This window comes from Hemiscyllium ocellatum, chromosome 8, assembly GCF_020745735.1.
Source record: "Hemiscyllium ocellatum isolate sHemOce1 chromosome 8, sHemOce1.pat.X.cur, whole genome shotgun sequence".
Taxonomy (NCBI): Eukaryota; Metazoa; Chordata; class Chondrichthyes; order Orectolobiformes; family Hemiscylliidae; genus Hemiscyllium; species Hemiscyllium ocellatum.
The window spans coordinates 118943036-119003983 of NC_083408.1; the positions used below are offsets into that span (position 1 = coordinate 118943036).

Consider the following 60948-nt stretch of genomic DNA (forward strand, 5'->3'; position numbering starts at 1 on the left):
TGTAGGGAGAGGCAGAGAGAGACAGTAAATAAAATCCTGGAATACACTAACAATCAGTCTAGATTTTACAAAGATAACAAAATGTGCATAACATTCATAACAAAGTAAATAAATAGATGGTGCACAACAAAGTAAATAAATTCAATCTAATCAACATTATAGAGACATAGTTTCATGATTGGATCCTGACTATTGAGGTGTACAATAGGAAGCTAGGTAAAGGTGGAGGAGTAGCACTGTTCATCAAAGGTGACGCTGATGTTTAGACAAGGTCTTGGTTCAGGAGATCAGGATGCAAAATCAGGTTTGGGGGAGATGAGGAACAGGAAGGGAAATAAATCACTACAGGCGATAAGGCCCCTAACAGTAACCACAAAATGGGACAGAACCTACAATAGTGGGTGCTTGTGATGAAGGGACAGCAGTAATCATAGATGACTTTAATATACATTAAATATATATATATATATATATATATATAGCTAGACACTTTCTAATCACTCTAATCAGAAGTATTATTACAGCCTTCTGGAGCAGGTCAGATTTGAACCAATGCCTCCTGACCTAAAGATAAGAACAATACCACTGTGCCATGAGAACTATTTCAATCTAAATATCAACTGGACAAATCAGATGAATTAAAATTGTCTGGACGAGGAGTTCATAGACTGCTTTCGAGCCACTTTTTTAAAGTAACATATTTTGGAACTGACCAGAGAGCAAGTTATATTAGACTCGGTATTAAGTACTGTGACAGGATTGATTAATGACCTCAGAGTTAAGGCATCTCTAGGTAGCAGCAACCACAAGATAATAGAATTTTACATCCAGTTTGAAAAGGAGGAGATTGGACCTAAGACAAGTGTTTGATAAATAAAGCAAGGGCAGTTTTGTAGGCATGAAATCTGAACTGAAACAAACTGGGATATGACTACAGCGGGGTAGATCAACAGAGAGACACGGTGGCAAACATCAAAGGGCCAGTTTCAGAAAACCCAGGAACACGTACATTCCTACTAGAAAGGAAAAGCCCATTACCTCTCGTTAATTAACGAGGTTAGGGAAAGCAACAATGGATCAGAAACCTAAAGCATTTATAGATATTTTTTACTTCAAATTACAAACGATGTTTTTAACTGCAGATGCAAATTCAATGACTCTGGCAAAGTCCTTCATGAAGCCCATAGAATATTGTACCTGCTGACAATTTTAAAAAGGAGGGGGAGAGAAAACACAACATTATAGACCAGCGAGTCTGATATCAGGAATGGGGAATATACTAGAGGCTGTTATCAAGGATTTTATAGCAGAGTACTTAGAATCAGACACAGTCAGCACAGATTTAGAAAAGGGAAATCATGCTTGACAAATCTACCGGAATTCTTTGAGAATGTAACTCATATAGTTGATGAGGGGGAAGCCAATGGATGTGATTATTTGGACTTTCAAAAGGTTTTTGATAAAGTCCCACATAAGAGATTAATGAATGAAATTAAAGTCAGAAGTCACACAACATCAGGTTATAGTCCAACAATTTTATTTGAAATAACAATTTTTGGAGCGTTGCTCCTTCATCAGGTGAAGTGGAGGGAAGCACACAGGCACAGAATTTATATGCAGAGAGATAATGGCACCTACATGCACACCAAGAACAGGAAACTCGAGAAACTTGGCAGCACCAGCAGCAGTTATCAAGCCTCCTCTGGTACCACAGTTGAAACTGGTACCACCACAGGAAGTCCATTGTCAACTTGTCTGACCACACCTTCAACCAGATGAATTTGAAGTTCTCAGCCAAGGGCTCAATTTCTGCCCCATCATCGAATGCTGTCGACAATAGAAATAGGTACAGGAGTAGGCCATTCTGCCCTTCGAGCCTGCACCACCATTCAATATGATCATGGCTGATCATCCTTAATCAGTATCCTGTTCCTGCCTTATCTCCATAACCCTTGATTCCACTATCCTTGAGAGCTCTATCCAACTCTTTCTTAAATGAATCCAGAGACTGGGCCTCCACTGCCCTCTGGGCAGAGTATTCCACACAGCCACCATCTGGGTGAAGATGTTTCTCCTCAACTCTGTCCTAAATGGTCTACCCCATATTTTTAAGCCATGTCCTCTGGTTCAGCACTCACCCATCAGCGGAAACATGTTTCCTGCTGCCAGAGTGTCCAGTCCTTTCATAATCTTATATGCCTCAATCAAATCCCCTCTCAGTCTTCTAAACTCAAGGGTATACAAGCCCAGTCGCTCCAGTCTTTCAGTGTAAGGTAATCCTGCCATTCCAGGAATTGACCTCGTGAACCTACGCTGCACTCCCTCAATAGCCAGAATGTCTTTCCTCAAATTTGGAGACCAGAACTGCACACAGTACTCCAGGTGTGGTCTCACCAGAGCCCTGCACAGCTGCAGAAGAACCTCTTTGCTTCTATATTCAATTCCTCTTGTTATGAAGGCCAGCATGCTATTAGCCTTCTTCACTACCTGCTGTACCTGCATGCTTACCTTCATTGACTGGTGTACAAGAACACCCAGATCTCTCTGTACTGCCCCTTTACCTAAATTGATTCCATTGAGGTAGTAATCTGCCTTCCTGTTCTTGCCATCAAAGTGGATAACCATACATTTATCCACATTAAACTGCATCTGCCATGCATCTGACCACTCACCTAACTTGTCCAGGTCACCCTGTAATCTCCTAATATTCTTATCGTATTTCACCCTGCCACCCAGCTTTGTATCATCAGCAAATTTGCTAATGTTATTACTAATACCATCTTCTATATCATTAACATATATTGTAAAAAGCTGCGGTCCCAGCACTGATCCCTGCGGTACCCCACTGGTCACTGCCTGCCATTCCGAAATGGAGCCGTTTATCACTACCCTTTGTTTCCTGTCAGCCAACCAACTTTCAATCCAAGTTAGTACTTTGCCCCCAATACCATGCGCCCTAATTTTACTCACTAACCTCCTGTGTGGGACTTTATCAAAAGCTTTCTGAAAGTCCAGGTACACTACATCTATCGGATCTCCCTTATCCATCTTCAGAGTTACATCCTCAAAAAATTTCAGAAGATTAGTCAAGCATGATTTCCCCTTCATAAATCCATGCTGACTCTGACCTATTCTGTTACTACTATGCAGATGTGTTGTAATTTCATCCTTTATAATAGACTCCAGCATCTTTCCCACCACTGAGGTCAGACTAACTGGTCTATAATTTCCTGCTTTCTCTCTCCCACCTTTCTTAAAAAGTGGTATAACATTAGCCACCCTCCAATCCGCAGGAACTGATCCCGAATCTATCGAACTCCGGAAAAATAATCGAGGTAGACACAGGGAATTCATCAGGCAAATGAGGCTCTAGGAGGTCTTCCAAAAACCCTATGATGTCAACAGCAAGTCCAATGAGACAACCAATGAACCAGAACAATCAACAGAGAGATCTGCAGTGCTGCAAGCAAAGAGTTCTCTTGCCATTATTTCTCTGCATATAAATTCTGTGCCTGTGCGCTTTCTTCCACTTTACCTGACAAAGGAGCAGCACTCCGAAAGCTTGTGATTTCAAATAAACTTGTTAGACTATAACCTGGTATCGTGTAACTTCTAACTTTGCCCACTCCAGTCCAATACCGGCACATGAAATTAAAGTGCATGTGATTGTAAGTAGTGCACTGAGATGGACAGAAAACTGGTTGGTACACAGGAAACAAAGACCAAGAATAAGTGGGGTTTAAAAACAAAACCTGAAAGAGCTGCGAATGCTGGAAATTAGAAACAAACTGCTGAGAAACTCACCAGGTCTGGCAGCATCTATGGTGAGAAAGCAGGATTAACATTTTGGGTCCAATTACCTTTCACCAGACATTGATTCCAGGGATGGCAGGACTGAGGCATGAGGAGAAAGTTAGTTGGTTAGGATTATATCCATTGGCGTTTAGAAGAATGAAGGTGCATCTCATAGAAACCTATAAAATTCTGTCAGTTTGGATGCAGGGTGTTCCCAGTGACTAGGAGTTCACTGAGAGATGGTTAGCCTGTGAATTTCATTACTGCAGTCAGTGTTTGAGGGCAAACTGTGACATGTTTTCAGGAAAGAGGTCGATTTAACTCTTGTGGCTAAAGAGATCAAGGGGTAAGGGTGGGGGGAGGCGAGGGGCTGGGGTTAGAGTATTGAGCTAGATGATCAGCCATGAACATTATGAATGGCAGAACAGATCTGACAGAGTGAATGGCCTACTCCACGATCCATGAGCATTGTCAGGGAGAGTTCAAATAACGATATAACAAGAGATAACAAGGAGCTAATTACAGAACAATGCCATCTCTCACAGGCATGTCTGTTTTACCCTTCGACTTGTCAAAAAAGAATTAATAAACCAATTAGAACACAGAACAGTACAGCACAGTAGGCCCTTGGCCCATGATGTTGTGCCAGGCATTTATCTTAATCTAAGATCAACCTAAACTACACATCCCACAATTTAGTGCTGCCCATGTGCTTGTCCAGCAGACACTAATGTCCCTAATGCCTCTGAGTCTACCACCATCGCTGGCAGTGCATTCCACTCACCCACCACTCTCTGTGTAAAGAACCTCCCTCTGATATCTCCCCTGTACCTTTCTCCAATCACCTTAAAATTATAACCCCTCGTGACAGCTACTCTTGCCCTGGGGAAAAATCTCTGGCTATCTACTCTATCTATGCCTCTCATTATCTTGTACACCTCCATCAAATCACCTCTGTTCCTTCTTCTTTCCAGTGTGAAAAGGCCTAGCTCACGCTTCTTAAGATGAACCCTCCAATCCAGGCAACATCGTGGTAAATCTCCCCTGCATCCTTCCTATAATGAGGCGAGCAGAACTGGACACAATATTCCAAGTGTGGTCAGACCAGGGTTTTATAGAGCTGCAGCAAAACCTCACGGCTCTTAAACTCAATCCCCCTGTTAATGAAAGCCAACACGCCATATGCTATCTGAACAACCCCATCAACTTGGGGGGCAACTTTAAGGGATCTATGTACATGGACTCCAAGATTCCATTATTCCTCCACACTGCCAAGAATCCTGTCTCTGACCCTGTATTCAGCATTCAAATTCCACCTTCCAAAATGAAACACTTCACATTTATCCAGGTTGAATTCCATCTGCCTCTTCTCAGCCCAGCCCTGAATTTTGAATTACTTCACATTTATCCAAGTTGAACCCATCTGTCATTTCTCAGCCCAGCTCTGCATCCTGTCAATATCTTGTTGTAGCCTGCAACAGCCCTCGACACTATCTACAACACCACCGACCTCTGTGTCATCGGCAAACTTACTAACCCACCCTTCCACTTCTTCACCCAAGTCACCTACAAAAAGTGCAAAAGGCAGAGGCACAAGAACAGATCCCCCGGGACAAAACTAGTCACCAACCTCCAGGTGGAACACTTTCCATCCACTGCCACTCGCTGTCTTTATTCAGCCAGCCAATTCCGTATCCAGACAGCCACATTTCCCTATATACCTCCTAACTTTCTGAATGAACCTACTGTGGGGAACCTTATCAAACGCCTTACTGAAATCCATATACACCACATCCAGTGCTCCATCTTCATCAACTTGTCCCGTCACATCCTCAAAGAACTCACCAAGGCTTGTAAGGCATGTCCTGCCCCTTATAAAGCCATGTGACTACCTTTAATCAAATTATGCTTTTCCAAATAGTCATAAATCCTATCTTGCAGAATCCTTTCCAGTATCTTGTTTACCACAGATGTAAAACTGATTGTCTGTTATTCCGAGGGATTTTCCTATTCCCTTTCTTTAACTGAGGAACAACATTCACCTCCCTCCAATCATCTGGTACTACTCCCCGTAGAGAGTGAGGATGCAAAGATCATCTCCAGAGGCACATCAATCTCATTCCTCGCTTCCTGTAGTAACCTTGGGTATATCTGGTCTGATCCTGGGGACTTATCTATCTTGATGCTTCCCAGAATTTCCAGCACATCCAGTTTCTTAATATCAATCTGTTGAAGCCTTTTAACCTGGTCCACGGTGTTTTCACTATCAACAAGATTCCTCTCTCTAGTGAATACTGAAACAAAAATCTCATTTAGGGCCTCCCCTACCTCTCCATGAACAAGTTCCCTCCACTATCCCTGATCGACCCTCCCCTCTCTCTGATCATTGTATTTCTGTCTGTGTGTGTGTTATTGACCAGATGTCCTCATGTGTGGGTGAATGAGAACTTTGAGAGCAGTCTTTAAAGCATGGCAGATGAAGAATGGAAAAAAAAACTTTCTCAAACTGAAAGCTGGAATTCAGGCACTGTCAAAAAGTATCAGAACAACAGAATTTCCACTGGCTCCCAAAACCAAGAATCTCAAAATCTACTGCTCATTTGCCAAATTCAATGAACCAATGCCAACAACATTGTGCTATCTCTTTTCACAGAGTCATGACTCACTGTGACAGTGCACTCAAATCAAACCCCATTCTTTGCAGAGTTAATACAAATGTGAACATTTGATTAGACAATCAAATTATCCAATTTTACTAAACTGTCTAATTCAGGTTAAGAGAATATGCTCATCAGGGTTTCTTCATTATTGTAATCAAATTTTTTAAAATCAATGGCAAGCAAGTAACACAAATTCCTAATTTATAACTTTATAACAAACTCTACCCCTTTTAAAGTTCCTATACACATACAACCAGACAAACAACAAGGCAAGCCAAGCTACATGTATTATGGATGGGGGAAGGAGGATGTAGAGAAGTACATTCCTGGCAGCAGTCTGATTCACAGATATTGATTACCATATTAAAACCTGCAGATAGAATAGGGTTCAACCAATTGACGGATAATCTCTTCTGAAAAACAAGTGTCTGTGTCAGATCTCGATCTAATGTTGGACTGTACCTTCTTTTTGTCAAATCCCCCCTTTCCAACACCAATTAACTTATTGAATTTCTGTGACACCACTTTTATTTTTTTTCAACAGGACACTCTTCTCAGACTACTTCACTGGATGCTGATTGCAGAACAGGCCATGATGGCGTGTCACAAAAAGTGAGTGGTGTATACTGTGCAGCATGTTACATGGGAAGAGCTCTGAGTGCAGGACAGTATCCAGTTTTTAAAAATTCACTTGTGGGATATAGGCATCACTGGGTGGCCAGCACTTATTGCCTGTCCTAGCTGCCTCTGAACTGAGTGGAATTCTAGGCCTTTTCAGAGGATGGTTAAGAGTCAACTACATTAAGTGTGGGTCTAGAGTCACATGTAGACCAGACCAGGTAAGCTCGGAGACATCAGTCACTGAACCCAAAACATTAGCTCTGATTTCTCTTCATAGATGCTGCCACACCCGCTGAGCGTTTTCAGTAATATCTGTTTTTGTTTCATGTAGGTTTGGCAGCTTCCTTCCCTAAAGGACATTTGTGAACCAGATAGGGGGTTTTCTGACAATCGATAATGATTTCATGATCATCAGTAGATTCTTAATTCCAGATTTTCTTTTTTCCATTGAGTTCAAATTCCACCATTTGCTATGGCAGGTTTCCTGATTAATAGTTTAGTGATAATACCAACAGGCTATTGCCTCCCCATGTTAAAGACGGCAAGCTGTATATTGGTTTTTGGTTTTGAGAGGGAGTTGTGACTGACCGTAAGAGCTGTGTTTTTGAGTGAACAAGGTTTTTGTCTGGAAGTCATCCTTCTCACACGTCCTCACTAACACATAACTTTATCTGATCAGTTGCTGACGTCATGTTCGAGACATCAATGAGAAAAATCTCCACGAACTGTGCATTCAAAGAGCATAATCAGAGCTGTGTGCTGCACATTAAGATAACCACACTGTTAACTCTTTCACTGCTTTCCTCTGTTTTGTTGATCACACTCCTCACATCGTTACATTCAGTTAGAATGGTTAAATCGTTTAACCCACACGGATGGGCTTGAAACCAGTGGTTTATTTGTAGTGGTTATTTTGCCAGCATTTGTCTCAGAATGTACATGCATGTGACACGCAAACACACACATTACCAGCAACTCCTTGACCCTTCATCCTCCGTCACCAAACGCATATTCACACTTTACCAAGATGGGAAAGTGGGAGACTGAAATCAGAAATCACTCTGACAACTGAAATTATCCCTGAGACATCTGTCAATTAGGAAGGGTGGTGGACAATTAAACAGCTCACTGGAGGAGGAGGCTCTAGAAATATTTCCATCCTCAATGATAGAAGAGCCCAGCATATCAGTGTAAAAGATATGGCTGAAGCTTTTGCAGCGATCTTCAGTTAGAACTGCAGAGTGGATGATCCATCTCAGCCTTCCTCTGTGACCCTCAGCATTACAGATACGAGTCTATGGCCAATTCCAGTGGGATGGGGTGTACTGTAAGCATGTAGTACAGACTTGGGAGTGTACAGTGGTGGTATACAGTTAGGGAGGGATGTGTGGGAGGAGTGGGAAGTAGAATGGGTGGGAAGTAGAATTGCATTGGAGAAGTTGTGTATGGGGGGAGGGGTGCATGGAGGAGAGGTGTGGATGATGGGCATATGGTGGAGGGATGTGAGGAGGAGAGTATGGAGGCAGGGGTGTAAGGGGAAGGGTGTTTTGGGGGAACAAGTGTATGGAGGAGGGATATATGGAGAGGGGTGTTTGGGGGGTGATGGGTGACTGGTGGGAATGTTGTATATGGGGAAGGTGTGTATACAGGGAGGGGTGTTTTGGAGGGACGAGCATTTGGGGGAAGCAGTGCATGAGGATGAACAGTGGAGGATATTGGTGGGCAGGATTGTATTTTGGCATTCCTGCTGGTTGGTCTGCTCTTTGAGATCTTCTCTGCCTGCAGCAATTGGTTTGCAAATGTTTATCACACAAACATTGCCCTGTTGTGTAATGGTGCAGATTACTGACTTAATTGTGAGATTATTTTCCTGCATGGTGCAGGGCACAGGAAGAGGGCACCCAGTCCATTGTGCCAATACTCCCATCCCTCTGCCCATTCTTCACAATGCAGCAACAAAAACAGAAATTGCTGGAAAAACGCAGCAGATCTGGTCTGACAGCACCTGTGGAGAGAGAATCAGAATAAACGTTTCGAGTCCAGTGACTCCGGCTCAGACTCCCACCAAAGTTTTCTCTTAGAAAAATGATTGGAATTCCTTTTGAACACCTCGATCGAATGTTCCTCAGTGACAGTGATTGGCAGCGTATTCTAGATTCCAGGCACTAGCTGCCTGGAAACTTTCTTCTCATCTCATTGGCAGCATGTTGCTGCTGCAGCATGAGGGAGCTCTTGGACGCCAATGTGATCGCCTTAAATCTGTGCCCCTCTGCTTCTCGATCCACCCAATACTGAGATCGAGTTGTCTACCTGTCCAGATAAATCATGCTTTTGTCCCTGTTTGCTGTCAATTATTTCTGCAGAGCTGAGAGAGCTCTCACCTTGCATTAGAGCTAGCAGAATCTTCCAGCCTCACTGGGCGTCACACTTGAGTGCACTGACCTTTAGGGCAAGGCTATGACCATTCCCTCCAATCGGAAAACATCAAACCTCCCCCCAAATCCCCGCCCACCAGAGCTGTCAGCCAATCATAGTGCTCCAGCCGTTGCCAGACAGAAGACCTACATAGGGATGGGTGGTGAGTAGGGGATTGGTTGCAGTAAGGGGTTGGGGTGAGGTAGGGAATAAGGAGATCAAGCTTGGAGTCTCTTTCGGGTAGGTGGGGTGCGGGGAATGGGCAGAAATCTGGGACCCCTTCCTCCTTCCGTCTGTCCATCCTGCTGGATCATGGTGTCTCCTCTACAGGCCCAGAGTGTTCTGGAGTACAAGTCTCCAGCCAAGGTATCAGTGTGTCCCCAGGACAGGAGTTAGAGGAGGGGGAGAGGGTGAAGAGTCTGAATAAAACTGGAAAGCTCAGTGAGGAGCATGAGTCCCCCCTTCATCATCAACAGTAGCTTTATCCTTAGAACCCAGCCACAGCACCTTCACCCTTGCTCTCTCCACCCTCCATCACTCACCTCAGGACCTATGACTGATCCAGAAGAACATTGTTCCCAACACAATTCTGCAGCCTTCTAGAAAGTTCTCTCTGATTCTCCTGAGTCTAAATTAAGGTGTGGGTGATGTGAGGAACATGTGGTGGGAACACAGCATTCAGTTCTTAGAGCTGGTTGGGATTATTTGGTGCTGTGCTACAGAGAGAGAGAGGAGGTCAATGTCTGGTCAATCTCTGGTTAGTGACAATGTAGTTAGTGACATTTAGTAAATTTTAACACAGTGTATATAAAAAAACCCATCTGGGTTCACTAATATCTTTTAAGGAAGGAAGTCTCCTATCCTTACCTGGTCTGGCTTACATGTGATTCCAGGCTCTCAGTAATGCGGTTCACTCTGAAATGCCCACTGGGCAATTAGGGATGGGCAGTAAACGCTGGCCTAGCCAATGACCACCCTCACTCTGTGAACAAATGAAACCATCCAGCCAACTGAACTAATCAACTTCCTGTATTATTTATCTCTTTCTTGAAAACATTCAATATTTTGGCCTCAATCACTTTCTGTGTCAGAGAATCCCACAGGCTCACTACTGTCTGGGTGAAGCCATTTTTCCACTCTCAGTGCAGATTGATTTGTCCCCATACCCTTAGACTGTGACCCCTGGTCCTGTACTCTCTGATCATCAGGAACATCCTTCCTGCAGTTACCCTGTCTAATCCCGTTAGTATTTTATAGGTTTCTATGAGACCCCAACCCCCGCCACTCTCTTTCTTCAGAACTCCATGAATATAATCCCAACCAACTCAGCCTCTCCTCATATGTCAGTCCCACCATCCCAGGAATCCGTCTGGGAAACCTTTGCTGCATTCCCTCCATTGCTAGAACATGCATCCTCATATAAGGAGACCATACACCAGGTGTGGTCTCACCAAAGCCCTGTATTATTACAGCAAAACATTCCTGCTCCTGTACTCGAAGCCATTCGCTATGAAGATCAACATCCCTTTTCCCTTTTTCACTGCCTTCTATCCCTACTCACTTACCTTCAGCGACACTGAGGTCTCATTGCAACGTTCCCTCTCTCAATTTATAGCTATTCAAAAATCTGCCACATAACCATTTTTAATCTGTTTCAGAGTGACACAGCAAGGTGCTGAAACCACAGGTTCCCTGAAGATTCTGCTCAGTGTTACTCCATGGAAGCTTCGAGAGTTGGTGAAAGGTGGGAGATATAATCCAGGCGAGTGTGCATCCTCTCACTTTGGGAACTGCGGAAACAAATCCCACCACCTTGGGTCAATGTTAATTCTAACCTAGATATTGTTTTCGAATCTTTGCCAGTGATATTTTCAGGCCGAGAAATTGCAGCAGCTTTTGTGGAGACAGTAACAGGGTTGCCTTTCCAGCTCAGTAACCCCTTATCAGAAAATATCACAAGCTCCTCTCTGTTTTAATTTCAGATTTAACACCCACATGGTTCAGCTAACCTACTGAGGGCAGGCTATCTCATCAACACCTATCAACACTTTCCATCATTTGAAACAGTGAGGGTGAGGGAGGGGCTGAGGGAGAGGGTGAGAAGAAAGGTGAAGGGATTGAGGGTGAGAGGGGTTGAGGGTGATGGAGAGGGAGGTGGTGAGGGAGGGGGAGGGGTGAGGCTGAGAGTGAAGGAGAGTGTGTGCGGGAGGATGAGAGAGGGGGTGAGAGTGAGAGAAAGGTTTAGGCTGAAGATGAGGAAGCAGGTGAGGGAGAGATGGAGTACGTGAGAGAGAGATTGAGAGACAGAGTGAGGTAGAGAGTGAAGGAGGAGGTGAGGGAGAGTATACACTTGAGGATGAAGGAGGAGGTGGGAGAGAGAGAGGGCTGAGGGTGCAGGTGAGGGAAAAGATTAGATGGGGTGAGGGAGGGCTTGAGGATGAGGGTGGGGTGAAGGTAAGGGAGGGGCTGAGGGAGAGGGTGAGGGAAGGGCTGAGAGAGGGGTTAAGGGTGAAGGAGAGTGTGAAGATGAGGAACGGTGGAGGGTGAGAGTGAAGGAGGGGGTAAGGGAGTGGGGAGGGTGAAGGAGTGTTCATGCATGAGGATGAGGGTGGAGGTAAGAGTGAGAGAGGGTTTGAGGATGAGGATGCGGGTGAGTGAGGGGGGTAAGGGTGAATGAGAGGTTGACGGACGGGATGAGGTAAAGGGTGAGGGTGAGGGAGGTAAAGGGTAAGGGTGAATGAGGGGGTGAGGGTAAGTGGCGGGGTGAGGGAAGGAGTGAGAGAGGGTTTGAGGGTGAGGATGAGGGTAAGGGGGTAAGAGAGAGGAGTGAAGGAGGGGTTGAGGCATCGTGTACACGTGAGGATGAGGGAGGGGGTGAGAGTGAGAGAAGAGTGCAGGTGAGGGAGAGGGTGAAGCTGAAAGAGGGGGTGAGGGAAAGGTTGAGTATGCTGGAGGTGGTGAGGGTAAGGGAGGAGGTGAGGGAAGTGAAGGGGTGAGGGAAGGTGTGAGGGCAAAGGAGGGTGTACAAATGTGGATGAGGGAACGAATAAGAGTAAGTGAGGGGTTGAGGGTGAGGGAGTGTGTAAGGGAGGGGGTGAGGGTGGCTGTGAGAGAGGGGTGGAAAGTGAGTGAAACTGAGGAAGGAGGTGAGGGTAAGAGGAGTTGAGGGAGGAGTTGAGTGTACGGTTGAGGGAGGTGATGAGGATAAGGGAGGAGGTGAGGGAAGTGGTGAGGGAGGTGGTGAAGGTGAGAGAATGGGTTGAGAGAGTAACATTTACATCCTCTAAGCCTCTGGCATGTTCACATTAGGAAGATAGTGGTCACAGTGTCTCCCATTTCAACCTGAATATTCCTGAGTAATCAAGGATCATCCAATTGAGACTTCCTGAGCTTCTGGCAACAATGATGTGATCAGCAGTTCACTGACACACTAAGAGATAAACACAGCTCACTGCTGAGGAATCTCACCGAGGTTTCTTATCACAGTAAGCTCAGAGTCCATTATTATCACTGAGTTCTCTGATTGGAATATCAGGGCTGAAGAGGTGTTTACTGTCACAAAGTCATTTTTGGTGTGAACTGGAAACTCCACTCTGTGCCCAATGTTGTGAACCATTCATACATCATCTATCCTGAGGGATATTTGTCAACTTTGACACCTTCAATGTAACTTCTCCCTTTGAAAAAGAGATTAAAAATAAAAATTCAAGTTGATGTGAATCAGTGAAGTTCAATAGCAGAGTATTCTAAAGAGCTTTACTCTGTAGCTAACCCCCTGCTGTCCCTGTCCTGGGAGTGTTTGATGGAGGGCAGTGTAAAGACAGTTTTACTCTGTATCTATCCCTATACTGAGCACGTCCTGGGAGTGTTTGATTGGGACAGTGTAGATAGAGATTTACATTGTATCTAACCCCGTGCTGTCCCTGTCCTGGGAGAGTTTGATGGGGACAGTGTAGAGGGGGCTTTACTGTGTATCTAACCCCGTGCTGTCCCTGTCCTGGGAGTGTTTGAGGAAGCTTTACCCTACATCTAATCTATTACCTCAGGTGTAATTACCAGTCTGTGAAGTATACATATAGCTCAGAAACAGGCCATTCTGTCCATTAAGTCTGAGCTGGTGTTTATGCTCCAAATGGGATTCCACTCTCTCTGCGTTTCCCCTGCTCCTGATCATAATATTCCCTTCCTTTCTCTGTCATGTCCATCCCCATTCCCTTCAATGTATCGAGTGTTCCCCTTGACACTCCTCAGGGAATGTTCATTCTCTGAGCTCCTGACATGAATGACTCCTCATCTGAGGAGTGGAGGGACATTGAGGAATGGAGGGGAGATTGAAGAGTTGAGGAAGTTGAGGTGATCAGTACTGTACATAGTACTCCAGAAAAGGTTTTACCAAGGCCCTGTATAAGAGTAACTGAGAGTGGGAAGTCTGTGGAATTCACTGACACAGTCAGTGGTTAAGACCAAAACATTGACTGGTTCCAAGAAGGAGTTAGATACAGTTCTTAGGGAAAAAGGGATCAAAGGGTTTGGGGAGAAAGCAGGAACAGGGGTCTGAGTTGGATAATCAGCCATAAACATATTGAATGGTGGAGCATGCTCAAAGGGTTGAGTGGCCTGCTCCTGCTCCTATTGTCTATGTTTCTACAACCTCCCTATACTCTGGCATTCAATTCCACTCACAATAAAAGATAACATTCTATTAGTGTTCCCGATTACATACGGTACCTGCATACTGAAGTACTAGAGTGTGGAAATAGATAAGTCCCCTGGGCCAGATGGGATTTATCCTAGGATCCTCTGGGAAGCTAGGGAGGAGATTGCTGAGCCTTTGGCATTGATCTTTAAATCGTCATTGTCTACAGGAATAGTGCGAGAAGACTGGAGGTTAGCAAATGTAGTTCCCCTGTTCAAGAAGGGGAGTAGAGACAACCCTGCTAATTATAGACCAGTGACCCTTACTTCAGTTCCTGGTAAAGTGTTGGAAATGTTTATAAGAGATAGGATTTATAATCATCTAGAAAAGAATCATTTGACTAAGGATCGTCAGCACGGTTTTGTGAAGGGTAGGTTGTGCCTCACAAACCTTATTGAGTTCTTTGAGAAGGTGACCAAATAGGTAGATGAGAATAAACCGGTTGATGTGGTGTATATGGATTTCAGCAAGGTATTCGATAAGGTTCCCCATAGCAGGCTATTGTACAAAATGCAGAGGAATGGGATTGTGGGAGATATAGCAGTTTGGATCAGTAATTGGCTTGCTGAAAGAAGACAGAGGGTGGTGGTTGATGGGAAATGTTCATCCTGGAGTCCAGTTACCAGTGGTGTACCCCAAGGGTCGGTGTTGGGTCCACTGCTGTTTGTCATTTTTATAAACGACCTGGATGAGGGCGTAGATGGGTGGGTTAGTAAATTTGCAGACGACACTAAAGTCGGTGGAGTTGTGGAGAGTGATGAAGGATGTTGTAGGTTACAGAGAGACTTAGATAAGCTGCAGAGCTGGGCTGAGAGGTGGCAAATGGAGTTTAATGCGGACAAGTGTGAGGTGATTCACTTTGGTCGGAGTAACCGGAATGCAAAGTACTGGGCTAATGGTAAGATTCTTGGTAGTGCAGATGAGCAGAGAGATCTTGGTGTCCATGTACACAGACCCTTGAAAGTTGCCACCCAGTTGACAGGCTTGTTAAGAAGGCATACAGTGTTTTAGCTTTTATTAATAGAGGGATCGAGTTCCAGAACCATGAGACTGTGGAAAACTCTAATGCACTTGGAGTTTTGTGTACAGTTCTGGTCACCGCATTATAAGAAGGATGTGGAAGCTTTGGAAAGGGTTCAGAAGAAATTTACTAGGATGTTTCCTGGTATGGAGGGAAGGTCTTACGAGGAAAGGCTGAGGGACTTGAGGCTATTTTCGTTGGAGAGAAGAAGGTTGAGAGGTGACTTAATAGAGACATATAAGATAATCAGAGGGTTAGATAGGGTGGACAGGGAGAGCCTTTTTCCAAGAATGGTGACGGCGAGCATGAGGGGGCATAGCTTTAAATTGAGGGGTGATAGATATAGGAGAGATGTCAGAGGTAGTTTCTTTACTCAGAGAGTAGTAAGGGTATGGAATGCTTTGCCTACAACGGTAGTAGATTCGCCAAATTTAAGTGCTTTTAAGTCGTCATTGGACAAGCATATGGACGTACATGGAATAGTGTAGGTTAGATGGGCTTCAGACTGATATGACAGGTCGGCACAACATCGAGGGCCGAAGGGCCTGTACTGCGCTATGTTCTATGTTCTTTATATGTAGGGAAATGTTGCTGCAACTCTACAAAACATTATCGAGACAGTACCTGGAGTATTGTGTACAATTTTGGTCTCTTACTTGAAGAGGAATGTAGTTGTATTTGAGGCAGTTCAGAGGAGGTTCTTTAGATTGATTCCAGAGATGAGAGGTTTATTTATGAAATTTAGGCTTATACAGTCAGTTCTACTATAACATAGTAGTTCCCTTCTTATGTAATCCCATGTGATAAGAAAATTGCATAATAGCAGCATCATTTAAACAAACGGGGCCGAAATTGTGTTATAACCAATACACGCTTTAAAACTTTGCGCTTTAGAAAGTGTCCCCAGTTTGTCAATTGTGTTATAGCCAATTCGTGATAATGAAACATAATACAGCGGCATGATCTGTACTCTCTTAAGTTTTGTAGAATGAGAGGTATGTAAGATATGAAAGGGGATTGACAAAGTAGACTTAGAAAGGATGCTTCCTTATCTGGGGCAATCTGGAATGAGTGGTCATAATTTTAGGATAAGGCGAGCAGATGTAAAGCAGAGATGAGGACAAATTACTTTGCTCAAAGGGTCACTTTGGAACTCACTACTGCAGAGTAGGATGGATGCTGGGACATTGAGTAAATTTGAGTAGATATATTTTCAACTAGTAATAGGTTTAAGAGTAATGGAGAATGGGCAAGAAAGTGGAGTTGAGGCTGAGATGAGATCAGCCATGATCGTACAGAACGGCCTATTCCTAGTTGTCATTTTCTTCTGTAACAGGACACCCAGATCCCTCTGGATCTCAGAGCTCAGCAACTTCTCTCCACTTACATAACATGCTTCATTTTTCCCATGAAAACAGACAACTTCACACTTTCATGCCTTTGATATGGCATCTTATCAAATGCCTTCTGGAAACATAATATCATTATCCAGGGCCCGATTCAAAGCCAATGGCTTGTTCCAGCTGCTGCAGTATTTAAATCACTGAAGACCCTTCTCATTGAATCTGAGAGAAAGGGAAAGGTCCGAACGTGAAATGCCAAGAGTGCATCAATGAATGAAAATCCGCTGTCAAGGTAAAAAAGGAGAGTTTTCGAAAGCACCATGGATATAGTTACAAGAAAAACATTTGCCCTCATATAGCCTTTCAACATTTATGTTATTATCCTTTTTTAGTGTTGTATTATTGAATTAGTAGCTTTTTAAAATTCATTCATGGCAATGTGGGCATTGATAGCTGGGCCAGCATTTATTGCTCATCCCCAATTGTCAACCACATTGCTATGGGTCTGGAGTCACAAATAGGCCCGATCAGGAAAGGAGAGCAGATTTCCCTCCCTATAGAACATATGTGAACCAGACTGGTTTTTCCAACCATTGACAATAGTTTTATGTCCATAGTTCGACTCTTAATTCTAGTTTTTTAAAATATACTGAATTTAAATTCCACTGTCTGCCATGGCAGGATTCCAAGCCAGGTCCCCAGAACATTAGCTGAGTCACTGGATTAATGATCTAGTGATAATGATCTGTTTATAAAGGGAGTAAGGCAAAAGATGGAAAATTACAGACAGATTAATGTAACCTTATTCGTGTGTAAGATGGAATCCATTGTGAAGAATGAGATTTCTGAATAAATGGAAGTGTCCGGTAAAATAGGGCAAAGTCAGCATGGTTTCATCAAGGAGAGGTCACGCCCAACAAATTTTCTAGACTTCTTTGAGGAAGTAATGAGCAGGTTAGACCAAGGAGAGCCAGTGGATGTTATTCACCTGGACTTCAAGAAGGCCTTTGGCAAGGTGCTGCACAGGAGACTACTGAGTAAGGTAAGGGTCCATGGTGTTAGAAGCTAGTTGTGAGCATGGGTAGAAGATTGGCTGTCTGACAGAAAGCAGAGAGTGGGAATAAAAGGGTCCTTCTCAGGATGGCAGCTGATGACATGTGGTGTTCTGCAAGGCTCAGTGTTGGGACCACAACTTTTCACTTTAAAAGTTTACGATCCAGATGAAGGAACTGAGGGCATTCTGCCTAAGTTTGCAGACAACACAAAGATAGGTAACATTGAGCAAGCGGGGAAGTTCCAGATGATTTTGACAGGTTAGATGGAGTACAATGTGGGAAAGTGTGAGGTCATGCACTGTAGTTGTGTGCAGAACAGAGACATGGATTATTTTCTAAATGGGGAGAAAATTCAGAAGTCTGAAGTGCAGAGACTTGGGAGTTTTAGTCCAGGATTCTCTCACGGTAAACTTGCTGGTTGAGTCAGTAGTTAGGCAGGTAAATGCAATAATGGCATTTATTTTGACAGGACTTGAATATGAAGCATGGATGTACTACAGGGGCTCTTTAAGACTCTGGTCAGGCCACATTTGAAGTATTGTGTGGAGTTTTGGGTAAAAAATGAGGTCTGCAGATGCTGGAGATCACAGCTGCAAATGTGTTGCTGGTCAAAGCACAGCAGGCCAGGCAGCATCTCAGGAATAGAGAATTCGACGTTTCGAGCATAAGCCCTTCATCAGGAATAAGAGAGAGAGAGCCAAGCAGGCTAAGATAAAAGGTAGGGAGGAGGGACTAGGGGGAGGCGGCGATGGAGGTGGGATAGGTGGAAGGAGGTCAAGGTGAGGGTGATAGGCCGGAGTGGGGTGGGGGCGGAGAGGTCAGGAAGAGGATTGCAGGTTAGGAGGGCGGTGCTGAGTTGAGGGAACCGACTGAGACAAGGTGGGGGGAGGGGAAATGAGGCCTGGTTGGGTCCAAATTTTAATGTAGTTCGGAGTCCGTGTGGGATCAGTCGGTTCCTTAGGCAGGTGCTGAGGAAGGAGATGTGGCTGTGGTAACGAGTCTGTTTGAGAACGTGGCTGAAGAGCTTCTGTGCAGAGGAGATGACCTGGGGGGTGCAGTGAGAGAGGGACTCACTGAAATCCTTGTAGAGGGAGGAAGAGAGCTTCTTCAAGGAAGGCATCCTTGTAAGAGGATTCGCAGTAGGTTAAAATCTTCGAGTAAAAAATGAGGTCTGCAGATGCTGGAGATCACAGCTGCAAATGTGTTGCTGGTCAAAGCACAGCAGGCCAGGCAGCATCTCAGGAATAGAGAATTCGACGTTTCGAGCATAAGCCCTTCATCAGGAATAAGAGAGAGAGAGCCAAGCATGGGCCCTATAACTCAGGAAGGATGTACTGGCCTAGAGCATGTTCAGAGGAGGTCCCAGGAATGAAAAGCTTAACACATGAGAAATATTTGAGGACTCTGGATCTACACTCGATAGAATTTAGAAGGATGGGGGGGGGGGGGGGGGGGGGGTTCTCATTGAAACATACAGATCACTGAATAGCCTGAACAGACTGGATATTGGGAAGATGTTTCCATTGGTATGCTTTCCTTTATCGATCAGAGTATTGAGTACAGGAGTTTGGAAATCATGTTGCAGCTGTCAGGACATTGGTTAGGCCACTGTTGGAATATTACATGCAATTCTGGTCTCCTTCCTATTGGAAAGATGTAGTGAAACTTGAAAGGGTTCAGAAATGATTTACAAGGGTGTTGCCAAGGTTGAAGGATTTGAGCTATAGGGAGAGGCTGAACAGGCTAAGGCTGTTTTCCCTGGAGCTTTGGAGGCTGAGGGGTGACCTTATAGAGGTTTACAAAATTATGAGGGCATGGATAGGATAAATAGGCAAAGTCTTTTCCCTGGGGTCGGGGAGTCCAGAACTAGAGGGCATAGGTTTAGGGTGAGAGGGGAAAGATAAAAAAGAGACCTAAGGGGCAACTTTTTCACGCAGAGGGTGGTGCATGTATGGAATGAGCTGCCAGAGGAAGTGGTGGAGGCTGGTACAATTGCAACTTTTAAGAGGCATCTGGATGGGTATATGAATAGGAAAGGTTTGGAGGGATATGGGCTGGGTGCTGGCAGGGGGACTAGATTGGGTTGGGATATCTGGTCAGGGTGGACAGGTTGGACCAAAGGGTCTGTCTCCATGTTGTACATCTCTATGACTCTGTGGTAGGAGAGACAAGAACCTGAGGGCACAGCTGAGAGTAAAGGGAAGACCTTTTAGAATTGAAGTAAGGAGAAACATCTTCAGCCAGAGTGTAGTGAATCCATGGAATTTATTGCCACAGAAGGCTGTGGAAGGCAGGTCATTGAGTATATTTTAAGACTGAGATAGATAGATTTTGATTGTTAAGAGGTTCAAGGATTATGGGGAGAAAGCGGGAGAATAGGGTGGAAAAACGTATCAGACATGATTGAATGGTGGAGCAGACTCAATGGGCTGAGTGGCCTAGTTTCTGCTCCTATGTCTTATGGTCTAATACCATGGGCATTAGTCTATTTTTATCAAGGGGTTTCATATGTACCATACATACTCAAGTAATAGTCCATCTCATGTAAAAGTCAACCCCCTATTTTTGGCCAAATAACCTGGAATTTTCCGTATAACTCATGTAAAAGTTGAGCCTAGTTCTTTACGGATAACAGATCAACGTTTATGAGTCAGTGTGCCGTACGCCATGTCCTGCTCCACCATTCTAGTCTGCTGGTCGTTCCACTCTGCTTCTGGTCTTCCAGTTCGTTGGCTGTTGGGTTCCTCTCCGAGTTTTCAGAATTATCATAATTCTTTTTATTTTCCTTTATTCGTTTAGAATCAATTGGGCTTCTGCTAATGATAAGATATGAATTTTGACAGGCAAGAATTTCAGCCCCTCAAAAGTCACATCCATGTAATAGTCAACCCCACAAATTTAACCTTAAAAAGTGGTAAAAAAATTGATTATCACTTAGTTGCATATAGTAATTAGGTTAGTCTTTCTGGAACCACAACTTTAAATCAGAGACAAGGTGACTGAAGAGCTCTTGAAATCCTAATGAAAGTTTGTTGATATTGTGGTTATTAACAACAGGAGAGAGAAAACATTGAATGACATCAGCTTGGTTTCGTATTTCCTATGTTCAAGGATTGAATTTTGTTTAGCACCCCTGTCCTCACCCTAACCCCTCAGAGACTGGCAAGTTTTTGAATTCAGTTTGAAGGTGATCAGACTGTAGTCTGATGCAAGTACAGTCTTTCCTAGAAACAGGAGTTTGTTTAGGGCTGTTAAGGAAATAAATTACGTCGGGGAAGAGTTTCATTGATGACTGGGGTGTTTGGTTTGAAACTGCAGATTATTAAAGAATGGGAAGGTTTAAGCTCTCTGTTGTGTGAGTGGTCATTGGAAAAGGCCTGACAGCTCACAGGACTGAAAAGAAACAGTTCAGTCAAAATGACAGATTTGAGAGAAGACATTTCTCTGGATTTTTTTTGTAACTGTTGTATAGTGGTGTTGGAGTAGAGGTAGTTTTTTTTTTAAATATGTGGATATCTCATTTTAATTTTATTTTTACCTCTTTGTGTAATAAGCTTTCATCTTCTTGTTAATACCAAATAGCCTTGTGTGATGGGCTAGCAGGAGAGTGGGCAGGAAGAATGGGATTTCCTGATCGCTGTCTCTGAGTGGGGACTTTCCCGGGGGGAGGTTCAGAACTCAACTCCATTGGAGCCAATTAAAGGCCATTTCAGAGACAATTTATCATATGGCCCAAATATTGGTTCAGACCTCCCCTTCTCTGTGAGCAATCAACACATGGACAGGTTAGAAGTCAGTGGAACAGAGCCTCTTGACCAGGTCAAGGGAGCGTAAAGGCATAAGCCCTTCCTCGACTCTCCTACTCCTCAGATGCTGCTTGACCTGCTGTGCTTTTTCAGTGCCACCCTTTCGACTCTGAATCTCCTGCATCTGCAGTCCTCACTTTCTCCATGTCAAATAAGTGAAGGGCCTCGGTGTTTTTTTTATTTATGGGATATTGAGTCAGAATGTATTGTTTTGAGTTGTGTTGACTAGCTCTCGAGGTCATTTCAGGGGGCAGTTCAACATCACCCACATTATTGTAGGTCTGGATCACATGGAGGCCAGGCCTGGTAAGGATTCCTTCCCTAAGGGACTTTAGTGAACCATGTAGACTTTTACAACTGTTGATATATGAACTTCATTGTGTCAAATTTTTATTGAGTTCGAATTTCACCACCTTTGACAGAGGGATTCAAACTCGTATCCCCCAACATTAGCCTGTGGTTGCAAGATTACTAGCCCAGTGACATCATCATGATATCATATCCTCCCCTCTCCATTATTTCAGAAAAGGCAAAACTTTCACACCAGTCCAAGGTTGGTAGAACCTCTGTTTTGTAGCACTGCACTCAGGCAGCCAATGATGAGAGATGCTTTCTCTCCTTTGATTGGACCAACATCAGAACCTCCTCAGAGACCTTCTTTCATTGTTCTTCAAAAAAGACATTCTTCTTCAATTAGATGGAAAACACAAAAGCAGCCAATGAGATGGCTGCCTCCCACAAGGTTGTGTTAGCAAATGCGCAGATGAAGTTGATTGGTTGATTGCCCCTGAGTGGGGCTGCCCTTGAGCCCAATAACTCTTGTTCACTCAGACATGCTATCCCATAGAAGTATTTGGTATGTACTCAGGCGTATACCAGGAATGAGGAATTTTAGATACAAAGGAAGATTAGGGAAATTGGACTTATTTTCCTTACAGCAGGGAAAATTAAGAGCTCACCTTATTGAGGTGTTCAAAATTATGAACAATTTTGACAGGGTAAAGAAGGTTATTCTGTTCCTATGAGTTGGTATGTCAGTAACTAGGTGGCCACAATTTCAAGATTGTCAGCGAGAGAGCTAGGAGTGAGATGAGGAGAAAATTTTCACTCAGAGCTGTTAGGATTTGGACAGTATTGCCTGGGAGTGTGGTGGGGGTGGATTCCATCGAAGGTTTCAAAAGACAGCTGGATATACATTTGAAAGTGATGAATTTAGAAGAATACAGATATAGGGTGGGAGATTGGGACCAGCTGGGTAGCTCTTTCAGGAGCATGGCTTCCTTCTGTCCTATAAAATTGTATGATTCTATGATTTTATTTCTAGTACTCTGTTTTTATTTACAGAGAGTCCATGAGTTAATTAGAGACTAGAAACTCAGTCTAGTCTGCTTCTCAGTCACACACCATCAATGGGTGAGTCCTGCAGTCAGTCTTCATTGCTGCTGTGAAGGTTTGAATCAGTTCTCACACTTTCCCTGCACAAGGACGTTCAATGCTCGAAATTCACTTTTTGCACATTAGGCACTTTCTACTTTTGAGATCACCATGGATTATATAAATGAACCAGAGTACTATCAATGTGCAAATGAGAGGGGCACAATGCAGGGCTGAGGTGAGAAGACAAAGTGCTTTGCGTTATTATGAAGGAATTGACAAGTTATTGAAGGAATAATTGTCTCCTACATTCCTTCTCAGTCAAACATGATCTTGGTGATTTCACTGAACACATTTCTGTCTTGCAGGCCGGAGCATATTTAACTTAATGTCGTTATTGTCTACATGAATAGTGCCAGAAGACTGGAGGATAGCAAATGTCCCCTCATTCAAGAAGGGGAGGGGGACCACTCTGGAAATTATAGACCTGTAAGCCTTACTTCGGTTGTGGATAAAGTGTTGGAAAAAGTTACGAGAGATAGGATTTATAATCATCCAGAGATGAATAAGTTAATTAGGGATAGTCAGCACGGTTTTGTGAAGGGTAGGATGTACCTCACAAATCTTATTGAATTATTTGCGAAGGCGACCAAACAGGTGGATGAGGGTAAAGCAGTTGATGTGGTGTATATGGATTTCAGTAAGGGGTTTGATAAGGTTCCCTAGTGTTTGCTATTGCACAAAATATGGAGGCATGGGATTGAGGATGATTTAGTGATTTGGATCAGGAATTAGCTAGTTGTAAGAAGACAGAGGGTGGTGGTTGATGTGAAATATTCATCCTGGAGTTCAGTTATTCGTGGGGTACCGCAAGGATTTGTTTTGGGTCCATTGTTGTTTGTCATTTTTATAAATGACCTCGATGAGGGCAGAGAAGGATGAGTTAGTAAATTTGTGGATGACACTGAGGTCAGTGGAGTTGTGGATAGTGACAAAGGATGTTGTAGGTTACAGAGAGGCATAGATACGCTGCAGAGCTGGGCTGCGAGGTGGCAAATGGAGTTTAATGCGGACAAGTGTGAGGTGATTCACTTTGGAAGGAGTAACAGGAATACAGAGAACTGGATTACTGGTAAGATTCTTGGTAGTGTAGATGATCAGAGACATCTTGGTGAACAGGTACATAGATCCTTGGAAGTTGCCAACTAGGTTGATAGGGTTATTAAGAAGGCATACTGTGTGTTAGCTTTTATTGGTGGAAGGTTTGAGTTTCATAACTATGAGATTATGCTGCAGCTGTACAAAACCCTGGTGTGGCCACATTTGTAGTATTGCATGGAGTTCTGGTCACCACATTATAGGAAGGATGTGGTAGCTTTGGAAAGGGTTCAGAGGAGATTTACTAGGATGTTGCCTGGTATAGAGGGATGGTCTTACAAGGAAAAGCTGAGGGACTTGAGGCTGTTTTTGTTTGAGAGAAGGTTGAGAGTTGACTTAAGTGAGACATCTAAGATAATCAGAGGGTTAGATAGGGTGTACAGTGAAAGCCTTCTTCCTGGCATAGCGATAGCTAGCACAAGGGGACATAACTTTAAATTGAGGGGTGATAGATAAGGACAGATGTCAGAGGTAGGTTCTTTACTCATAGAGTAGTAGGGGTGTGGAACGCCCTGCCTGCAACAGTAGTAGACTCACCAACTTTAAGGGCATCTAAACGGTCATTAGATAGGCATATGGACAAAAATGGAATATTTTGGTTAGACGGGCTTCAGATTGATTCAATAGATTGGCACAACATCAAGGGCCGGAGGGCCTGTAATGCGCTGTAATGTTCTATGTGTAACGGAAATGTCAGGGTTAGTGATCCAGCAAATGCCAGACTAATGCTTAGGGGATATGAGTTCAAAGCCCACCAAGGAAGGTGATGAAAGCTGGGTTTGATAAAAATCAACCATCAAGACCTGGTTTAATGGAGATGACGATTGTCATTGAAGATTATCATCAACTTCCATCTGGTTCATTCCTGCCTTTTACAGAAGGCAGTCTGGTGGTCTACATGTGACTCCTGAATCACAGCAACGTGGTTCACTCTTTAGTGCCCTCTGGGGCATGTAGGGATGGGCATTAAGTGCTGGTCAGGAAAGTGACACCCACATTCCCTGAATGATTTTTTAAAAATTTGTTTAAGCTTTGAAAATCCTGACCTTTCTGAAGTGAATTCTCTGCAATGAATTTGTTTGTAACTGCTCTCAGTGTCTCTGTCAGTAGTTTTTTTTGTCGGTTCTCTCTGTCTGCCTCCCCCTCACGGAGAGACTTTGGGTTTTTTGCTGGGTTTTTGGGCTTCTATTCCCAGACGTGAGTGACACAGTTTCCGCCACAATCACATGACTTCCAGCTTCACGGGCCCGTGTTAATTACCAGAAGAGGCAGGCTGAGAGTTTAGAAAAGTGAGATGAGAGGCAGGTTCGGTGAGACTGCTGGTGAGTGCACTAAGGATTACTTCGAAAGGGATGGCTCAGGATTCTGACAGCAGCGACAGCGGCTACAACAGGTACCAGCCTTACAATGGCAAACAGGTACATTCAAGAGGAATGTTGTTGGATCGGGTGGGGACAGTGGGAGGGGGCAGATAGATGGTGAAGATGGTGTTAAAGATCTAAGCAAGTGTACAGTGGAAGAGATATTGTGTTTGAAACTGCATTTTAAATGTTTCGCCCAGTTTTTCTCAGAACTAATATGTCTAAATGTAAATTCTTAGCGACTGGGCCATGTTATCACAGCCTGCACCTGTTTTCTTTCCTGTATTTCCCACATTTCTCATTTCCTTTCCGGAAATGCCCAAGCCTTCCCGGGCTGGTTAGCACAGCTCCTGGTCAGTGAGAGCAGTTGGGAGATTTCTCCTGGTCCTCAGTGTGAGGCCAGTTGCTGAATTCTTGCTGGACAATGCAGCTCAGGCTCAGGGACAGTGCGCTCGATTACTCTCCTCTTGTCAGTTCACCACCCCGAACCTTAGCCAAGAGCCTGAAGCTGCAATCTGTCAAGATGGTGGTTTTAAAAGTTCCACTAGCTTTATCAGAAACTTACCATCACTCTGCATGGGAAAAGGCTGCATGGTATAAAGCAGTGAGAGGCTGTCCCTCAATGCCTGAATTTGAACAGTACCATGTACAGCTAGTTGTTATTCATTCCCAGCCTCTTCACAGGGAGAGCTGATGCTGGAACCTCCTCCAGCTAAATATTTTGCTGGAGCTCTCTCCCTTGTTCAGCTCCCAGCCAAGACCCAGTCCAAACCATACAATGCTCAATTACTCTCAACTGTTTTTATCTAAATGGTTTCTTTTTCAAAGTTTGAATCATTTTATCACAAAAAGAATATCTTAATTTACAAAAAAAATTGATGTTCTGTTCACAAATGGCCTGTTATTCACTGGGAATGTATGTCTCTCACAACCTGTTCCTGTAACATTTCTGTCAACCACTGCGCTCTCTCTCACACACTGTGGGCCAGGAGCTTTTCATGGTGCAGTCCCACTTCCGAACAACTCAATTCTACACCACACACCACTGTCCCAGCATCACACCAAACCACCTTCAGATAGTTTCAAGACTCACTTCCACAGTTGTACATTTTATTTTCTGAAAAGGAAACAATGAGAAATGCTCAATTATCAATTGCTTTACTATTTTCAGCTTCACCAGGAGTATTGTCCCTGTTCTGCGAATATTTGATGGGGACCATGTAAAGGGAACTTTATACTGTATCTAACCCCATGCTGTCCCTGTCCTGGGTATGTTTGATGAGGGACAATGTAGAGAGAGCTTTACTCTGTACCTAACCCTGTGCTGTTGCTGTCCTGGGAGTGTTTGATGGGGACAGTATAGAGCATTTTAGTCTGTGGGAACAATGCTCTGCAAGATGTGGAATGTGTTCATTCTCTAACATGGATTGTTAAAGACACTCTGAACATAATTTCATTCTTTTATCTGATGTATAAAGCCATTCTTCATCTTCTGGAATAAAAGAAAGACTGGTCACATATTTTGAAAGTTCAAATAATGATTAGTTCTGCACATTTAGTCACTTTGTGTAAAGTTAATTTCTGGGTTATCCATGATTTCTATTTTGTAAAAGAGTGTTTATTTTTATTTTCATTCAGGAATCATTAGGGTGAGATTTTGATGGCAGTTTGTAGCAATGTGGGATTTTAAAGCTGGATTAATCAAAGTGATTAAGTGAAGATTTTGACAGGTTCAACTTGTAAAACCCTAGTAAAAAAATTCAACTGTTAATATGAGAGCCAGGGGATTCTGAATGGGGAGAGAAGATTGGATCTCTCCCTCTTTATCTCTGTGTCGCTCTCACTTTCTGTAAATCTCTCTGTTTCTCTCACTCTATATCTCTGTTTCTCTCACTCTCTATCTCTCTGTTTCTCTCACTGTCTGTTTCTCTCTGGTGTGAACGTGTTGTTATTTTTGAAACAAAGGTTGAGTTAGGAAAGTGGTTTAAGGGATTCAGAGCACATCTGGGGAGGTGGAGGTGAGATAGGTGCCACAGTGTGATTCAGTGGCGAGATGGGGTCATGGGGCTGAACCTTCTGTTCCTGTACTTCTGTTGTGAAAGAGATCATGAAGGTTTCCTCGACACCTGGCACAGAGCTTACAAAAAGCAGCAGGAGGTGGTTTGCTTCTTCTGTCTATTTCAGAAACATTGAGGCTGGCGTCAGGAAGTTGGGAGTTGGTGTTGATTGAATGTGAGCTGAGAAGAGAGAACAGCAATATCCATTGGTGTAGACTGGTTCAAATGGATTAGAGGGTCCAGAACAAGTGGCAGAGCAATTAATTACCGATCGTACATGCTTGCTGTGCTGTAAATCAGAATTACAGATCAAAGGTGAATACTTTAGTTACACAGTGGGCAACCTGAAAGATTCCATTGGCACTGACAATGAGTCTGAGTGAGTCACAGTGCTGCCTGAAAGCTGTTTATGTTACTTGTCACATGGGGGCACGATATAAAATGTAAATTGGCCACATACTGGGGAGTGAGACCTCCCAGAAGGAGGATATTCTGGGTCAGAGACAGCAGCAGCAGCTAGAGCTGACTGAAATGGAACGCAAACCTTTCAAACACCACGATCCAGCTCCGATCTAACCTTACACAGTACATCGTACACAAAACAGACACTGCACACATTCTGTATCCAGACTGATGGGAAAATAATGTGATCCGTCTTTCCCATGTTCCAGGAAAACTTTGAAGAAACAAAGAAGGTCATGCGAAGGGAAAAGAATCGACTTGCAGCTCAGAAGAGTCGACAGAGACAGACTCTGAAAGCAGATACACTACACCAGGTAAGATGATGGGGTCAAATGGATAGACATCCTCAGTCGCCGGAAACAGTCTCAAAGCAACGGAGAACAGGGCTTAACAGATCCTAGAACAGGCAACAGCTGCTTCATGATCAGATTAAAGTGTTAAGTGAAGGTACAGAGGACAAGTTTGGTCTTCAGCATGAAAACAGGCTATTCAGCACTTCGACTCAGTACTGGAAGACCAAAAAAGAGAAAATGCTGGAAATTTTCAGCAAGTCTGGCAGCATCTGTAAGGAGAGAAAAGAGTTGATGTTTCAAGTCTAACTGACCCTTTGTCGAAGCGTTTAACTTAGTACTGAAAGATTTGCTTGTCACGAGCCAAACATTTGAACTGATCACCATCTCCTTCCATTCCTCCTTCCTTGAGTTTATCCAGCTTCTTCCTTTAACATATCAAAGCTATTCTCTGTACCCACTCTGTGTGGGAGCCGGTCCCACACTCTCCGTGTTGCCTGGGGAAGAACGTTTCTCCTGAAACTGCCACAGGCTTTATTTAAGACTGTCAGGTAATTTTGACCCTTATTCTGATGTCACCTAAAGTTTTTCTACACCCATCTCCTCAAGGTCCTTCAAACTCAGAGGTCTCCCCCAAGTCACCACTTAGTCTGCTTGAACTAATAGCTCAATCTACTCAATTCCCACAGCAAATCAGCTCACAGTTCAGGAATCATTATAGGAAATCTATCTGCACTGTTTCTATACAATAAAAGCCAATCGGCCCATTGAGGAGGATCATTTTATACAATCATGGCTAATCCCATGAGCACATCCCCCATGTCCTTTCACAGGAAAAGTCAGTCTGTTCCAGACTTTCATACTGAAACTCCCCAACCCTTGGGGACAGAGAATTCCAAGGATTCCCAGCACTCCAAATGAAGACCTTTCTTCTTCTTTTTGTCTCATGAACCAGTGACTGTGCTTTGGAGTTCCGAATTCCCATAGCCCAGGGGGAAACAGCATCTCTGTTACCCCACAGAGCCCTGTGTGTTTCAACTTGGTCAGCTTATCAATCCTGGAAACTCCAGCAAATTAATCCTCATAACCTGGACTAACACTTCCACTGGGATAACTATCAGGGCTTCACAGTCAGAAGATCAGCGTAACGGAGCGGGCACTGTCAGAGGGTCAGTACTGAGGGAGTTTTTTTTATTTATTCATGAGATGTGGGGATCTCTAGCTAGGTCAGTATTTATTGCACATTCTTAATTGACTAGAGGGCAGTTTGGAGTCAACCACATTGCTATGGGTCTGGAGTCACATTCGTGAATCAGATGGGTTTTTCAAGGTTCATGGTCATCATGAGACTCTTAATTCCAGAATTTTTCTTAAATTCAAATTCCACCATCTGCTGTGGCAGGATTCAAACCCAGGTCCCTAGAACATTAACTGGGTCTCTGGATTAACAGTCCAGTGATAACACCACTAGGCCATCACCTCACCTATGATGAAGTACTGCACTGTTGGAGGGAGTGCCGCATTGCCAGAGAGTCAATGCTGAGGGATTGTCACACTGTTGGAGGGTCAGTAATGAGGGAATGCAGCATGGTCAGAAGGTCAGTACTGAGGGAATGCAGCACTGTCAGAGGATCAGTACTGAGGAAGTACTGCATTATTGGATGAACAGCACTGAGGGAGCACCGCATTTTCGGAGGGTCAGTGCTGAGGGAGTGCAGCACTTTTGGAAGGTCAGGCTCTGAGAGAGCACTGCACTGTCGGAAGGTCAGTACTGAGGGAGCGCAGCACTGTTGGAAGGTCAGTGCTGAGGGAGTGCTGCACGGTCAGAGGGTCAGTACTGTGGGAGTGCCGCACTGTTGAAGGTAAGATGCTAATGGAGATGTTTGCCTGTCAAATCTAGCTGAAAATGCGAAAGTTTTATTTGAAGAATGAGGTGATCTGACCAATTCGTCACTGTCCTTCACTTCACAGGCTGTGCTTTCCAAACCGTTCCTGCTCTTTGTTTCAAAGTTTCCTCCATCATGATGCCTCTGGTCTATTCCACACTTTTGATTCAACTTTCATCCTGTGCTGACTTTATGAGGACAGTTTGAGATGTTGTCTTTGTGCTGCTCTGTATGTTCATCTGATAGACAGTGGTTTGTGTCTGAGCCACTCCCTGTTGCTCAAGATCCCACGGTGTCTGAGTGCATCTGAGTGCAGGTTTCTGTAAAGAGTGGAAGTAATTTTATCTCCACGTCAAACTGAAAACCACCCTCTCTCATTCATTCAAACAAAGAGAGATGTGTGGTATCCTGTTCCCTCTCTCTGGAAAATATATGTAACCCTCAGCAAACAGTGAAACACATTGCTTTTGTGGGAATTACTGTAACATTCAATATATAAAATGCAATACACAGCATACACTCCATAGTATATATTGTGTCATATATGGTGTGTGGTATCTAATAAATAATACATAGGATATCATATACATGCCATCATCTGTCACTCAAATGCAGCGAGAGTGCAAAGTTTATGTGAGAAACTGTTCAGTTTGAGATATTGCTGTGGTTGTCATGAATGTGAAACTGTCAGAGGAAGCAGTGAATTTGGTTTGTAAGTTGCTGGTGACCTGCACATTTCCTGCAGTTGGTTGGTTCAGCCAGGTTAACACACTGGGTAAAAACAATGACTGCAGATGCTGGAAACCAGATTCTGGATTAGTGGTGCTGGAAGAGCACAGCAGTTCAGGCAGCATCTGAGGAGCAGTAACATCGATGTTTCGGGCAAAAGCCCGTATTCCTGATGAAGGGCTTTTGCCCGAAACGTCGATTTTACTGCTCCTCAGATGCTGCCTGAACTGCTGTGCTCTTCCAGCACCACTAATCCAAGTTAACACAGTAACCGTCTTAGATTCTGAAATGAAAGAATCACAATGTTCCTGACCAAGAATCTACTTAAGGCTTGATACAAGAAATCGCTGCTGCAAATGTGTTGCTGGTCAAAGCACAGCAGGTTAGGCAGCATCTCAGGAATAGAGAATTCGACGTTTCGAGCATAAGCCCTTCATCAGGAATAAGAGAGAGAGAGCCAAGCAGGCTGAGATAAAAGGTAGGGAGGAGGGACTAGGGGGAGGGGCGATGGAGGTGGGATAGGTGGAAGGAGGTCAAGGTGAGGGTGATAGGCCGGAGTGGGGTGGGGGCGGAGAGGTCAGGAAGAGGATTGCAGGTTAGGAGGGCGGTGCTGAGTTGAGGGAACCGACTGAGACAAGGTGGGGGGAGGGGAAATGAGGAAGCTGGAGAAATCTGAATTCATACCTTGTGGTTGGAGGGTTCCCAGGCGGAAGATGAGGCGCTCCTCCTCCAGCCGTCGTGTAGTTGTGTTCTGCCGGTGGAGGAGTCCAAGGACCTGCATGTCCTCGGTGGAGTGGGAGGGGGAGTTAAAGTGTTGAGCCACGGGGTGATTGGGTTGGTTGGTTCGGGCGGCCCAGAGGTGTTCTCTGAAGCGTTCCGCAAGTAAGCGGCCTGTCTCACCAATATAGAGGAGGCCACATCGGGTGCAGCGGATGCAATAGATGATGTGTGTGGAGGTACAGGTGAACTTGTGACGGATATGGAAGGATCCCTTGGGGCCTTGGAGGGAAGTGAGTGTGGAGGTGTGGGCGCAAGTTTTACATTTCCTGCGGTTGCAGGGGAAGGTGCCGGGGGTGGAGGTTGGGTTGGTGGGGGGTGTGGATCTGACAAGGGAGTCACGAAGGGAGTGGTCCTTGCGGAACGCCTTCTCCCTCTCATTGGCCTTTCTCTATTTTTTTTCCTCTCTCTTTCTCATCATGTCTATTTTAATCCACTTCTAAAACAAATAGGGTTTTCATCCCCAGAAATTCTGTGTTTATGAGCCTGTACAATTAGATCTATGTCCTGTTATAACCAAACAGTAGAGACAATGAGGTTTGAGTTAGAGACTCAGTTGCCTCAGGCCTGACTATAGTTCACCTGGTTATGTTGTACTTAGTCCTGGAGTCACAAACTAGACAGTGTGGGTGAGAATGGTTTCCAACAAATTTCCAATCGTCTGACATGACCCTGCCCGGGTAGGCATAAGGAGGACGAAAAATGTGTTATTTTTATCTGATTAATGAGAGTGACTTTCTGGAAAAGTCACCAGTACGTCAGTGACCAGTGTTCTTCCAGATTGAAGATGAGAAGATGGAAAGTATCAGCAGGAGTAGGCTATTCTGATTGTCAATTCAATCAGCAATACGTTGGCCCTTTTACACATATGAAAATGCGTTGCTGGTTAAAGCACAGCAGGTCAGGCAGCATTCAAGGAATAGGAAATTCGACGTTTCGGGCATAAGCCCTTCATCAGGAATGAGGAGAGGGTGGCAGGCAGGTTAAGATAAAAGGTAGGGAGGAGGGACTTGGGGGAGGGGCGATGGAGATGTGATAGGTGGAAGGAGGTCAAGGTGAGGGTGATAGGCTGGAGTGGGGTGGGGGCGGAGAGGTTAGGAAGAAGATTGCAGGTTAGGAGGGCGGTGCTGAGTTGAGGGAACCGACTGAGACAAGGTGGGGGGAGGGGAAATGAGGAAACTGGAGAAATCCGAGTTCATCCCTTGTGGTTGGAGGGTTCCCAGGCGGAAGGTGAGGCGCTCTTCCTCCAGCCGTCGTATTGTTATGTTTTGCCGGTGGAGGAGTCCAAGGACCTGCATGTCCTCGGTGGAGTGGGAGGGAGAGTTAAAGTGTTGAGCCACGGGGTGGTTGGGTTGGTTGGTCCGGGCGTCCCTGAGGTGTTCTCTGAAGCGTTCCGCAAGTAAGCGGCCCGTCTCCCCAATGTAGAGGAGGCCACATCAGGTGCAGCGGATGCAATAGATGATGTGTGTGGAGGTACAGGTGAACTTGTGGCAGATATGGAAGGATCCCTTGGGGCCTTGGAGGGATGTGAGGGAGGAGGTGTGGGCGCAAGTTTTACATTTCCTGCGGTTGCAGGGGAAGGTGCCGGGAGTGGAGGTTGGGTTGGTGGGGGGTGTGGACCTGACGAGGGAGTCACGAAGGGAGTGGTCTTTGCGGAACGCTCACGAAGGGAGTGGTCTTTGCGGAACGCTCACGAAGGGAGCGGTCTTTGCGGAACGCTCACGAAGGGAGCAACCGCAGGAAATGTAAAACTTGCGCCCACACCTCCTCCCTCACATCCCTCCAAGGCCCCAAGGGATCCTTCCATATCCGCCACAAGTTCACCTGTACCTCCACACACATCATCTATTGCATCCGCTGCACTCGATGTGGCCTCCTCTACATTGGGGAGATGGGCCGCTTACTTGCGGAACGCTTCAGAGAACACCTCAGGGACGCCCGGACCAACCAACCCAACCACCCCGTGGCTCAACACTTTAACTCTCCCTCCCACTCCACCGAGGACATGCAAGTCCTTGGACTCCTCCACCTGCAAAACATAACAACACGACGGTTGGAGGAAGAACGCCTCATCTTCCGCCTGGGAACCCTCCAACCACAAGGGATGAACTCGGATTTCTCCAGTTTCCTCATTTCCCCTCCCCCCACCTTGTCTCAGTCGGTTCCCTCAACTCAGCACCACCCTCCTAACCTGCAATCTTCTTCCTAACCTCTCCGCCCCCACCCCACTCCGGCCTATCACCCTCACCTTGACCTCCTTCCACCTATCACATCTCCATCGCCCCTCCCCCAAGTCCCTCCTCCCTACCTTTTATCTTAACCTGCCTGCCACCCTCTCCTCATTCCTGATGAAGGGCTTATGCCCGAAACGTCGAATTTCCTATTCCTTGGATGCTGCCTGACCTGCTGTGCTTTAACCAGCAACGCATTTTCAACTGTGATCTCCAGCATCTGCAGACCTCATTTTTTACCCTTTTACACATATCTCTGTTTCTAGTTAGCAATTAACTCTGGGGCCATATGTTCCTCCCTCCACCAGGAGACATAAGACCTTGGGGGACTGGATGGGGTGGATAACCTGAAGATGTTTCCTCTTGTAGGTAGACTGAAAATCAGAACAGAGATGAGGACTTTATTTTCATCCTGAGGGTGGTTAAATTGGGAATAACGTTCCCCAGGGAACAGTGAAGACTGAATCATTGATCATTACTGAAGATTGAGTTTGAGAGATTCCTCATGGATGAGGGAGTCTACTCTCAATCATCAGTAAAATGATGGAAGGTGCCATCAAAAGTGCTATCAAGCAGCACCTGCTCAGCAATAATTTGCTCAGTGACACCCAGTTTGGGTTCCACCAGGGCCACTCTGCTCCTGACCTCATCACAGCCTTGGTCCAAACATGGATAAAAGAACTGAATTCCAGAGGGGAGGGGAGAGTGACAGACCTTGACATCAAGGCTGCATTTGACCAAGTATGGCACGAAGGAGCCCAAACAAAACTGGAATCAATGGGAATCAGGAGATAAACTCTCTGCTGCTTGGACTCATACCTGGCACATAGAAAGATAGTTATGGTTAATGGAGATCAATCATCTTAGCTCCAGGACATCTCTGCAGGAGTTTGTCAGGGTAGGCCCAATAAGCTTCAGCTGTTTCATCAATGATGTTCCCTCCACCTAAGGTCAGAAGTGGGGCTATTCTCTGGTGATGGCCCAATGTTCAGCACCATTCACACTCAAAGTCATCGTATTATACAGCATGAAAATAGACCTTTTGGTCCAAATCATCCACACCAATCAGCCCGTCCCAAGCTGACCTAGTGTCTTTTGCCTATATCCCTCTAAATTCTATCTGTTCTTATAACCAGCCAGATGCCTTTTATATGTTGTTATTGTACTAGCTTCCACCACTGCCTCTGGCTGTTCATTCCATACATGCACCATCCTCTGTGTGAAAATGTTGCCTCTCAGGACCCTTTAAAATCTTTCTCCTCTCATTTTAATCTTATGCCTTCTAGATTTGGACTCCCATACCCTTGTGATTTAACCTTTACACGCCTCATGATGTTATAAAACTCTATAATGTCATCCCTCAGCCTCCAACACTCCAAGGCCAACCTATTCAGCCTCTCCCTAAAGCTCAAACTCTCCAACCCTCGCAACATCATTGTAAATCTTTTCCGAATTCTTCCAAGTTTAACATCAGCATTACTGTCGTAAGGACACCAGAACTGAATGCAGTTTTCCAAAAGTGGCCTAACCAATGTACAGCAGTAACATGACATCCCAGCTCCTATATTCAATGCACTGATCAATAAAAGCAAGCATACCATATGCCTTCTTTACTATCCTGTCCAACCGTGGCTTGCTTTCAAGGGACAAGGACCATGCACTCCAAGGTCTCTTTGTTAAGCAGCACTCCTCAGGACCGTACCATTAAATATATAAGTCCTGTCCTGATTTATATACTTTATATTTATCTAAATTAAAATCCATCTATCACTCCTCAGCCCACTGGCCCATCTGATCAAGGCCCAATTGTACTCTGCGGTAGCCTTCTCCATTGTCCGCAATACCACCTTTTGGTGTCACCTGCAAACTTACTAACCATACCTCATATACTTAACATTTATATAAATGTTAGAAAGCGGTGGACTCAGCAGTGATCTTTGTGGCACACCACTAGTCACAGGTGTCCAGTCTGAAAAATAACCCTCCATCATCACACTCTGTTTCCTATCTTCAAGCCAATTTTGTATCAACTGGATAACTCGCCCAGATCGCATGTGTTCTAACCTTGCTAACTAGCCTATCATGCAGAACCTTGTTGAATGCCTTGCTGGTCTATATAGACAATGTCCAGTGCTCTGCCTTCATCAATATTCTTTGTCACTTCAAAAAAAAACCTCAATCAAGTTAGTGAAACACAAACTACCTACAAGATGCACTGCAGACATTCACCAAAGATCCTTAGACAACATCTTCCAAACCCAGGAGAACTTCCAATTAGAGGGACGGGGGCAGCAGATACATTGGAACAGCACCACCTTCAAGTTCCCCTCCAAGCTACTCACCATCCTGACTTAGAAATATATTGCCATTCCTTCAATGTCATTGGATCAAAATCTTGGAATTCTCTCCCTAATGGCATTGCGGGTCTACCTACAGCAAATGGACTGCATGGTTCAAGATGGCTTATTACCACCATTTTCTCAAGGTCAACCAGGAACAGGCAATAACTGCTAGCCCAGCCAGTGATACCCACAATAATAAATGAATACTTGAAAATAGAAGTCTTCCTTCTGCTTGATTCTAGAACATGCTAAGGAAACTGTCTTCACAATATTTTCAGATTTCAGTTCCCAGGCTGTCTTTGCCAATTGATATGTTCAAGGTATAAGTTAATTAAAATAATTTCTATCTTTCTCATAAGGCACATTATTTCTTCTGATATTTTCAGTCCTATGAAGTGGTTTCTGTTATGGAACCTGTACACTTATACCCAGGAGTGGCTTTTTACTATTTTATTCGTGATCTATGCCCAAAGCTATTCTACATCCTGGTCTTTGGAAGTAAGGTCATTCTCTTGTTGTAGTTAAAAATCACACAACATCAGGTTCTAGTCCAACAGGGTTATTTGGAAACACCAGTTTCAGAGCACTGCTCCTTCATCAGGTAGCTGTGAAGCAGGACCACAAGACATAGAATTTATAGAAAAATATTAGTGTCATGCAACTGAAATAATGTATTGAACAATCTTTCATCTTTTAGAATGGGTTGCAGGTTTTGGTTCATTAATATGTAAATCCCAGAACTTCTTTTAAGTCACCTTCTTGAGTTAACCTAAGGTTTTATAAAAAAGGTGACACTTCAGCTCAGACAATGCATTAAACGTGTGAGGTCAGAATCTGTCTGTATCCCAATCTTGAGACAGACTGGTTCTAGTTCTATTTAATGAACTGAAAACTGCAACCCATTCCAAAAGATGAAATACTTAACAGCATTTAGCTTTGTTCAATATATTATTTCAGTTGTATGACACTGTAATCTTTTGCTATAAATTCTGTCTTGGTCCTGCTCTACAGCTACCTGATCAAGGAGCAGCGCTCTGAAAGCCATACCTTATGGACTATAACCCAGTGTTGTGTGATTTTTAACCTTGTCCACCCCAGTCCAACACCAGCTCCTCCACATCTTGTTGTAGTAGTGTCATTCCTAATTAACCCTTCCTCAATTTTTTTAGCTTCCTGTTCGCCCCAAATATTGCAAGAGACTTACAACATTCAGGTTCCTGTATTTGACATTTTGCACTCCTTGCTTTGTGTTGGTTATCAGATCTGACAAATCTATTTCTATTTGAGCATACCACTCATCTGTTTATTACAAGTGCCATGTGCAGATATATAGCCTTTAGTTCCGTCTTTGTACCATTTTCACAGCTTGTAGCTTTATCTGTTGGCACACTCTGAAGATTATACGCTCTGCTGCTTCCTGTCATCCTCTCATTATAACTTCTCTTATTGCTACCTTATTCTCTTGCCTTATCATTTCTCTTTAATGTATCACATTTTCCCTCAGTACTTACTCCTCACTCTTACTGGTTTAAAGCCTGCTCTACTTTCTTAGTTATACAGTTTGCCAGAACATTAATCTCAATATGGCCCTGGTGAACATTATCCCATCGGTACAGCTCCCACTTCCCCAGAACTTGTCCATGTTCCAGCAATTCAAATCGTCTCTCCCACACCAACCTTTGAGCTTTGATAAAACTTTTCAGAAAGGTCCTCCAATATTTTATTTTTGTTTTCTTCTGCAGGAAAGTGAATACTTAGAGAAAGAAAATGCTGCCCTAAGGAAGGAAATTAAACAGCTGAACGAAGAGCTGAAATATTTCAGCAGTGTGTTGAAAAGCCACGAGGGTCTGTGTTCAATGATGGTGTCCCCAAGTGAAGAGCTGGTTTATCAGAGTCACTCCTTTCAACAGACACACAGCAACACTCCAGCACGGCTTCACCTGTGAGGCTGACGGAAAGGACTCTTGGAATTAGCTGTTAACACAAACTAAGACTCCTGGTCTCACCTTACCTCAAGGAGCCACATACACATACACAACATACGGAGTCTGCACCAGCTTCACTGATCTCTCACTCCGCGCAGTGCCACTCAATTGTTGAGGTGGATTCTACAGGACTCGACCTGCAGTTTCACAAAGTTTATCACAAATGCTAAAGTCTTAAAGCTGAAGCAGGAAATGAACAGGTACCTGTTCACATTGTTGCCAAAGTAACAAGATCCAGAATGGGTTTGTGTCTGTCGATTGAATGTAACAGTAATCCATTAAGAACAGCAAGAACAGGTGAATGTTACATCCTTCCGAAGACCTTCTCAGGATCACCGCAAGATAGACAGAGACGTCTGTGTTCCAGTCTGTCTCCAAAGCAGGGCAGCTTCCTGGACACCTGAGCATTTACATAGGATAATCCAAATCGTTTGAGAAAGAGAATGTGGCTGAGACACAGTCACAGAAGGTCACAGGGCTTCACTGAGACAAGCTGCAGGACTGTGTGCTCTCTGACCAACTCATCTCAGTCCCACAGAGAACCTGACCGACCATCGGAGACCAATCCCAGAATCAAACATCTGTACAGAACTGTTAAATTGTTTGCTTCCTTGAAAATGATGTACATAGGTTACTTTGCCAAATTTATGTTTCTGACATCTTAAAACAGACTAAAACTAAAACCTTTGGCCTCCATTTCAAGAAATCCACATTTCCAAAATTAGAATAAATTGGAAAGAAATTTCATGAAGTCTAACTTGATGAAGCCAAGATCAGTTTGGTTGGAAAGAACAGCCTTAATCCACTTTCCCAGGAGTTGTCATTTCAACCAATTTGTTGATGATTTGTCCTTTGTCCAGTTGGTCTTCAGTTAGTTTTTCATGTATTTACTGCTGGGTATCAGAGTCCTTTATGGACAGCCATTGCTGTTACCATAGTGTGAATTTGCCTCCAACAGTTATTTCACCTGAGGTTGTACTACTTAGTTTAGCTCTTGTAACATACAAAACTGGGTATGAACACTGTAGTATTGAAGGATCCAACAGACAATAGTAACTAACTACGTACAAACATTACACGCCACTGGTATTGAGTGTCTGGGCTAACATTAAGGTATTACAGTGCAGTGTCATGCTTCAAGTAATCCAAGATAAGATGGAGTGGGAGATCTTTAGAACGTAGAACATTACAGGGGTTGTACAGGCCCTTTAGCCCTCAATGATGCATTGACCTGTGGAACCAATCTGAAGCCCATCTAACCTACACGATTCAATTCTCCTCCATATGCCTATCCAATGAACATTTAAATGCCCTTAAAAGTTGGCGAATCTACTGTTGCAGGCAGTGCATTCCATGCCCCTGCTACTCTCTGAGTAAAGAAACTACCTCTGACATCTCTCCTATATCCATCACTTCTCAATTTAAAGCTATGCCCCCTCGTGCTAGCCATCACCATCCAAGGAAAAATGCTCTCACTCTCCACCCTATCTAACCCTCTCTTTATCTTATACGTCTCAATTAACTCACTGCTCAACCTTCTTCCCTCCAATGAAAACAGCCTCAAGTCCCTTAGCCTTTCCTTGTAAGACCTTCCCTCCATACCAGGCAACATCCTGGTAGATCTCCTCTGAACCCTTTCCAAAGCTTCCATATCCTTCCAATAATGTGGTGACCAGAACTGTATGCAATACTCCACGTGCGGCCGCACCAGAGTTTTGTACAGGTGCAGCACGATCTCATGGTTCTGGAACTCAATCCCTCTACTAATAAAAGCTAATACATTGTACACCTTCTTAACAACCCTACCAACCTGGGTGGCAACTTTGAGGGATCTACGTATATGGACACTGAGATCTCTCTGCTCATCGACACTACCAAGAATCTTACCATTAACCCAGTACTCTGCATTCCTGTTACTCCTTCCAAACTCAAGCACCTCACACTTTTCTGCAATAAACTCTACTTGTCACCTCTCCGCCCAGCTCTGCAGCTTATCTACACCCCTCTGTAACCTACAACATCCTTTGTTACTATCTACCGACCTTAGTGTCATCCAGAAATTTACTAACCCAACTTCTATGTCTTCATCCAGGTCATTTATATAAATTACAAACACCAGTGGACCCAAAACAGATTCTTGCGTTACCCCACTAGTAACTGAACTCCAGGATGAATATTTCCTATCAACTACCACCCTCTGTCTTCTTTCAGGTAGCCAACTTCTAATCCAAACTGCTAAATCACCCTCAATCCCATGACTCCATGTTTTGTGCAGTAGCCTACCGTGGGGAACCTTATCAAACACCTTACTAAAATCCATATATACCACATCAACTGCTTTACCCTCACCTACCTGTTTGGTCACCTTCTCAAAGAACTCAATAAGGTTTGCGAGGCACAACCTATCTTTCAAAACTGTGTTGTCTATCCCTAATCAACTTATTCATCTGTAGATGATTGTAAGTCCTATTGCTTATAACCCTTTCCAACACTTTACCACAACCAAAGTAAGGCTCACAGGTCTATAATTTCCATGATTGTCTCTACTCCCGTCCTTAAACAAGGGAACAACATTTGTTATCCTCCAGTCTTCTGGAATTATTCCTGTAGACAATGACAACATAAAGATGAAAGCCAGAGGCTTAGCAATCTCCTCCTTGGCTTCTCAGAGAATTCTAGGATAAACCCCATCCCCCCAGGGGACTTATTTATTTTTATACTTTCCAGAATTGCTAATACCTCCTCCTTATGTATTCAATCCCATTTAGTCTAATCGTCTGTATCTCAGTATTCTCCTTGACCACATTGTTTTTTTCTAATGTGAATACTGATGAAAAATATTAATTTAGCACTTCCCCTACCTCCTCTGACTCCATGCACAACCTCCCACTACTATGCTTGATTCATACTCTCAGGTAACATATTGATAAGGGCAGAGCGGTGGACATGATCTATATAGACTTCAGTAAGGCGTTCGACAAGGATCCTCATGGGAGACTGGTTAGCAAGGTTAGATCTCGTGGAATACAGAAAGAACTAGCCATTTGGATACAGAACTGGCTCAAAGATAGAAAACAAAGGGTAGTGGTGGAATGGTGTTTTTCAGACTGGAGGCCCATGAGGTCCACAACTTTTCTTCATTTATATGAATGATTTTGATGGGAGCACAAGAGATATAGTTCGTAAATTTGTAGGTGACACCAAAATTGGAGGTGTTGTGGGCAGTGAAGCAGGTTACCTCACATTATGAGATCTTGATCAGATGAGCCAATGGGCTGAGGAATGGCAGATGGACTTTTATTTAGCTGCAAATGTGTTGCTGGTCAAAGCACAGCAGGCCAGGCAGCATCTCAGGAATAGAGAATTCGACGTTTCGAGCATAAGCTCTTCATCAGGAATAAGAGAGAGAGAGAGCCAAGCAGGCTAAGATAAAGGGTAGGGAGGATCAATGCGAGATGCTGCATTTTGGGAAATCAATTAGTGGGACTTATACACTAAATGGTAAGGTCCTGGGGAGTGTTGCTGAACGAAGAGACCTTGGAGTGCAGGTTCATAGCTCCTTAAAAGTAGAGTCGCAGATAGATGAGATAGTGAAAAAGGCATTTGGTATGCTTTCCTTTATTGGTTAGATTATTGAGTACAGGAGTTGGGAGCACATGTTGCAGCTGTACAGGACATTGGTCAGGCCATTTTTGGAATATTGCATGCAAATCTGGTCTCCTTCCTATTGGAAGGATTTTGTGAAATTTGAACGGGTTCAGGAAAGATTTACAAGATGTTGCCAGGGTTGGAGGATTTGAGCTAGAGGGAAAGACTGAATAGGATGGGGCTGTTTTTCCCTTGAGCGTCGGAGGCTGAGGGGTGACCTTAAAGAGGTTTATAGAATGAAGGGCATGGATAGGGTAAATGAACAAGGTCTTTTCCTTGGATTGGGAAGGTCCAGAACTAGATATAAAAGGAAAGATATAAAAGGGACCTAAAAGGCAACTTTTTTACAAAGAGGGTGGTACGTGTATGGAATGAGTTGCCAGAGGAAGTGGTTGAGATTAGTACAATTGCAACAATTAAAAGGCATCTGGATGGGTATATAAATAGGAAGGGTTTAGAGGGATATAGGCCAGGTGCTGGCTGGTGGGACTAGGCTGGTTTGGAATATCTGATCGGCACAGATGAATTGGACCGAATGGTCTGTTTCCATGTTGTACATCTCTATGACTCTATTATGATGCAGTGATGGTATTCTGAGCAGTCTCTTAAAGGTATACTGACCACGAGACAACATAAAACATGTTGACCAAGAATCTAGCTACCTTGGCCTGAAAACAATTCAGAGACTTTGTTTCTACCAGTTTTTCAGAAAGAGAGTTCCAAAGACTAAAAGCTCTGAGAGAAAAGAAAACACTCCTCATCCCTATCTTAAATGGCTGACTCCTGGTTTCTAAACAGACAGCCTTTGTTCGAGATTGTCCTAGAAGAGGAGGCAAACTCTCCAACATCTGTCACTTCCCTCCCCCAAACCCCACCAAGACCTTTCAAGATATGACCTGTTTCAATTGAATGACTTGCAGTGGATATTGACCGAGCCTATTCAACCTTTCCTCCTAAGTCAACTGTCTCTTTCAAGTATTAGTCTAAAAACACCTTCCCTGAAATGGTTCCAATGCATTTACATCCCTAACTCTATCATTAGCTTGTCCATTCTCCATGACACGTCTATCAATCAGAGTCCACCTCCCAATCAACGAGCACTCTCCTCTCATGCAGAATAAATGTTGGTTTCCTCCATGAATTGGTATTCTTGCAAAGTGTCCTGATGAGTACAAGATGAAAAACTTCAACAGAATGTATCTTTTTTCAGCAACACCTAAAGCCTGTACTGTACAACCAAACAACTATTTAAAAAAACATGATTTCTCTTTGACAAAGGAAGAAGCTCCTTGAAGAAGCTCTCTTCCTCCCTCTACTACAGCGCCTCATCTTCTGCCTAGGAACCCTCCAACCACAAGGGATGAACTCAGATTTATCCAGTTTCCTCATTTCCTCTCCCCCCACCTTGTCTCAGTCAAATCCCTCGAACTCAGCACCGGCTTCCTAACCTGCAATCTTCTTCCTGACCTCTCCGCCCCCACCCCACTCCGGCCTATCACCCTCACCTTGACCTCCTTCCACCTATCGCATTTCCAACGCCCCTCCCCCAGTACCTCCTCCCTACCTTTTATCTTAGCCTGCTGGATACACTTTCCTCATTCCTGAAGAAGGGCTCATGCCCGAAACGTCGATTCTCCTACTCTTTGGATGCTGCCTGACCTGCTGTGCTTTTCCAGCAACACATTTTCAGCTTCTCTCTGACAAACCCATGTTGGCTCTGCCTGATTACCCTGGACTTCTCCAAGTGCCCTGTTAAATCGCCTTTAGTAACAGTTCCTAACACTTCCCTTATGACAGATATTAGCTAACTGGCTGTCAGATCTTGTTTTCTCTCTCCTCCGCTTTAGAACATACAATATTTTCCAATATAGTGAAACCTTTCCCACATCACTTTTTTTTGGAAAATTGAAACCAATGCATCAACTATCTCACTAGTTAGTCCTTTTAAAACCCCAGATCAAACCCATCAGGAACAGAGCATGTCAGCCCCAGCTCTGACACTTTACTCAGTGGTGAATGTGATTTTCCCCAAATTCCTTTTTCCTTACCATTTCCTGATTTATTGCTGTTTCCAAGCTCTACAGCAAGGAATGATGTAAATACTTGCTCAATTCATCTGCTATTTGTGATTAATTCTCCCATCTCACTTTTTATAGAACAATGTTCATTTTGTTAACTCTTTGTTAAATATTCATAGAAACTCTTCGTAACTATTTTTATATTTTTGTCTCATTTTCTCTCATACTCTAATTTTTCCTTCCTCATTAATTCTTTACTCATTCTTTGATTTTTAAGAAATATTCTGCTCAAACTTAACACAAATGTGTGTTTTTTCTTTTATTCTGATACTAACTTTAACATTTCTAGTTAACCCCAGATGGTGGGCCCTCCCCTGGGAATTTTTTTTCATTAGAAGGATCTATTCTGCATATTTTGAAATATCCCCTTAAATATCAGTCACTGAATCTCAAGTGACCTAGCCTTTGACCTAATTTGCCAGTTCACTTTAGTCTATTCTGCTTTCATGCCCTCATCATCATCACTAAAGTTTAAATACTAGCCTTGGATCCACTCCTCAAACCGATGGAAAATTAAATCGCATTGTGGTTCCTTCACTGCAAGATCATTAATGAATCCTACCATTATACAGTACAGCTGTTCTCTGGTCATCTAGAATAAGATGTTCAACAAAAAAACTATTTTGAAAACATTCTATAAACTCCTCATCTGGGCTACCTTTGGCATCTGATTTTTTTTTCAGTCCATATGTACATTACAAGCGATTCACCAAATTTTAATCACTTGTCTCCACTATTCATTTTAAAATCCTTTCTACCTTCCTAGTTATGCAGTTCTCAAGAACATTTGAAGAACCCAGCATGGTTCAGAGCTGGACAAGATAGCCTCAGTTTCTTAGTGTCTGGTGTCAGTGGCCCACACACTGGAACCCACTTCTCTCATAGCAAACACTGAGATACAAATTCATCTCTCTAAATTCATGTATCCTATGATAATTAGCACATGGTTCAGGTAATAATCCTTTGAGGTTCTGCTTTTCAGTGTAGACCTAACTCCTCAATCTCTCTCTACTGAGTCTCTTTCCCAGTTTTTCCTGGATTGATGGGATCTATATGGACCACAAACTCTGGATCCTGCCCCTTCCCATTGCAATCATTCTTCAGCCATGCTGTGTCCAGACCCTGACACCAGGACACAGTATCTGCACTCTCACTGTTTGCTGCAGGGAACAGTGTCCAATTCCTCACTACACTAGCTCCTGTTACCATAAACACCCCCATAAAGGGATCCAACCTGTTAATTCTTTTCAGGATCAGAAGCTTATCTAAACACCATAGAACACAGAACATTACATCGCAGTACAAGCCCTTCAACCCTCGATGTTGTATTGACCTGTGAAATTCATCTGATGTCTATCTAACCTACACCGTTCCATTATTATCCATATGTACGTCCAATGCCAATTTAAATGCCCTTAACATCGCCGAGTCCACTACCATTGCAGGCAGGCCGTTCCACGCCCCTACTACACTCTGAGTGAAGAAACTACCTTTAATATCTGTTCTAAATCTATCATCCCTGAATTTAAATCTATGTCCCCTCATGTTAGCCTTCAACATCCCAGGAAAAAGGTTCTCACTGTCCACCCTATCTAACCCTCTGATTATCTTGTATGTCTCAGTTGAGAGATAACTTAACCTTCTTCTCTCCAACGAAAACAGTCTCAGTTCCCTCAGCCTTTCCTCGTAAGACCTTCCTTCCATACCAGACACCATCTTAGTAAATCCCCTCTGAACCCTTTTCAATGCTTCCACATCCTTCTTATAAAGCGGTGACCAGAACGCTACGTAGTACTCCAGGTGTGGCCTTACCAGTGTCTTGTACAGCTGAAGCATGACCTTGTGGCTCCGAAACTCAATCCCCCTGTCAATAAACTCCAACACACCATATGCCTTCTTAACAACCCGATCAACCTGGGTGGCAACTTTCAGGGATTTATGCACCAGGATACCAAGATCTCTCTGTTCATCTACACTGCCAAGAATTTTATCATTAGCCCAGTACTCTGCATTCCTGGTTGATCTTGCGAAGTGAACTACCTCATACTTTTCCGCATTAAACTCTATTTGTCACTTCTCAGCCCAGCTCTGCATCTTATCTGTGTCTCTCTGTAACCTATAACATCCTTCAGCACTGTCCACAATTCTGCCTACCTTAGTGTTATCCGCAAATTTACTAACCCATCCTTCTATGCCCACATCCAGATCATTTATAAAAATGACAAACAGCAGTGGACCAAGACCAGCATATCTTTGCACAAACATTCCTGTTCCCTGAGAATCTTCCTTCCTGAAGGAAAGCTTATTCTCGAAGCGCTGACTCTCCTGCTCCTTGGATGCCGCCTGACTGGCTGTCTTTTCTAGCACCACATTCTTTGACTCTGCTCTCCAGCATCTGCAATCCTCATTTTCCCCTCCCTGAGGATCAGTCACCTGAACCTTCTCAAAACTGTTTTCTATGGAATTATGAAACAAAAACAGAAATTGCTGGGGAAACTCAGCAGCATTTGTAAGAGAAAACAGAGTTAATGTTTTGGGTCCAGTGACCCTTCTTCAGAAATTATGCTTTTGAAAGAAGGGGACCATAACTTTACATGCTGTTCTCATGTGCTCTCACCAGCAGCTGGTACAACGGTGGCAAAACAATCCCAATGTTTACATTCCATTTCCCGGTAATAAATATTCCCTTTGCCATTCTAATCATTTACAACCCCTCTGTACTTCAATAGAGAGAAAGTGCAAAATTCTGAAATAATTCACTACTTTTTATTCTTCCTCCCAATATGGACAACATCCCATTTTCCAACATTATACTGCATCAACCACTCACTCACTGTCTATCCCTGTCTGCCACCTCCTTGTGTCTTCCTCAGAAACACACTTTCACAACTATCTGTTGATTAGTAAACATGTATAGTAACTGGACGTTTGGTCTCCATGTCAAAGCCATTCAAGCCCAGTTAAATAATCCTCAGCCCTGCACTGAACTGTCAGAACAAAGTTCCATGTGATTCTGAGGCCAGCTGATTCTGAGAGTCCTTGAGGATGAGACCTTGCACCTATTGCAGTAAGGGATGAAACTGTCAGCATCCACCTCCTGAGGACAGCCCAGGATGGATAGTAACTGCTACACTGGTCAGCCTGAGGGTAATGAGGATAACCATGGGGTTTGGTGTATCAAATAAAGAACAAATAAATTACCCGACTGACTCACTGTTAAGGTGCATGGGGAGGCGGGTGTGGGGCTTTGCCTGGGCACCACATCACAGTGTGGCAAATGCTCCCACTGCTTCTGATGCTGTGAGTCTAATATTCAGTGACAACAGAAAGCCAACACTGGCTGAGTTTGTAGTTAAAAATCACACAATACCAGGTTATAGTCCAACAGATTTATTAGGAAGTACAAGTTTTCAGAGCACTGCTCCTTCGTCAGGTAGCTAGTGGAGCAGGATTATAGGACACAGAATGTATAGCAAAAGGTCATAGTATCATACAACTGATGTGATACATTGAACAAACTGAGATTGCTGTTAAGTCTTTCATCTTTTAGAACGGGTTGAAGGTTTAAATTTATTTATATTTAAATCCCAGAACTTCTTTCAAGTTACATTCCCAAGAAAACTTAAGGTTTTATATTAAAAAAAGTGACATCTCAGTTCAGACACTGCATTAAAAGTGTAAGGAAAGAGTCTGCCTGTATTCCAATCTTGAGTCAGACAGGTTCTGTTTACAAAGTAGGAATTTATAAAATGCCTCGTGGACTGACTGCCTACAGATTGTGTCCTGACTTGGACTATAACCTGGTGTTGTGTGATTTTTAACTTTACAGATTGTGTGCTTTCTTAACAAAATGGAACATATGTACAAATACAATTCTTCACATGCAAATTCATCCCATAGATTTATATGTCTTGGAAATGTGACTTGGAAGTAGTTCTGAGATTTCTGGATGGGATAAAGTGAAACCTGCAACCCATTTGCAAAGACTTAACAGCAATCTAGGGTTTATTCAATACATCCCATTAGTTATATGATACTATAATCCTTTGCCATAAATTCTGTGCCCTATGATCCTGTTCCACTAGCTACCTGACAAAGGAGCAGCACTCCAAAAGCTTGTCCTTCCAAACAAACCGTTGGACTCTCACCTAGTGTTGTGGTATTTTTAACTTTGTCCAACCCAGGCCAACACTGGCACCTCCACATCATGAGTGTAGTGACCAGGATCTGGGGGACTTTTATACATTGACACACTACCAAGGGGCAAATATTCCGCTTGGCTTTTCCTCCTTTAAAATGGTTAGAATTCAGCCAGTTAGAAGTCTTTTATATGTTTTGCTAGTTTTTGGTTAAAAGTGATTTGGGAATTATTTGGGTCATGGTGGAGCTGAAGTGATTGTGTTCAGATTGTGAAATTAACAAGTTAAACTCTGACTGAGTCAGTGTCGGCTCATGAACTGTAGGTGGCGCTCTCACATAAACTTGGTAAAAACACTGAAGAACGACAGATCGTAGAATCCCGACTCTGCAGAAAGAGGCTATTCTGCCCATCAAATCTACATCGATCCTACAAAAATTATCGTACTCAACCTACCATATCCCTGTTTTTCCCATGGCCAATCACTTAACCTGCACATCTTTGGACTTGGGTGGAAACAAGAGGACCCAAAGGAAACCCACACAGACACGAATGTACAAACTCCACATACTCACCTGAGGCTGGAATTGAACCCAGGACCCTGGTACTATGAGGCAGCAGTGCTAACACTTAGCCACCCCTAACGTGAAACATTAACCCTGCTTTCTCTCCACAGACTCCTCCTCCTGCCCCCCTGACCATGACCCCACCACCAAACCATCATCTCCCAGACAATCCATAACCTCAGGGGATCTCCCATCCACCGCCTCCAACCTCATAGTCCCACAACCCCGCACTGCCCGTTTCTACCTCCTGCCCAAAATCCACAAACCTGACTGCCCCGGCCAACCCACTGTCTCAGCCTGCTCCTGCCCCACCGAACTCATCTCTATATACCTCAACACGGTCCTGACCCCCTTAGTCCAAGAACTCCCCACCTACATTCGGGACACTACCCACGCCCTCCACCTCCTCCATGATTTTCGCTTCCCGGATCCCCAAAGCCTTATCTTCACCATGGACATCCAGTCCCTGTACACCTCCATCCCCCATCACGAAGGACTCAAAGCCCTCCACTTCTTCCTTTCCCGCCGTACCAACCAATACCCTTCCACTGACACCCTCCTTTGACTGACTGAACTGGTCCTCACCCTGAACAACTTCTCTTTCCAATCCTCCCACTTCCTCCAAACCAAAGGAGTTGCCATGGGCACCCGCATGGGACCTTGCTATGCCTGCCTCTTCGTAGGATATGTGGAACTGCAACTGCACTGACACCACCCCCCACCTTTTCCTCCGCTACATCGATGACTGTATCAGCGCTGCCTCGTGCTCCCACGAGGAGGTTGAACAGTTCATCCACCCCAACCTCAAATTCACCTGGACAGTCTCAGACTCCTCCCTCCCCTTCCTTGACATTTCCATTTCTATCTCGGGCGACTGAATCAACACAGACATCTACTATAAACCGACTGACTCCCACAGCTACCTAGACTACACCTCCTCCCACCCTGCCCCCTGTAAAAACTCCATCCCATATTCCCATTCCTTCGTCTCCGCCGCATCTGCTCCCAGGAGGACCAGTTCCAATACCGTACAGCCCAGATGGCTTCCTTCTTCAAGGACCGCAGTTTCCCCCCAGACATGATCGACGATGCCCTCCACTGCATATCCTCCACTTCCCGCTCCTCCGCCCTTGAGCCCCCCCCCCCCCCCCCACTGGTTGTCACCTACCACCCCACCAACCTCCATATCATCCGCGTATCATCCGCCGTCATTTCCGCCACCTCCAAACGGACCCCACCACCAGGGATATATTTCCCTCCCCTCCCCTATCAGCGTTCCGAAAAGACCACTCCCTCCGTGACTCCCTTGTCAGGTCCACACCCCCCACCAACCCAACCTCCACTCCCGGCACCTTCCCCTGCAACCGCAAGAAATGTAAAACTTGCGCCCACACCTCCTCCCTTACTTCTCTCCAAGGCCCCAAGGGATCCTTCCATATCTGCCACAAATTCACCTGCACCTCCACACACATCATCTATTACATCCGCTGCACCCGATGTGACCTCCTCTATATTGGGTAGACAGGCCGCCTACTTGTGGAACGTTTCAGGGAACACCTCTGGGACACCCGGACCAACCACCCAACCACCCTGTGGCTCAACACTTTAACTCTCCCTCCCACTCCACCAAGGACATGCAGGTCCTTGGACTCCTCCACTGCCAGACCATAACAACACGACGGCTGGAGGAAGAGCGCCTCATCTTCCGCCTGGGAACCCTCCAACCACAAGGGATGAACTCAGATTTCTCCAGTTTCCTCATTTCCCCTCCCCCCACCTTGTCTCAGTCAAATCTCTCGAACTCAGCGCCGCCTTCCTAACCTGCCATCTTCTTCCTGACCTCTCCACCCCCACCCCCACTCCGGCCTATCACCCTCACCTTGACCTCCTTCCACCTATCACATCTCCATCGCCCCTCCACCAAGTCCCTCCTCCCTACCTTTTATCTTAGCCTGCTGGACACACTTTCCTCATTCCTGAAGAAGGGCTTATGCCCGAAACGTCGAATCTCCTATTCCTTGGATGCTGCCTGACCTGCTGCATTTTTCCAGCAACACATTTTCAACTCTGATCTCCAGCATCTGCAGACCTCACTTTCTCCTCCTAACAAAATTCCTGTACAGCTGCAACATGACATTCCAACTCTGACCAAAAAAGAAAGCATACCAAATGCCTTCTTCACTATCCTATCTACCTGCGACTCGAATTTCAACAAGCTGTGAACTTGCACTGCAAGATCTCTTTGTTCAGCAACACTCCCCAGGACCTTACATGTGTAAGTCCTGCTAAGATTTGCTTTCCCAAAATGCAACATCTTGTATTTATCTAACTTAAACTCCATCTGCCACTCCTCAGACCATTGGCCCATCTGGTCAAGATCCTGTTGTAATCTGAGGTAACCCTCTTCGCTGTCCATTACACCTCCAATTTTGGTGTCATCTGCAAACTTACTAACTATATCTTCTATATTCACATCCAAATCATTCATATAAATGACAAAAAGTAGTGGACCCAGCACCGATCCTTGTGGCACTCCACTGGTCACTGGCTTCCAGTCTGAAAAACAACCCTTCACCACTACACTCTGTCTTCTACCTTTGAGCCAGTTCTGTATCCAAACGGCTAGTTCTCCCTGTATTCCATGAGATCTAACCTTGCTAAAGTGTCCCATGGGGAACCTTGTCGAACACCTTACTGAAGTTCACAGAGATCACTTCTCCCACTCTGGCCTCATCAATCCTCGCTGTTACTTCTTCAAAAACCACAATCAAGTTTGAGAGACATAATTTCATATGCACAAAGGCATGTCGACTATCTCTAATCTGTCCTTGCCTTTCCAAATCTCTGTAAATCCTGTCCTTTAGGATTCCCTCCAACAACTTGTGCACAACTGACATCAGGCTCACCGGTCTACCATTCCTTGTCCTTACCACCTTTCTTCTTCATAGCTGTCTCCTGGGCCTCCTGTCACTGGTTCAGCCTCTCAGACTTCACTCTGGAGCTCAAGGTCACCCACCACTGACATGTTTCCGCCAGGTCACTGCACACACAGGGACCCACAAAAACATTCCCCCTGTATGACACAGCAGGCATCTTGTAGCTCAGTGGTTAGCTGAGGGTGGCATGGTGGTTCAGGGACCCAGGTTCAATTCCAGCCTCAGGTGACTGTGTGGAATCTGCACATTCTCCTAGTGGTGGTTTCCTCTGGTGCTTCAGTTTCCTCCCACAGTCCAAAGATATGCAGGTTAAGTGGAATTGGCTATGTTGAATTGTTCAGGGATGTGCAGGATAGATGGGTTAGCAATGGGAAATGCGGGGTTACAAGTATGGGGTGGGTCTAGATGGCTTGCTCTTCTGAGGGTTGGTGTGACTCAATGGGCTGAAGGGCATGCTTCCAAACTGTCAGGATTCTACGATTCTTGTGGATTTTCTGCCACTCTCTATGACATATATTTGTTGTTCAGTGAGATGGAGGAGGCAGGAGCTTGTTAAAGTTGAGAATGTGGTGCTGGAATAGCACAGCAGGTCAGACAGCATCTGAGGAGCAGGAGAATTGATGTTTTGGGCACAAACCCTTCATCAGGAATCAGATAAAAACAATGACTGCAGATGCTGGAAACCAGGTTCTGGATTAGAGTGGTGCTGGAAAAGCACGGCAGTTCAGGCAGCATCTGAGGAGCAGGAAAATCAACATTTCAGGCAAAAGCCCTTCATCAGGAATACAGGCATAGTGCCTGAAGGGGGCCATCACCATTCCTGATGAAGGGCCTTGCCCAAAACGCCGATTCTCCTGCTCCGTGGATACTGCCAGGCCTGCTGTGCTGTTCCAGCACCACACTCTCGACTCTGATCTCTAGTATGTGCAGTCCTCAATTTCTCCTAGGAGCTTGTTATAGTTCAGTGTGTAATGGAATGGATATGGCTTTGTATGACACCAGCACTCACATTGCTTCAGTTTTGAGCAAATGGACACATCTGCACGTCAACTGGGTCCAGTCCCTATTGAGCTCCAGGGGCACATGGTTCTGACACTGTGGGAGGGTGGGTAGGCCATGGTCACTGCACCAATTGAGTCAGACTGGTCTGAGGATCACAGGCACTCTTTAAAAACCTACTTTTGCCATGGTATCTGCTCTAATATCTCCTTATGTGAATTGATATCAAGATATGGTTGATAATATCCCTGTGAAGTGCTACAGGTGTAAGTTGCAACATACCGAAGAATGCAGCACACTCTTATGACAACATTCTGTATCCATATCTGTACATTACAATTACAGGCACCAGTGTTTGGGCTCCCACTGCATTCAGGGGGAGTCAATTCGTCATGTTTAGACTCAGGGAGGTACCTGGGCTGGGCTGACCAGGACTGTCCTGCTCAGTCAGGCCAGGGCAGGAGCACATTCAGCCTTACGTGGGGTGTCGCGTTTTCAGTGCTTGAGTGTTTTATCAGAGGACAGTCCACGGAGTTCTGGGAAAGAAACAAATTCCAGCCTGGTGTTGGACTTCATTGGGCAGCGTTGCTGAGGGAAAGATAATACTGAAAGGATGCACTTAGAGATCACACAGTGGGAGGTACAGAGAGCTACGGGGGAACAACAACAGCCTGATCATTTTCAAAGACACACGCTGAGGAACATTAACAATTAGAAACAGGGAGTGAGGGAAGGTAGGAAAGATGAAAGACACACGAAAGCGATCACAAACAATGATAATGCTGCCGCGTGTCACTCACACACAGGAACGCCTCAGGCTCAACAGCGCCACGACGAGGCAAGATGGCGGCCGCCCCGTGCAGAGTGGGCGGGGCCAGAGGCTGCTGAGCTTCATCAGACACCTGGCGGGAAAGGGCAGGGTGACCGTTAGTGACGATGCTGGGGGGGGAGGGGTATATGTCCATTCGCCCGCAGTGAGTGACAAGGGATGGCTGGAAGAGGAGGATGTGAAGGTGAGAGCTGTACCCCATGGGTGTGTGCTTGTCCCCCCTCCGGGGTACCTGAGTGGGTGTGTGCAGTGGCAGAGTTCAGGAGTGAGGTGGCCTGACAGTGTGAGGGAATAGAGAGAGTCATACACCTGGGATTTTTCATCAAGGACCTGATCACATCCCCATCTCCGCCCCCTGAAAGTCTTTTACACACACACACACACACGACTCACCCCCCCCCCCCCCCCCGCACACACACAACTCAGGCACTCACCCCCCCCCCCCACACACACACACACACAACTCAGGCACTCACCCCCCCCACACACACACAACTCAGTCACCCATCCCCCCCCCCCCCCCCCACACACACACACACACACACACAACTCAGGCACTCACCCCCCCCCACACACAACTCAGTCACCCATCCCCCCCCCACACACACACACACACACAACTCGGGCACTCACCCTCCCCACACACACACACACAACTCAGGCATTCACCCCCCCCCCCCCACACACACACAACTCAGGCACTCACCCCCCCCCCCCCACACACACACATACACACAACTCAGGCACTCACCCCACACATACACACACACACACACAACTCAGGCACTCATTTCCCCCCCCCCCCCCCCACACACACACACACACACACACACACACACAACTCAGGCACTCATTCCCCCCCCCCCCCCCCCCCCACACACACACACAACTCAGGCACTCATTCCCCCCCCCCCCCCCCCCCCCCCCCCACACACACACACACAACTCAGGCACTCATTTCCCCCCCACACACACACACACACACACACACAACTCAGGCACTCATTCCCCCCCCCCCCCCCCACACACACACACACACAACTCAGGCACTCATTCCCCCCCCCCCCCACACACACAACTCAGGCACTCATTCCCCCCCCCCCCCCCCCACACACACACACACACAACTCAGGCACTCATTCCCCCCCCACACACACACACACACAACTCAGGCACTCATTCCCCCCCCACACACACACACACAACTCAGGCACTCATTTACCCCCCCCACACACACAACTCAGGCACTCATTCCTCTGCCCCCCCCCTCCACACACACACACACACACACAACTCAGGCACTCATTCCCCCCCCCCCCTCACACACACACACAACTCAGGCACTCATTCCCCCCCCCCCCCACTCACACACACACACACACACACACACACAACTCAGGCACTCATTCCCCCCCACACACACACACAACTCAGGCACTCATTCCCCCCCCACACACACACACACACACACAACTCAGGCACTCATTTACCCCCCCCCCCACACACACAACTCAGGCACTCATTCCTCTGCCCCCCCCCCCCCCCCCCCCCCCCTCCACACACACACACACACACACACACACACACACACAACTCAGGCACTCATTCTCCCCCCCCCCCCCTCACACACACACACAACTCAGGCACTCATTTCCCCCCCCCCCCCCCACACACACACACACACAACTCAGGCACTCATTCCCCCCCCCCCCCTCACACACACACACAACTCAGGCACTCATTTTCCCCCCCCCCCCCCCCCACACACACACACACAACTCAGGCACTCATCCCCCCCCCCCACACACACACACACACAACTCAGGCACTCATCCCCCCCCCCCCCCCCCCACACACACACACACACAACTCAGGCACTCATTCCCCCCCCCCCCTCACACACACACACAACTCAGGCACTCATTCCCCCCCCCCCCACACACACAACTCAGGCACTCATTCCCCCCCCCCTCTCACACACACACACAACTCAGGCACTCATTCCCCCCCCCCTCTCACACACACACACACAACTCAGGCACTCATCCTCCCCCCCCCTCTCACACACACACACAACTCAGGCACTCATTCCCCCCCCCCCCTCTCTCACACACACAACTCAGGCACTTATTCCCCCCCCCCACCCCCCTCACACACACACAACTCAGGCACTCACCGCCCCCCACACACACACATACACAACTCAGGCACTCACCCCCCACACACACACACACACACACACACAACTCAGGCACTCATTTCCCCCCCCCCCCCAACACACACACACACACACACACACACAACTCAGGCACTCATTTACCCCCCCCACACACACAACTCAGGCACTCATTCCTCTGCCCCCCCCCCCCCACACACACACACACACACACACACACAACTCAGGCACTCACCCCCCCACACACACACACAACCCAGGCACTCATTCCCCCCCCCTCTCACACACACACACAACTCAGGCACTCATTCCCCCCCCCCCCCTCACACACACACACAACTCAGGCACTCATTCCCCCCCCCCCCCCCCTCTCACACACACACACAACTCAGGCACTCATTCCCCCCCCCTCTCACACACACACACAACTCAGGCACTCATTCCCCCCCCCTCTCACACACACACACAACTCAGGCACTCATTCCCCCCCCCTCTCTCACACACACACACAACTCAGGCACTTATTCCCCCCCCCCCCCTCACACACACACAACTCAGGCACTCACTGCCCCCCACACACACACGCACACAACTCAGGCACTCACCCCCCCCCCTCCCCCACACACACACACACACACAACTCAGGCACTCACCCCCCCCCCTCCCTCCCCACACACAACTCAGGCACTCACCCCCCCCCCCCCCATATACACACACACACACACAACTCAGGCACTCATTCCCCCCCCCCCCCCACACACACACACACACAACTCAGGCACTCATTCCCCCCCCCACACACACACACACACACACACACAACTCAGGCACTCATTTCCCCCCCCCCACACACACACAACTCAGGCACTCATTACCCCCCCCACACACACACACACACACACACACACACAACTCAGGCACTCATTTACCCCCCCCACACACACAACTCAGGCACTCATTCCTCTGCCCCCCCCCCCCCCACACACACACACACACACACACACACACACACAACTCAGGCACTCACCCCCCCACACACACACACAACTCAGGCACTCATTCTCCCCCCCTCTCACACACACACACAACTCAGGCACTCATTCCCCCCCCCCCCCCTCACACACACACACAACTCAGGCACTCATTCCCCCCCCCCCCTCTCACACACACACACAACTCAGGCACTCATTCCCCCCCCCCCTCTCACACACACACACAACTCAGGCACTCATTCCCCCCCCCTCTCACACACACACACAACTCAGGCACTCATTCCCCCCCCCCTCTCTCACACACACACACAACTCAGGCACTTATTCCCCCCCCCCCCTCACACACACACAACTCAGGCACTCACTGCCCCCCACACACACACGTACACAACTCAGGCACTCACCCCCCCCCCTCCCCCACACACACACACACACACAACTCAGGCACTCACCCCCCCCCCTCCCTCCCCACACACAACTCAGGCACTCACCCCCCCCCCCATATACACACACACACACACAACTCAGGCACTCACTCCTCTCCCCCCCCACACACACACACAACTCAGGCACTCATTCCTCCCCCCCCCCCCACACACACACCCCTCTACATTGGGGAGACTGGACGCCTCCCCGTGGAGCGCTTTAGGGAACATCTCCGGGACACCCGCACCAATCAACCACACTGCCCTGTGTCCCAACATTTCAACTCCCCCTCCCACTCTGCCGAGGACATGGAGGTCCTAGGCCTCCTTCACCGCCGCTCCCTCACCACCAGATGCCTGGAGGAAGAACACCTCATCTTCCGCCTCGGAACACTTCAACCCCAGGACATCAATGTGAATTTCAACAGTTTCCTCATTTCCCCTTCCCTCATCTCACCCCAGCTCCAACCTTCCAGCTCAGCACTGTCCCCATGCCTTGTCCTTCCTACCTATCTTCTTTTCCACCTATCCTCTCCACCCTCCTCCCTGACCTCACACCTTAATCCCCTCCCCCACTCGCCTATTGTACTCTATGCTACTTTCACCCCATCCCCATCCTCCTCTCATTTATCTCTCCACCCTTCAGGCATTCTGCTTGTACTCCTGATGAAGGGCTTTTGCCCAAAATGTCGATTTTACTGCTCCTCAGATGCTGCCTAAATTGCTTGCTTTTCCAGCACCACTCTAATCTACCGTCTAGATACAAGCACCCCCCCCAACACATTCAAACATGACACAGGCCCCCCCTCCCACAGACACATGCATGACACACTCCCCTCACATACACACACAAGACACATGCACCCCCTCATACACACCAAACACATGATGCAGACACCCCCTCACGCAGACACCCCCTCACACAGACACACACATGACACAGGCACTGCCCCTCGCACACGCATGACATAGACACCCCCTTCACACAGACACGCACCCAACACAGGCTCCCCTCACAGACCCACACATGCACTTAACACAGGCACTTCCTCATGCGTGCGCACACGTGCACACACACACACACACTACAGGCACCCTTTCACACAGATACACACACGACACAGACACCCCTTTTTCTCTCTCTCACTCACACACACACACACACTCCTGCTTCTTACTCTGAATGTTGCAGCTAAATCTGACATGCACACTGGAACTAAATACAAGCAGGAAATGCTTCCTCTCGTGTTTTGGTACAAACAAACGCAGTTGAGAAAGAGCGAACACAAGGACCAAATGGATAGTTTCTTAGCAAGAAAGACTTGAACCGAGGTCTCCTAGTCCAGAGGCAGGGTGACTACCACTGCACCACCCTGAAGTAAAGGAAGTACCCAGTGTGTTCTTTTTATATTTTCTAATCAATTCATTCACATTCTGTGCTTTATGATTCAGTGATATACGATTTTGAGCTATACAATTCAGTGTTGTATGATTCACAATGTCTCTATGCTCTACTCCACAAAATGCAGCTTCACAGAATTGATGAGTATTTGAGTGTCTTCTGGCCATGGGCTTTAATAGGAGGGATAATTTACCAAAAGGGAGTAGGTGACTTTGTGATCTGGGCACAGTTGTTCTTTGAGTTATGTTCGTAAATCAAAGTTAATTGTGTGTTCAGAAATGAATGATTTAGAAACATAGAAAACTAGAGCAGGAGTAGGCCATTGAGCCATTTGAGCCTGCTGCATCATTAAACATGCTCATGACTGATCAGCCTACTCAGTCACATGTTCCCACTCTTCTCTCCGCCCCTCCGCCCCCCCCCAGAATATTCTTCAACCCCTTTAACCCCAAGAACTATACCTAGCTCCTTTTTGAAAACATTCACTGTTTTGGCCTCATCTACTTTCTGTGGCAGAGAGTTTCACAGGCTCCCCACTCTCTGGGTGAAGACATTCCTCCTCACCTCAGCGCTAATTTTTTTTTCACGCGTGGGGCATGGGAGTCACTGGTAGATCAGCATTTATTGCATGACTCCAGTTGCTCTCAAGAAGGTGATGGTGAGCTGCCTTCTTGAACTACTGCAATCCATGTGGCCTAATAGCCTACTCCATAACCTGAGACCATTACTCCCTGGTTCTTGAATTCCTGGTAATTGGGAACAGCTTTGCTGTGTTTACCCTGTCTCAACCTGTTAGAATTTTATAGGTTTCTAGAAGATCTCCCTCATTCTTCTGAACTCCAGCAAGAATAGTCCTAACTGATCGAATCATTTTTGGGCTCAATGTGTTTTTTCATTACACACTGAGGGTGGGGGTGGGTCTGGGGGAAGGTGATTCTTGTTTTGCTTTGGGATCTGTGCTGTAATAAAGCAGTGGAGAAAGTGAGGACTGCAGATGCTGGAGATCAGAGCTGAAAATGTGTTGCTGGAAAAGCACAGCACGCCAGGCAGCATCCAAGGAGCAGGAGAATCGATGTTTCGGGCATGAGCCTGATTCCTGTAGAAGGGCTCATGCCCGAAACGTCGATTCTTCTGCTCCTTGGATGCTACCTGACCTGCTGTGCTTTTCCAGCAACACATTTTCAGCTGTAATAAAGCAGAAGCAGGTGAAAGTCACAAATCAGGTAGAGACTTTGGCCATGTGTCGATTCCATATATCTCACTTGTAACAATCCACTCCTCTCCTCTGGAAAATGATCTAACCTATTAATTATACACTAATGTGATAATTTTTACAGCTCAGTGTCACTGCAAAGACCATCAACATTTGCTGATATCCTGTAGATCAAACCAACAGTTGATTAGAGACCCCTTGCACACACGCTATGCACTTGGAATGTTGTCTTGAGGGTAATTGTTTAAACTCGATTGTCCTTGGATTAAATGTTAATTTGGACCATCAGCAGCTCTGTCCTTTAGCCAAATCGCGATTGAGACTTGATTTGGAGGTGCTGGTGTTGGACTGGTGTGGACAAAGTTAAAAATCATACACACCAGGTTATAGTCTTTGACATGCAATTAAAGTGATATACTGACACTGATCTTGCTATAATTTCTGTGTCTTATGATTCTGCCTCACTAGTTACTGATGAAAGAGCAGCGCTCTGAAAGCTAGTACTTCCAAATAAACCTGTTGGACTATAACCTGGTGTTGTCTGATATTTTTAAACTATTAAGACTAATTAACAGGAGTAAAATGTTAGCTTGTGGACACAGGTCAAGAACAACATCACTATTGACAGGAGTTCAGCCAGATTCGATAGACCTGCATTGACAGCGATAGATGTTCTCTGACCAACTCTGGACCACTGACAGTCAGTGTCACTAAGTACAAACATAAAATATGATAGGATGAGACCCAGGGCAACACAACCGTGGAGGTTCCAAAACAATTACATTTACAGTTACTGGAGAAGTGTTGCCTACATCATAATTTAATCGTAATCCTATTGCGTATAAGTCTGTGAGAGGGTGTGTGGGAGTGTATGTGTGAGCGTACAAGAAAGGGTCTGTGTGAGTATGTGTGTCTGTAAGAGAGTGTGTGTATGTATTTGTGTAGGTGTGTGTGTGTGTGTGTTGTATAGTGCAATGGGGTCACCTGTAGTGTGACATGAACCCAAAGTCGCGGTTGAGGCCATCCCCATGGGTACCAAACTTGACTATCGGTCTCAGTTCGGCCATTTTTCGTTGTTGCCTGTCCTGAAGTCAGCCTTGGAGGACGGTCACCTGAAGGTCTGAGGTCAAATGTCCCAGATGGTTAAAGTGTTCTCTGACTGGGAGGGAACACTCCTGTCTATTGATTGTTGTGCGGTATCCATCCATCCATCCATCCATCCATCCATCCATTGCTGTAGCCTCTGTTTGGTCTTGTCAATGTACCATGCCTCAGGGCATCATTGTCTTCAGGGTATGAGATAGACAACATTGGCTGAGTCACAAGAGTACCTGCCACATACATGGTGGGAGGTATCACCATGCGTAATGGTGGTATCCACGTTGACACTCTGACACATTTTGCAGCACCTACCGTGACAAGGTTGTATGGGTGGCACAGTGGCTCAATGGGCAGCACAGTGGCTCAGCAGTTAGCACTGCG

The 60948-nt window shown here is 45.6% G+C and overlaps 1 protein-coding gene across 1 annotated transcript; it reads left to right on the plus strand.

The window, feature by feature from the left end:
* The first annotated feature begins 25209 nt into the window (after window positions 1-25209).
* On the plus strand, window positions 25210-38821 carry batf (basic leucine zipper transcription factor, ATF-like). The gene is made up of 3 exons (XM_060828625.1): window positions 25210-25362; window positions 28034-28138; window positions 37822-38821. The coding sequence occupies exons 1-3, from the start codon at window positions 25297-25299 to the stop codon at window positions 38023-38025; spliced, it is 375 nt and encodes a 124-aa protein (XP_060684608.1). The 5' UTR covers window positions 25210-25296; the 3' UTR covers window positions 38026-38821.
* The last annotated feature ends 22127 nt before the right edge of the window (window positions 38822-60948 follow it).

What these genes read in the sequence shown, in the direction of transcription:
- batf (XM_060828625.1), top strand. Translation starts at nt 25,297, where the DNA reads ATGGCTCAGGATTCTGACAGCAGCGACAGCGGCTACAACAGGTACCAG. An exon ending in AGCCTTACAATGGCAAACAG is followed by an intron (nt 25,363 to 28,033) that starts GTACATTCAAGA and finishes CCCATGTTCCAG; the next exon opens with GAAAACTTTGAAGAAACAAA. An exon ending in AAGCAGATACACTACACCAG is followed by an intron (nt 28,139 to 37,821) that starts GTAAGATGATGG and finishes TTTCTTCTGCAG; the next exon opens with GAAAGTGAATACTTAGAGAA.